Below are 72,089 nucleotides of genomic sequence, written 5' to 3' on the forward strand. Positions count from 1 at the left end.
GCTGGTTCCTGGTGCTGCTAAGCAGTAGGCTTTGCACCCACGGGGTGCCTCATGATTTAGAAATCAATTCAACCATTCAACAGCAATTGCTGTCAGAGTGTGAGGGAGCTATCGCTGCCCACTGTCCGTTTGGGAATGCGCAGCCCTTTCTATCCACTGCACATTCCTGTCAGAAACTTTCCTCTGGTTCACAATAGAGCCAGAAACTTCATTTGGAAGCAACACCTCTTGAGACTTTGAAGCCCTCTTGCACTGTACCATGGGCTCTGTGAAGCTGAACCAGCTTTGTATTTGCTACTGGGCTAAATGCCCAAGCAAAGATAGCCCCTTACCATAGCAGAGATAATCTGTCAAATATAATATCATATGAAGTAATTAACAAGGTTGTGGGTCTGAGCCTGTTGCCTATCTTCTACAGTTTAACTGTTTCTCTGTTTGCAAGGTTCCTAACAAATAAGACAGCCACGTTCCTCACCTTAGCAAGTCAACATTGTCTATTGGAAAGACAGAAACACAACAAGCACTGTCGATCTACTGGAGAAGAGGGTCATACTGGGCTTTACTAACCTGAGGAGGTGAAGCTTTTCAGCTGACTGCTACTGTTCTGATTGCAGAGTCAGCTGTCTGCCAACAGGATGCCTTCCCAGCAAGACCTTGTCCAAACATGTACAGATTTTGCAACAATTTGTATGCATATGTACTTGCCATTAAGCATTACTGAAAAGATTCTCTTTTTGCCTAGGCCTTACTGCATTTAAGCCAGGTAAAGAATATTGATAATTATAATTTAAAAAAAGCATACCATTTTTATCTCAACCCTTAGAAGCCCTCTCCTGCAGAGGCATGGGAGGGCAACTCCTCTGAACTCTCATAATCTTCAGGGCTGTTTGTAACAGCAACGCCTACACAGCTCCATCAGCTATTGCAGTAGGAGGGTGCCTCAGCCCTAGCTCTGGATTCTGCAGCTCCAGGGAGCAGTTGCCTGCCCTTGCATCTCTTCTGTGCAGCCACTGCTCCCACTGCTAGCACTGGTATCTGCTCTTTGACATGAGCTCAACAACCTTTTGCAGAGGTGTCCTTTCCTATGCTGGAGGGAACATGAATCCCCTGATGTTTCATTTTAGATTGACACAGTCCACAGTTAACATTAACCCAGCACACTGTAAACTACTTCAGCGCAGTTCATTACAACACTATGGGTAATGGTCGGATTACATTAAAAGATTAAGTGCTGCTATTAAACTCAGAGACTGTATCAGTCCATTTACGTTATGGTATTTGTGAATATCGTGCATGTGGAGTAGCCAGAATAAACTGAATTACACAAAGAAAGCAAACCACACCACTCCCTTTGTAAACCATAACACTCGGTGTACACCCCCCACAAAGGGTAGGTAGGGAGTATCTGGTAGGGAGAGAGGCTGTCGAGGATGAAAGAAAATTGTCCAGTGAGTGGGACACTATCCTAAAAGGAAGGACACTACAGACCTGAGCCCAAACCTGAAGGAGGACCCCAGGCCTCATGTATAAAATGGAGATGATTTTATCTGTTGTCTAATGATATGATTTCTGAGTATTATTGAAATAGAGAGATGTGTGTCTAAGACAGATGAATGGACAGATAATTTACAGTCTTAATCTGCCCACCTGCTGCAGAGTACAACTAAGCCTACAACAGTGTTGAATTATTTGTGAAGTCCAGAAACTGCTGGTCTGATAAACCCTCGGTGAAAAAATGTACTGATATCAGTAATGAAAGCAGCTCACACATCTGCACAAAAGTTCAGATTTCCAAGTAAGTAACACTTAAAAAAGCTGTGGCTATGTTTATTTTTTGGTAAATGGAAACTTGAAACCCTGACGTACCTTATGCCAGTGGTCTCCTCCAAACCCCGGTTGCCACAGTTCTGACATCAGAACTGTGCATTGTGACACGGAGGGCACCTGCTCCATCGTCTGGGCATTGAATTGACTTGCTGCTGTTGCTTTAGAACAGGAAACATTGATTAGAGTTTAGTTTGTCTCAAGAGCAGAATCATCAACTTTTCTTTTGCGCTTTTCACTCCTTATGACACCATAAATTAGCTATTTATACCTGGATTTTGCAATGATCTGTCTGACAGCACTTCATCAGTAGGGAGATTTATAGTGCTATATACAGTACTTACAGTGGTTTCCCAGATAAGCTACAAAATTTGGTCAGATGAAGTTGATCCTAGTAATACTTAAAATTAGCTTTCTAAGGTAAAAGCTTTCCCTAAAATCACTAATCACTATGTTTTACCAAATAATGGCTCCTTTTCAGTATTCTAAAATTAAATTTAAGGTTTTTTTTGGGGAAAAAAAAAACAACAAAAAAAGGCTTGGGAAGATGTGGGAAGACCTTATTTGAATAATGTCTCTTCAGAACAAATAAACCAACATGTTTTCAGTAAAGCCAAAGCTTTGATACTCCCTTACACGAATGGGTAGACAAGCTTGTTAAAAGTAGACAAGCTATTCTGTAACTACAGCTTTATCTTCTTTCAGAGAACTTTTACTATAAAGATGGAAGACTTTCATTGCTTTTGTGATCAGTGAAGTGTTTCCTTATTAACCAGGGATATCAGAGACTTTCAGCCCTGTCCTTTGCAAAGTTAGCACAAAACACTGTTGCTTCATATACTTTCCATAAAGCCTTGCTATCGCTTCCAGTGTAACAGTGATGAGTTAAATGCAGGTGTTAACATTGTTCACTATTTTTAGATTTTATTTTTTTTTTTAGTTGCTGGAACCAGGAATGTAAATTTATGGCTGTTCTTTTGTTGTTGTTCTTTCCCCTCAAAATTTAGGATGAGGAATATTGTTTCAGCTGCAGATTTACCAGTGAAAGCTGATGCATGTTGATGGTATGCAAAGAGGCTGATTTTGTTTGGGCATTCAGAAACTGGTATCTAATTAAATTTTGAAATGAAATGTTAAAACCAGTGGGTGACAGACTGTCTGTAGGCGTGTCCCCTGAGGTGCTCCCTATTTTATTTGTTAATGATCTTTCTTCATTGCCCACACTAAACCAAGCTCTACCCACTACTGCTACACCATCACTATTCAGCATTTAATTTGCTCACAATCTTTTAAACAAAAAAACCCCACTCACTACACTTAATTATTGGCTCATTTAAGCCCTCAATGGTTGTATCTCTGCTTCTGCATATAGCGACTTACATCTTCCCATTTCAACTAGTAAGTATTGTTTTACATTCACAGGAATCTAGTGCTGACAAAAGTCAGGTGATCTGGGACAAATTAACCTAATTCAGACTGTGATGCCAAGAATTTTCAGGTGGTCAAAGACTGACCAAATCTGATGTTAATCACTGTATATAGAAGAACACAGATCCATAATACGAGTTAAGGGCAGACGTGCAGCATCAACACTGAATTTGAAACTTTGACTTCATGTATTTTTTCACTGTTTTCTTTCCTTTTTCCCCATCCATCCCTCTTATCTATTAAAACAATGTCAGGAGGTGGGTTTTTTTGTTTGTTTGTTTGTTTGAGGATTTTTTTTTAATCTCTTATATAAAGAAAGGGACTGTAAGAAATGTAATAACAAGTACACGCAGTAGTTTTTTCAGCCTGTGCCACTGGATGGCTCAATGTGTCACGAAAGAAATCTCTGTTAGCAGTACAAGTTAAATTCAGTTTCTGAGGAAACTATTCCTCAAGGAGGATCTGAACATGTTTTGCTAAAGGTATGAAGATCAGAGTGGTCATGATGGTCATGTTATTGAGAACTGTGAAGTCTTCTCTGAATACAATTCCATAACACTGCTTTCAAAGCCTTTTGTAAAAGGCAGAAATAAATTCTGTGGAGAGCTGAAATGGCTTTGGGCATCCGCGTTTGCTTCTTGATGTTAAAGAATCAAGAACAGTAGGGAAACACTAATCTGGTCATTGACAACTCAAAATTTCCTTCTCATGGACTTGTTAAGAAACAGTCACATTGTGCTATTCCTTACCATTGGCTTAAAGAGATCAGAACCAAGGTAGGTATACACTGGAGCAAATGTTTCTGCATGATATTAAACCAAAAAGTATGCATATGCTTCGGAATAGTGCCCTGTTTAGATAAGATCTAAGTGTTTGCTGCTATTCAGCCTGCAATGATGATTGCAAAACTGACAGGGCTGTGGTCTGTACCCTGTTTTTGTGTAGGAATTATATTGAGACAACCAAACTATTCGCAGTTGCTTATATAAATTGGCAACCACTGGCTTCTAAACAGTCTTGGTATAGGTCAAGAGCTCAAATCCAACCTGATCAGAAAAGAAAACTACCCATGCATCAGGTCCCTGAGCTGTCCAGTCCTATATGTTTTGGATAGTAACGATGACAGTAAAAAGAAACCAAGCTTTCCTTCTCCTGTCCTCCCCCAAGGACCTTGAAAAACATGATGCAGCTTGTTGATAATGCAACCATTTATTTAAGATGTAGTTACATGTACCAGCCTGAAATGTCTACTGCTTGTTGAATGATGATATACCAAATTGCGTGCCTGATAAATGCGCTTTTGGAGTTGCTGTGTTTTGCGTTGATTACTGTGTTGGATTCTGAGTCATAAACCAGATACAATAGACTATATTCTGCCACAGAGGTGGCATAGTTCAGCATGACTGAGTCACTGCTCTAAAGAGATGGGGCAGGGTATTTACGCAGGGTATTTATGCAGGGTATTGCAAATCAAGCCTGGAGTGCGCTGGCAGAACTGCCAGGTAGCAGGCAAAGAGCTGCTCTTCAGTACATACCTAATTTTATCTGTGCAATTCACTTTTTGTCAGATACACATCTTCATCATACAACCTTCTAATCTACGTTTTGGGTGCAAGTGCCCCAGGATCATTTTGCGAGGTGAAAAGGGAACAAGTAAAATTCTGAACCATTACAAATGCTCAACTTGGTATGTGCCAAATGTAGCATGTGGGGACATGCTAAACAAACTTGGTTGGGAACTTGAAGTTGCCAAGCATCTTCTACCTGCTGTCTTGTCTGCTTCAGTTTTTCCTCTCTCTTCAGCTGGAAAATGCTTACTTTCTAGAGTAGAGGAGAGCAGTGCAACATATAGGTCTTTTTTTTCCCTCCTCCTCCTGCCCTTGCTTATCCTTTTACTTTCTAATCAGTGTGCTGATTTGAAAAGGCTTTCCAGCTGGCCAGTCTTCTCTCCAGTAAGTCCATCTCCGTTCTCCTTGCTCTGTCCTGCCTGGACTCTCTGGCCTCTTTCTGCTTTACCTGTTTTCCAACAACTTTTGTGCCCAGAAACACCAGGTGCAATTCTTTTCTCCCTGCCATCAGACCAAACTCCTCAGCTGCCCACTCCTGCCTGTTGCCATCTCTGCCACTCATCTGTTAAATCCCCAGGCTTCCTTGATTACTAGGCAAATGTCCCTTCTGGTTCTTTCTTGGAACATCTTCTATGCATTTTGTGAATGCATCTGTCTATATATTTTTCTGTGAAGGTTTTGATTTTTTTGGTGTTATTTCCTCTGTTGGTATACAGTAGGAAGCAAGGCAATTTTAGTGTTCGCTTATTGTGTTTATTACTATCTTGGAAGTTTTTGCAGCTTATTATTGATAGGAGGTACAAATTCACAATGAGTCAAAGGTGAATAAAACACTATTAGACCATGCCTTCAATGATTGATATTCACTCCTTGCTCACATTGTCTTGGTAAAAATGACCACATAAGAACAGACACGTTGATTTTTATTATGCTATGCTGTTAATTTGAAAAAATATCATCTCAAGTTGGTGTTTTGCAAGGAACTTTTCAGATGCTTTATAATAACCTACATCCCTTATCTTATGCTTGGCTTTCCACTGGGAGAAAAACAAACCAACAACCTTGAGGCTGTGAGTTAAATATGTCATTCTACTAAGAAAATTATCCATGCATCCTTGCTTTCTTTTATGTTTTCAATCTTTTGAGATTTTGGTAACTAAAGATTATTTTACCTAATAAATTAGGATCTTGATAACTAATAAAACTTCAAATATTTCTACCCGAGTATAGCCTACTTGTAAGGTGAATTAATTGTTCACAACTTATGGCTTGTTTGAAAGACCAGATACAAATGTTGTTCAGGATATCCCTGGAAAGGTACACACCTACATGTGCATACTTCTTCCATCCACTTTACTCATTAGAGGATGATACAGCAGATTTAATATTTCCAACAGATGCTCTGGCATTCTGGTGGTGTGACCAACAACATTTGCAGGACAAGGTTATGTATCTTATTTGACCAATTACATAAAGAAATTACCAACTCTCATGCATCTGAATTCCCTTTTCCTTCTTTTTATAATAGAAACAATTTCTTGCACCTCATTCTGAACGTTCCCACATGTAGCCTTCCCTTTTTCATCTGACACATAAAGTGGTCACTAAACAATTGCATTGTGAACTTAATCCAAACTACAGCACAAAGATATCAGTACTAAAGTGGTGAAAAGCATTACCTTTCACTGGTTATATAGAACATATTTTCATATTAGAGGTTTTCTATTATTATTCTTTCCAGGAACAGGTGTGTTTGTTTTCTGGGGCCTGGGTTGCGTGCTGGTCCTCTGTGCTGAGTGCCATGCCATGGAATCTTAAAGGCAATGTAGCATCTATGTTGAATAGGCACACAGTGATAGCTGACTACAGGGAGGGAGCTTTTCATCCTAGAAGAAATACTTGACAACAGTCTGTGTGAGCAGAAGAGAGAAATGACGTGTACACTCTGCGCTAGTTCAGGTCTCTCTGCATGCAGGGTTGAGCAAACAGGACTAATGACTTCATGCCTGAGCCAGGCAGACCCATCCCTCTTAGAAGCCTGTCTCATGCACAAACAATGTAAATCCAAGTAAACAGCAAATGATTAGGAAACATTTTCAACTTTAAAGAAATAACTTAATGAAAAGGGTAAACATCTGATCAGGGAATCTAATCCTTTTAAAAGCAGGTGTACCCTCTTGAGTTTTCTGAACTAGAAACACAGCCAAAGCAGGCTTTATTTTGGGGCTGTGCAGATAAATTATATATTAAAAATACGTTATTACTTTAATGACAGTTTTCAAAAGACTTTGAAAACAAAGGAAAAGCAAACTTTACATTGGTCAAGGAGACAGGACACAATTCTAAGAAATATTCAAGAATAAGTTATAAAAAATTCATGAAACTGGAAGATTTACTCTTTTACCCATTTGGCACAGCACAGTTACTTTCATCAGGAGAGATGGAATTCTTTACGCTTATAACCCTTCTAGTAGTCAATATAGTATTGACTGTATTGCAGCCAATGTAGCCAGTGTGGTGATGAGATACTGTAGTTTTCACAAGCTTTTATTAGGTTTGCTGTGAAATGCCATATTCTCATATTAGTCATCCTCTCTGCTTCATATCTTAGAAGATGCATTTCAAACTGTTTTTAAAGTACATTATTATTCAGCTGTTCACCAAAACAGACCAATATACATTATAATATGTTTACGAGCTGGCAGTCTTACAATTCAACAATTTAAAACTTACATTGCATCTGAGATAGCTACAAAATTGTTTCAAATGGCTGCGCTTACTTTTTGGAGCAAGTAGTTCTAAATGAAAAGGTTGATCGCTGCAATTTCATTATTAGCAAGTAAAAGAACACCGACAGAAATATTGCAGTCAGTATTCTATGATATTCCATGGAGAATGAAAAATGTTTAGTGGACAGTTTAGAATATTGTTAGTATAGGGTGCCATAAAAACTGCTGAACTTGCTTTTTTATTTATACTATTGAGGTAGGTTTAATGCCACTTAAATATCTTCAAAGCCATGTCTTTACTGAAAAAATCAGCTCTTTCAGCAACAGATTGTAAACACTTTCCTTCTAGCATTTTTCAATTGAATACAAGCTATAGGCAGCTGGGGAGGACAGAGCTTGTCATCTCCTATCGAAGAGCAGCCAGTCTGCAGGCAATGCAGAACTTCTCTACTCTGCCATGAGATATGCAAGGTCATCTTTTGTATGTGCGAACGGAGCCAGGTTCAAGTGTGTGAAGGGAAAGAAGGAGGTGGAGGGTTGGATGAAAAGAAGGAAATTTAACCTATTCCCCAAGAACAAATCATAAAACAAGAGCCCATCAGATTCTATACATCTTCTTTCAGTGCCCTCGTAAGTTCACTGTGGCAGGGGACAAAGCTGATTAATCATGTTTTCTTAGTTGCTACTACTACATTAATTAATTCAGTGCTTTCAACAGATGTCTGCATGAGAATACAGCAACTCAATTAGAAAAAACAGATCTTATCATCAGAGGTCTTAAGAGCTGAGATACTACCCAAGTAAAACAGTAGTTCTCTGAATAACAGGGCCAGTGCCAGCGATATGGGAAATAAGCAAATGAGGCCCTGAGGACAGAATGAAGATGGAGAGAAGGAGCACATTACATTAGTGTGTCTTCTTAAGTCGAGGGTGGAAAAAGTGCTAGGATTGTGTGCTTCTGCAAGTTCTTAAAAGCCTTGCACATCTCTCTAGTGAAAAATGTTTTTGCAGTTCTCTTCACCTGCCATCAGGAAGGAAGAAATTAATTACTAATTTGCTATCAAACAAAAAATTGTTTTAAGTTACCCAAAAACATTTAGATCAAGATATTCTAGTGGAATACATGTCTACAAATATCCAAACAAGGCTTTTAAAGCAAAGATCACTGGTCACATAAAGATGCCTGCATTAATGATATTGCACGCTAAAGACGCAGCACTGTCAGAGGCATTGCAAACATCCCCCATCTTCACCTACCTCCTCATAACAAGGAGGACACTCTCCTACCTCCTATCCATTCATCCTGAGCTCATGCTGCTGCCAGCACATGTGATAACTTTTGCCAATTGTGACAGTTGTTTTTGTGAAGGGGGGCATCTGTCTACTTAAAATCAGACTGAGGTTTGCAAACTCATTCACAGAGGCCATGAAATAGTCATCAGGTGGTAAAAATTATCTTCTTGATTAAAAGAAAAATTACTCGTATGTTTTGAAGTGTTAGCATAAAAATTACCATACACCAAAAAGCAGGAACACGGACTTTCTGACAAAGATATCAATATGTACTAAGGATGTTTTGTCTTGAGCTGTTTGCAAACATTAATCAAATAGCTCACTAATTTTGTAGCTTTCCATAGATGGGAGAGGCTCAGAGGAGTTTCAGTAGGAGCCCAACTCTCGGCATCCTATTTCTACACTGATGGTTTCGCTAAATCTTTTGCTGTAAGCCTAAAAGCAAAAGAAGTCCTCCATACAGTTTGTTCCAATTAAGCAAATTAAAGCTATAGATTTTTAAACAACAGAAAAAAAAAAAAAGACATGGACAATGTTTAAACATTTAAAGCATGACAAGAACAAGTATATTATTCAGTGAATGGGCAGGCAGTTAATATATTAACTCCTGACATACTACCTGATGCCACACATTTGCAGGGTAAGTGCATTAGCAGTTCAATGTTTCTTTACTTTTTGCACAGAAGCATCAATTTTTTTTTTTGTCAGATCACATTTTGTAACACAGTATCAATCTTGCCATATCCATGTTCTAGATGGGCTGTACGGATTCTGCTGTAATTATGTCAAAAAATGAAATATTTCAAAATTTGATTGACAGCTTGATTACAATAATGCATGTGATTAAATTCAGGGTGTGCTGGTGTAACAAAGGAGGGAATGTCAGTGGTAATTAGCTGTATTTTTGTTAAATTTTGTTGAGCATTTCTTGCTCTTCAGTTGGAGTATATTGAAAGCAATGAGACACCTAGTGGTAGCATTTTTTTAGAGCTTAATGCCATTTGGGACTTGAAGAAAACCAGTTCTTATGCAAATCATATATTTTGTTACATGTCATGTAAATTTTATGTAAATTAGCACGCTCATGAACACCAAGACTATGCCATACAGCAGCATGATGGGAAGGATTTCGTGCTATGTTGCAGTACAGAAGAGCAGCAGTAAGTATTTCTTCTTCTCCAGACAGCTAGCTCTGGATAATAAAGCTTGCCGTAAGACAGAAAAGTGTAGCTTATAATGAAATGCAGTGGTTTATTTTTAATTTTCATTGCATGATGCTTCCTTCCAAGGAAACAGCCAATGAATTCTGCCCCTTCTACTTCCTCAGAGAAAGTTTGTATGACACAATTAATCCACCAAATACTTATTTGTATGAATATGGATTAGCTTTCGATATGAAAAAGGCTACAATTCGAACTGATTTTCATTAATTGTGGCTTTTTTTTTTTTCTGTGAAAAATAAGCTCCCTGGACAAAACCAGCTATGCTTAATCTTACAAAAGATCTTAGGTATTTTAGGGTGTTGTTGGAAATAAAAATGTTACCGAAATGATAAACTTTCAGTGCTTACTCTCTCTGTGATTCTGCTCTTCCTCCAACTATTAGTCAAACTTCTGGATAAAAGCAGAGATAGGAAACTCTTATTTCCTAGATTCAAATAATTCAAGTTGCTAAGCAGAGATGGGAAACTGCTATTTCCTAGATTCAAACAATTCAAGGTGCTTTGCCACACAGTATAACAGACTCAAAACTGTGTTCCCTCACTGGTCTGCTCATCTTTCCAGAAGTTCTACTATTCTCTCAAATACCCCCTTTACAACTGGCACATCCAGTCCAGGCCAATACTCTTCTCTCGACCCAGATTTTATTCCCTTTTAAAATCTTGTAACCGACGACTTGTCAGAAACCAGGTTACCTATATTCATTCTATTTTTGGGAGTGAGGGGACAAGGTAGAGCAACTAACAGAAAGCTCTGAAATTTATTTGGTATTTGCTGACTGTAATATCTTTCAACAAATGTTTTTTGTTGTACCTGGGTAACATTCAGTAAACTGCTGCCTAGTAAAATGGAGATGGTAAAAATACATAAATAAAATCCAATGTACTATAATAATGTGAAATACAAATACATAAAGCTGGAAGTCATTAATTTTCTGTGAAAGGAAATCCCAAAGAGATTCCTAGCAAAAGTAACAAATAGATGGTAGTTCTTTATTTTTCACACCACACAAATATATTTTCAAAAAAGCAAGGGGAAAAGATGCTATTTTTGCTACTTTCAAGCAACAGAGTTAAGATGGCATTGTTTAAAAGTCCACTGTGAAAAACTGTAACAGCCTGGTGACCTTGGAAGTCATAGTGAAGTCTTTAAGCAGCGAGAAATATAGAACTGTAGATAGGGAGCAACAATACAAGCTTTTCTAGGCCAGTTTACATCAAAAGAGGGTTTACAAATACATAAACTCATTCTTCATTGCATTTTGCTAGACCCTAATCACCATAAGAAATCACTATTTGATCACTAATTCTATTGCTAAGGGTGAGCTCACCTCATTTAAGGTAGTATCCATATCCTCTGAGCAACAAATGACAGTAAATAATAAGTTTATAGAATTCTGGTTTCTTAAACAGTGTGCACTGAGATAGCCACTACTATTTGGCAGAGAAGTGTCTGGAGGTATGCTAATGACCACAAGAAAATTTCAAACCTCCATAATGTGCTTTAATCACCAGCTGGAGATCAAAAGCCACCATGTGATTTTATACAGCATGGGCAGCTTCCAGAACTGCCGTATGTGGAAAGAGATCAATGGTAAAATTGGTAGATACAGCAAAGCTTTGCAATAAAAGCGTTTTATGTATCTTGTTCAAAGTATTTAAGTGCCTTTTAGATCACTGATTGAACCATAGACATTATAAAGTGGAACCTTTTAATACCAAAATAAATTTGCAGAGTAAAATAACATTATAGGAAAAAGCATTGCACTGCAACAGGACAGATAATAATTCTTTCACACGTAATGGGATACATGAAATGTTTGATGATAAGCAGAACTTCTCTGTATCGTTATAGTCAGATTCCATGTACTGTTGTTAGTGTGCATGTGAATGTATCTACAGCAAAAGATATACAGGCCTCCCAGATAAAATGTATGCATACCTATAAATACAGCTTCTAAGTAAGATGGGTGAAGACACTTCATGGTCAAAACAGTCTAGTCATTTATTTTTAAGTAGAAAAAACTGCCCAGGCATATCAGTTTGGACCTTCACCAAAGAAAACATACAAACCCTTTAGAAACTCATGAAAATCCTTTAACTAGAATTAATTTAATGCACTTCAAAGAAACTCTAGTCTTAGAAGCTTCAAGTTATTTAAAACGATCCCCTTTAGCAGCTTCAAATCACATGTCTGTCAGCATCGCAAAACTTCCAGAAAAAGAAGTGAAACTCTCAATAGATCTGACACTAGCTTTTCTTCCACAGCATTTTCATTAGTTTTTCTAATATTCCATCCCCTTTCCATTAAATTATTCAGTACACTGTGGAGTTTGGACCTCTTCTTCCTCATATTCCATTCCTTCATTTAACTACTTAAGTGCTTAACTTGGGGAATGAATACAGAGGATATTCTTAAAGAGCTGCAAGATTTAGAAAGACATGTTTTGGCATCTTAATTTTGAATTTAATGTGTTTTGAATAGTGCAATTAATAATGCTTTAAAAAATTCATAATATAGAATTGGGAGTCAAGAAAACCAGGTCTTATTTTGACATTTAGTACAAATTTCCTTTGTCATTTCAAGCTAAACAAGTTTCACTCAGCATCTCTGTGCCTGATTCTTCATCTGTAATAAAGGGAAAATATTTAATTGCTGAATAGTGCTGATTCTTTATTAAGTTCTTTAAGAACTTGATCTTATCATGAAACAATATTGTACCTTCCTTTGGTGAGGAAAACTTATCTCATGTGTAGTATTTTTAGAGAGATACGTAATAACTGTACCGAGCAAGAAAACTGTCTCATCAAATAGGCAGAACATTCAAAATAATAGTTGATTCTCTCTGGTTTCTTATTCACTGCATGCTAATGGAATTAATAAACAAAAATTTAAATTCCTACCTAGAACACGCAAAAATTAGTCTATCTTGTAAAGATACCCGGAAAGATTTTAAACACATGGCAATAACAACTTTGTTCCTAGCTACTTAACAGCAATCAGCTGGGATTTTATACTGGTGTCGTGGTTTAAACCCAGTCAGGTAATTCGTTCGCTCACTTCCCCCCCTTTCTTGCCCTCCCCCTGCTCTCGGAGGGACGGAGAGGAGAATCAAAAGAATGCAACTCCCACGGGTTGAGATAAGAACAGTTTAGTAACTAAGGTAGAACACAAATCACTACTGCTACCACCAATGATAATAATGATAAAGGAAATAACAAGGGAACAGAATACAACACCTCACCACCCGCTGACCGATAACTCGCCCCCCAAGCCCGACCAAGCTCCGACCGATACCTCCTCCAACCCTGCAGTCTCCCAGCCCTTCCGGCTAACTCCCAGTTACATCCTGGGCATGACGTGCTGTGGTATGGAATATCTCTTTGGTCAGTTTGGGTCAGGTGTCCTGTCTCTGCTTCCTCCCGGCTTCCCCTCCTCCCTGGCAGAGCATGAGGCTCACAAAGTCCTTGGCCAAACCAAAACATCCTTGTTATCAGCTCTGTTCCCGAGCCGAAAGTCAAAACACTGCACTGCACCAGCTACCAAGGAGGAGAAACATGACTGCTACTGCTGAACCCAGGACAACTGGTCTTCTAAAATACACACAAGCTGTGAGGTTACTGGGCAGATCATTTTAAATACTCTTAGACTGTATATTAAAGGATGAACAAAGACAACTCCAGAGTGCCATATTGCTATTCTTAGAGAACAGTGATTATCCTTTTAAAGTTTAATAAAAGTACATTAGAGGGAAATCCCACAACCTTCATTTAATTTATACACATCTTTCCACTGAGGAAAATAGTGTGAAATGTGACCAAGATGGAAAAAAAAAAAGTTTGCAGTAACCACATTTTCTCCCTAGTGTCAGTATACTTACACTGCAGGATAATCCATAGATATGATGCTAAGCATAATTCTTAGTACACGACAGCAAGTACACTGCGGTTAGATGCAAATGCAAGGCTACTGAGTCAAGAACTGCTTCTTGGAACATGATCATACCACTGTTCTTTCTCAAACTATTTGTGAATTGCAACCACCAGGTTCGTAACAAAGCTTTTTTTTTTGTTTAGCACTTCAAGAAGACAGGAATTTGAAGCAAATGCCATGAAGATTTTTAGGAAAAGTAAATTCTAATCTCTACTCCCACATGTGGTCCTCAAACCCCAGTTAGGACAGCTAAGTGTAACACATATGTACACATTTATCAAGCATCTGTGGTGGCCCAGTCTCCCCACTAATTTTGTAATTGTTGATTTTCTTTTTTTTTTTTTAATTTTTGCTTTTTAAAGCATTGTGTGGAGTACGTCAAAGGAAAAACATTGTGAAATGTGCAAGGACTTTCCTTATTTTGCATAGTAGAAAAACTAAATAGACTGCAGGAATGGAATACATGCTGGAGTTCTGAGCTATTCAATTCTATAATTTTTTGGAAAAGTAGAAATGTGAAGAACATTATGTAAAATTACCACTGTGTCATTTAGTAACTTTTGAAATCCAAACTTCTATATTTCTAGACTGAACTTGCTTACTTGCATCTGTAAGTGGAAAAGTATGTGTGCGTTTTTTGGTCAAATACTCCCTTCTGATATCTTACAGAATCATAGAATTGTTAGGGTTGGAAAGGACCTTAAGATCATCTAGTTCCAACCCCCCTGCCATGGGCAGGGACACCTTACGCTAAACGATATCAACCAAGGACTCGTCCAACCTGGCCTTGAACACTGCCAGGGATGGAGCATTCACAACCTCCCTGGGTAGCCCATTCCAGTGCCTCACCACCCTAACAGGAAAGGATTTCCTTCTTCTATCCAATCTAACTTCCCCTGTTTAAGTTTTAACCTGTTACCCCTTGTCCTGTCACTACAGTCCCTAATGAAGAGTCCCTCCCCAGCATCCCTATAGGCCCCCTTCAGATACTAAAAGGCTGCTATGAGGTCTCCACACAGCCTTCTCTTCTCCAGGCTGAACAGCCCCAACTTTCTCAGCCTATCTTCATATGGGAGGTGCTCCAGTCCCCTGATGATCCTCGTGGTCCTTCTCTGGACTTGTTCCAACAGTTCCATGTCCTTTTTATGTTGAGGACGCCAGAACTGCACACAATACTCCAGGTGAGGTCTCACGAGAGCAGAGTAGAGGGGCAGGATCACCTCCTTCGACCTGCTGGTCACGCTCCTTTTGATGCCGTCCAGGACACAGTTGGCTTTCTGGGCTGCAAGCGCACACTGTTGGCTCATGTTCATTTTCTCATCAACCAACACCCCCAAGTCCTTCTCTGCAGGGCTGCTTTGAATCTCTTCTCTGCCCAACCTGTAGCTGTGCCTGGGATTGCTCTGACTCAGGTGTAGGACCTTGCACTTGTCATGGTTAAACCTCATGAGGTTGGCATCAGCCCACCTCACAAGTGTGTCAAGGTCCCTCTGGATGGCATTCCTTCCCTCCAGCGTATCAACCAAACCACACAGCTTGGTGTCATCGGCAAACTTGCTGAGGGCGCACTCAATCCCACTGTCCATGTCAGCGACAAAGATGTTAAACAAGACTGGTCCCAACACCGATCCCTGAGGGACACCACTCGTTACTGGTCTTCAGCCAGACATTGAGCCATTGACCACAACTCTTTGTGTGCGGCCATCCAGCCAGTTCTTTATCCACCGAGTGGTCCATCCATCAAATTGATGTCGCTCCAATTTAGAGACAAGGATGTCATGTGGGACAGTGTTGAAGGCTTTGCACAAGTCCAGGTAGATGACATCAACTGCTCTAACCCTGTCCATCAGTTCTGTAGCCCCATCATAGAAGGCCACCAAATTGGTCAGGCTGTCACCAAGCACCTTGTTGATTTTCATGTGCCTTAGCATGCCTTCCAAGAGAATCTGCTCCCAGATTTTGCCAGGCACAGAGGTGAGACTGACTGGTCTGTAATTCCTCGGGTCATCCATTTTCCCCTTCTTGAAAATGGGGGTTATATTTCCCTTTTTCCAGTCATTGGGAACTTCACCTGACTGCTATGATTTCTCAAATATGATGGCCAGTGGCTTCGCAACTTCATTTGCCAGCTCCTTCAGGACCCGCGGATGGATTTCATCAGGTCCCATGGACTTGTGCACGTTCAGATTTTTAAGATGGTCTCGAACCAGATCCTCTCCTACAGCGGGCGCAAGGTCTTTATTCTCACAGTCCCTGCATCTGCCTTCCAAGACTTGGGTGGTTTGGTCAGAGCCTTTGCCAGTGAAGACCGAGGCAAAGAAGTCATTCAGAACCTCAGCCTTCTCCAAATCCTGTGTAGCCAGTTCTCCTGAGAGCTTCCTGAGAGGGCCTACATTCTCCCTAGTCTGTTTTTTATTTGCTATGTACCTGTAGAAATCCTTCCTGTTATCTTTAATACCTTTAGCTAAGTTTAATTCTAACTGAGCCTTAGCTTTCCTAACCTGGTCCCTAGCTTCTTGGGCAACATCCCTGTACTCTTCCCATGCCACCTGCCCTTGCTTCCACTTATTATAAGCCTCTTTTCATTTGAAGTTTCCTCAGGAGCTCCATCCAAGGAGGTCTCCTGGCCCTCCTGCTGCACTTTCTTCTACTTGGGATGCAACACTCCTGAGCTTGCAGCAGGTGATCCTTGAATATCAACCAAGAGTCTTGGGCCCCCCTGCCCTCTAGGGCTGTATCCCATGGAACCTTACTAAGCAGGTTCCTGAAGAGGCCAAAGTTGCTCTCTTGAAGTCCAGGGCAGTGAGCTTGCTGCATGCTCTTCTCACTGTCCTGAGGATCTCAAATTCAACCATCTCATGATCCAAGGCTGCCCTGGAGCGCCACATTTCTAACCAGCCTTACCTGTTGGTGAGCACGAGGTCAAGCATGGCACCTCTCCTTGTCGGCTCCTCTATTACTTGCAGAAGGAAGTTGTCTTCTACACAATCGAGGATCCTCCTGGATTGCTTGTGCCGGGCCGCACCGTCCTTCCAAGAGATGTCAGGGTGTTTGAAGTCACCCATGAGAACAAGGGCCTGCGAGCGTGAGGCTTTTCCTATCTGTCTATGGAGTGCTTCATCCACAGGTTCTCCTTGATCAGGCGGTCTGTAACAGATCCCCACAGTAATGTCTCCCATAGCTATATTCCCTTTAACCCTGACCCACAAACTCTCTGTGGACTGCTCACCTGTCCCCAGACAGAGTTCCATACTCTCCAGCCTATCCCTAACATAAAGGGCAACTCCCCCTCCCCGCCTGCCAGGCCTGTCTTTCCTAAAGAGCCTATAACCTTCCATTCCAACACTCCAGTCATAGGAGCCATCCCACCATGTTTCTGTGATGCCTATTATATCATACCCTTGTAGATGTGCACACATCTCTAATTCCTCTTGTTTGTTCCCCATGCTACGGGCATTTGTATAGAGGCATCTGAGCCGAGCTCCAACTAAAGCCAGCTCATTGGCTGGAGCGGCTGGGATATCTCTACATTGCTCCCAGCATTTATTATAGGTTCTGGCAACTGACTGGATGTGTTGGAATGGAATGATGCCCCCCTCCCCCAACACATCTAGTTTAAAGCCTCCTTGACCAGTCTGGCAAGCCTCCTACCAAAACTGATCTTTCCCTTAGACCAGCTCCACCAGCCCCCAGTAGACCTGGCGTACAAGCTTGGGTCCCGTGTTCAAGACACCCAAACCCCTGACTATGACACCACCCTTTTAACCAGTTATTAACCTGGCTAATCCTCCTAACTTTTTTTAGGTCTTCCTCTGTACCCTGGAGAACTGATGAAAAGACCACCTGAGCTCCAGAGCCCCTAACCACCTCCCCCAGGGCTCTGTAGTCCTTCTTTATGTTCCCCAGGCTACTACTATCTATATCCCTAGCACCCACATGTATCACCAGGAGTGGGTAATAGTCAGTGGGACTCACTAGAGCAGGCAGCCTCTCTGCAACATCCCTGATCCGGGCCCCTGGTAGGCAACACACCTCCCTTGAGACGAGGTCTGGCCGGCAGAGAAGTGCTTCTGTCCCTTTCAGTGTAGAGTCCCCTACTACTACCACCCGCTCCTTTTTCCTAGCGGCACCAGTAGAGATCTTCTTTAGCAGTGCATCAGCCGGCTGTTTCTGGCTCGAGTGCGCTTCCTCATTAGCCCCCTGCAGGACAGCAAAGCGGTTCTGCGTGGGAACAGGGGATTTAGGGGGAAGCCCATTGCTTTTGGTTGTCCTTTTCCACCTTTTTTTTTTTTTTTTGTCACTAATTCCCAGCTTGCAGGGTTAACGGCCTCCTTCTTTCCTGCATGAGCTAGAAGGGAAGCTCGAGGTCCCTGCACAGTTTGGGCCTGGAGCAAGCATTCCTGCTTCCTCTCAGCTTCCCTGACATCTCGCAGTCTACTGACAGCATACCACAGCTCAGCCCCTGCTGCAGGACCTCCACCAGAGAGCACCGAGTGCAGTCCTGCCCATTGTGCACCCTCCCCTCACCAGACCAGTGCAGGCACTCTCTACACCCCGAGCTCTGCACTGCAGCCTCCCCTCGCATCGGCTCTGTCTGGGTGCCTCCGCTGGCCACCGCCGGGGCAGCCAGAGCAGAGCTCCCGGACCGGGCCCTGGTCATAGGACGAGTGCTCCCCATCCCGCTCGCCTGCCCGCACAAACTGCCTCGCCGCGCTCTGTTTGCCTGCTCTGTTCACCGCGCTCCTGGTAGCTCGCGCTCCCTGGGGCAGGTTTTTAACCGGTCAGGGCTGGTGCCGCTCCTCCTGGCTCCGCCCCCCGTGAGTCAGCTGCTCGCTGTCGTCAGCTGAGCTGCCGGCTCCCGGGCAGGTCCTGTCGAGGACTTGAGGCTCCCTCGGTGGCTCTTGTCGCTCTGAGTTGAGGCTCCTGGACGCTGATCTCCCCCCCCCCGCTCCGGTGTTGAAGGCGTCCTCTCTCGAGATACTCACCTCAGCAATTCAAATCACTCACCTCAGCAAATCTTGCAGACCTTTAGTCCACAAATCACAGACTGAAAAAACTAAGCTAAAGCAGAAATGAGCCTAACAAGTATAACACACTATCTCACTACCTGCTGACATTTGGCATTTTCTCATTTGATATTTTTACTGGAATCCTCACATTCATGCATTCCTGTGTTTCAGTCTGCCCAGCCTTGTGAGAAAGCACTGAACCCACTCAAGTGATTTCAGCTACGTTTCTGACTTTGCTTAATAATTCCTGAAGACCTTGAGTTTTCTTACTGTATAATGAAATTGTGAGGCTAAATCATTCGGAACATTTCACCTTTTTATTTTTCTCTTTTTTCTTTGTAGGTTTTTTTGTTTGTTTGTTTGTTTGTTTGTTTGTTTGTTTTTTTGATGGGGAGGTAGGAGGATTCAAATGTCCTTTGTGCTATTTTGAGCCTTTTGAGGAACATTCTTTATATTCTCCTAGTAATGAGGATGTAGCTTGCATGGGTCGGAGCAATCCCAGGCACAGCTACAGGTTGGGCAGAGAAGAGATTCAGAGCAGCCCTGCGGAAAAGGACTTGGGGGTGTTGGTCAATGAGAAAGCTAATATGAGCCAGCAGTGTGCACTTGTAGCCCAGAAAGCCAACCGTATCCAGGGCTGCATCAAAAAGAGTGTGACCAGCAGGTCAAAGGAGGTGATCCTGCCCCTCTACTCTGCTCTCGTGAGACCTCACCTGGAGTATTGTGTGCAGTTCTGGTGTCCTCAACATAAAAAGGACATGGAACTGTTGGAACAAGTCCAGAGGAGGGCCACGAGGATGATCAGGGGACTGGAGCACCTCCCGTATGAAGACAGGCTGGGAAAGTTGGGGCTGTTCAGCCTGGAGAAGAGAAGGCTGCGTGGAGACCTCATAGCAGCCTTTTAGTATCTGAAGGGGGCCTATAGGGATGCTGGGGAGGGACTCTTCATTAGGGACTGTAGTGATAGGACAAGGGATAATAGGTTCAAACTTAAACTGGGGAAGTTTAGACTGGATAAAAGGAAGAAGTTCTTTACTGTAAGGGTGGTGAGGCACTGGAATGGGTTGCCCGGGGAAGTTGTGAATGCTCCATCCCTGGCAGTGTTCAAGGCCAGGTTGGACAGAGCCTTGAGTGACATGGTCTAGCGTGAGGTGTCCCTGCCCATGGCAGGGGGGTTGAAACTAGATGACCTTAAGGTCCTTTCCAACCCTACTATTCTATGAGTCTATGATTCTGTCTTTTGGAACTGATTATTACACATAGTGCTCCTGAAAAATGGCTGTTCTCCATTTGCTCTGGAGATTCACCAGTCTTCTGAAAACTTTCAAGATTAATCTGGATAATCTGATGAAATGCTGGTTAGTAGAATTTATACTGTAGTTTGATCACTATACCATAAGACATTCTTCTCAAGCCACATTCTAAATATCGTTTTTGACACATTGATAAATTAGAAGTATCTAACTATATATTTACTATAGTACAGTATCTACTGCATATTTATTGCTATTTAAAAGTAGCACTTGAACTCTTCTTAAGAGCTGTATCTGTAGGACATATATGGATTTGATTGCCCATTTCATTTAAGATTAGAGATCTTTTAAGGAAAGATACGAAGTCCTTTCTTTGCAGAAGAATTAAACATTTTTATAAATTCTAAAATAATTCCTAAAGTGTACTTTAAGGTTGCAGTCAGCACATTCCAGGAATAGTTTCACTACAAATTATAGTAAAGGATGACAATGAGTAACCCATTCTATGCTTTTGGTCATCCCCTAGTACTCGGCACTGGTGAGGCCACACCTCAAACACTGCGCTCTGGGCCTTCAAAGGCATGTTTTTTTTTTTCATAAAACTTTGCAATTATTATTTTTGAAAAGCACTCAAAACAATGTAAGTACTAGAGAACCTATTGAAAAATGTCAGGGCTAAATACAGATTTTGTCAAAGTGTAGATAAGCTTCTCTGGAGTAGGGAAAAGCTCCAATGCACAACTGTTCAAGACTGTAGTAGATAAAATCAGAAAGATTCGAGACAGGTAGGTAGGAATGTAGATAACGTCATGAGGTATGTACTGGTATGCAATGATTTAGTGTGCAACCTCAGGCTCCGGTGCTGGGATGGCTGGAGTGCTTGATTTTGGCCTGGGCCATCAGTTACACAGGATGGAGAACCCCTGCATCCCTCTGGAATTTGGCAGCCTATGTCTTGCCCTGTCTCTCAAACAGCGGCTATCAGCACATAGCATCAGCCTGACTAAGGCTTTGCCAAAATTATTTCGGCTTAAAACACCGAGATTTCTTACAGCTCCCCAGTAAATTACTTCAGGTCTTGGGTCACCGCGAGCATTCGGCAAGCCTGTACCACGGCCAGTCACGGACTACACTTCCCAGCAGGTACCGCGCATAAGGCGGGATGAGGGCGGGAGGCTGTGGCGCGGAGGTCCAATGGGAGCGGGCGATGGTGGGAGGTAAGCGCTGGGGCAGGCGGTTAGCCTCAGGGTTTCTCGCAGTGCGGGAATTTCGGACGGGGCGGAAGGAGCGGCGGTCGGGTCTGGCACGGAGGAGGTACTTTGGGCTGGCGTCTGCCTTTAGGGTGTAGGTTTTGTTTCTTAGGAGGCAAAATTTGGGGCGCTGTTTTGCCTCCCCTTCGGCGTACCATGCGGCCCCCGCCCTTCAGGCAGGTTCGGCAGGTTTTTCCCGCTGCCCTCGCTGAGGAAGTCGTTGGTACCGCCGCGGCCCACTCGGCCTTGTTCCTCCCTCTCGTCTACTGCCGGGGTACGGAAGATACCTCCCCTGCTCTTCCCTTCTCTTAGCCCATGGCACGGCAGGCAGCTCCCTGGGTGACAGGGAGAGAGAGAATGGGGTCAGGTGGGTCAGAGCTCCCTCAGTTTCATCATGGGGATTGCTACACCTGCTCTCCCCCGCTACGGGCTGATGGCTCTAAAACTGCCTTTGCTGACAGTGGCCTAAGGTTTTGTTTTGTTTTTTTTCTTTTTTTTTTTTTTTTTTAAGCGCTATGACGAGGTGGGGTAGAGGCTCAACTCGGAGCCACTTGAAGGAGGTTTGTCTCCTTCAGGAACATCCCAGTGTTGGCTGACAAACATATCATCTCACCTGGGAGGTATTCCGGAGTTTTGCCTTAAACTTCTTTTTTTTCCCCCTTAAATAAAACCCTACAAATCACAAAAATTTGAAATTTTAGGATCAGAACAGGCCTGTTGTGGAAGATCTGGGCTAGTTTCTGTCTGTCAGTGGTTGTGGGTTTTCTTCACTTCCTGTTTCTCGCCATTTGCCTTCGTTGTTTAAGACTTAAGCAGCTGCAGGCAGGATGAGTCCTGGTGTTTTTTTTTGGTTTTCAAATTGTGCTAAAGGCTTTTATTAATTCATATGGAATCCATTGGCATTAACAAAAATGTAAAAGCTGTTGTGAAGCTTCCTATAGCTATTACTGTGTAAAAAGACCTGTGCCTTCCTCAGTAGGAATAAGGTGCCCACTTAATTCATGGGGATAATCCCCAAATGAGATAGGATTCCTAATGAATTTAAGAAGTGTTGATTTTTACAGTATGCCAAGTTATCAAAAAAGCCAGATGTCTCACTTGCATCGGTACTTGCTGTTGGCTTGGTGGTGAGGTGATTTGAGATGACAGCTGATTTGGTACTTTATGAAACTTATTGTGTTCTTTATAACATAATTATCTGAGTGATGCTCAGGATTTTCAGGAGAACCTGAAATACTGCTCGGAAGAAAAAAACGCTTTCTTGAGAAAGCATTTTAAAGTTAGTAACACCGTAATTCCTCTGTTCCCTATCTCTGAACAAGCTACATTCTGAATTTTTAAAAAGTCATCTCAGTGTATTTATAAGAGCATTCACTTTGTCCAGTATGGCACTATTGTGATGAAATGCTTCTCATTAATTTTGGTCCACCAGTGTACGTTTATTCATTTTATCTGAAATGGTGTTTTCTTATTTCTTGGGAAAGAACTTTAGCGCCTCTTCATTATTTGTCAGATGTCTTAATCACCAGGAAGTGACATTACAGTGCTACTCAAAAATGTAATACAGTGATGGACCAGTCACAAAAATCACAGAATATCCAATGTATGCAAAAGAAGTCTTTGTTCACAACCTCCCTCACTTGGCATTGTAAGATCTGATACTTCAGGTACTTTTATTTTGGTAGAACTGTTTCAAAGGAGGGACCACAATATTTAGAAGTTTTATTGTTGTGTTATTTTCCTCCAACTCCTTGAGCAAAAAGTTTTTTTTTTCCTGCTTGTCTTTATGTCTTTTTTTGCAGGCAGACTTAGACGTCTTGCTACAACTGATGAACAGTAATAATCACATGTAGATTTCATGTCTTGCTGAGACTAACTATTCATGTAGAGGAGCACAGGTCACCAGCATGCCTTCTCTGTGTTGAGTATGGAAGCAGGCCCTAGTGAGATAAACAACCATAAAAATGACAGTTTCCAGAGAATAAAACTTGAGGATAGAGAATAAACCAGCCTGACTAGCCACACAGTAGAAATACTTCCTTATTAATTTCAGAGTTTATTGAGAATGAACGCCAACAAAAATTGAGAAGTGGCTATTCATATTTATTCAAGTATCTCTAGAGTAGCAACCGTTGCATTGGTAAGGATAACACCAGTAATAGTATTGCTGTTGTGGATTTGTCTGCATATCTCAAGTACATTGTATTCACTTTTTTCCAAGTTTTTTTATTAGGGAGAAGCAGAAGAAATAGCTTTTGTGGTATTTAAGAGGCTTTTGGAGAGTTTAGACAAATAGTCTTGGAATATTCATACCTGTTAGTAGGAAAATCTTTGTTTTGAGCATATTGTAGCCACATAAAATGCTGCTGTTTACAAGCATGCACCTTGAAAATTGTTTTTGTCAGATACCTTAGCTAAGTAGGGTCAGGTCTGTTTGATAGTTGAATGATAGTACAATACTTGACATCTATGGCACTCTGTTTCCAGGGACTTTAGCATGCTTGGAGACACTAATGAATTAAGCTTCACAATACCTGTGGGATAGAAAATATTCCCCTTTACTCATAGGGAGAGGTAATTGAGATGCAGGAAAGTTAAAGGTGATTTATTTTTATGTATATGTGTTTTTGTGAATTTTTAAAGGTGATTTTAGGGAGAAGTAGATGACTTTATTGCAGTTGTTCACTGTACAGTAGGCAGCTCTACATCATGTTTGCTGGTTCATTAGTTTTCTGACAAACCATGGATGTTTGCAGCACTGTGAGTTGAAAAGCACATAGAATGATAGAATTTGCACTAAAATGTCATTTTCTTTTTTCTTTTTTTTTCCCCTAGTTCTAGAATTTTCATGTAGGAATTTTTGCAGTCTCAAGTAATTTTGGTTTTAATCAATAGAAGAACCTTGAATAGATTTATCCAAATAAATGTGAAAGCATGTGCAGCCATTGCTTAAATATTTCCACGGATGACAGCTTTTTTGTAAGAGAGTGAGTGCTTAGTATTGTGCTTGCTGCCCATTGAAAGCGATCAGTGTTTGGCACCTATGGCCTACTGATAGTTTGACCAACTTGTAAGTAGGCATGGTGCCATCTTAACAGATGGTTATGAATATAGACAGCCAAGAAACCATGTATGTGTATCTCATGTATTTGTTAAGGGCAGGGTTCCCAGCTGGGGACGTTCAAACTTATGTCCATTTAAAATTTTTGCTTTTATGGATAAAGGGAAGTTGTCATTAATTTATTTTTTTTTTTATTTCTAAATGCTTTCAGGCATAGAGCACATTAAACAAGGAAGGGGGAAAAAAAGGGAACCCTATCTTCTCCTTCGGTACTCTTAAGGAGCTATGTTAAGTAAACTTAATTCCCTTTTAAGTGAGACTGCTATCAAGAGACTTGCTGTGAATGTCAAAGATGTGAAGCATATCAATAGTTTTCTTTTACTGGATTGCTGGCTTTATTGAAAAAGAGGCTACAAATTTTGCTTTTACTGGGCAGCAGTCTGTCCAGCATTCAAGGACCTAGGTGCATCTGACCAAGTCTCCCTGGAATTGTTTGTAATAACTCAGAGGTCAAGGGATGCAGTCCTTCAAGCCCTTTTCAATGTCTCTTATATTGTTCATAGCTTGAAGACAGTATACTTATTTTGTGTACTTATGTATAGATGACAGTGAGTGTGATCTTGTCTTATGTTTGAGTCATTAGGCAACACTGCTGAATTTTGTGCTTTCTTCTGAGTCAGTTTTGGGGATCCAGTCTTCTGGTCAGTTTTCCCATTACTACTTCAGCTGTTTTCAGTCTGTCCTTTGTTTTATTCCTTTTCCTAATCAGGGCATCCTGAGAAGCTGCTTAAAGGTCTGTTGTGATCATTTTGGTCTGCTCTTGTAAAGTGATACCAACACAGGTATTCCTACCACTTGTTCTTACTGGTGCTTTGAAACCATTATGTTCTCAGTGGTATGGTCTTGGTTGAGCTATCTGGAATTAAATTTAGTGCTTTAAAGTCTTACGTTTCTCCTGTAGAAAATCTGGAGGAAGAATCGTCCTCTAAGGGATTACAGTATGTATCACCTTGAAGATCAAAAAAACCCACAAATGAACAAACAAACTAGCAAAAAAAAAAACCCCAACCAACCAAAAAAACCCCAAAACCAAAAAGCTGCAGAGGTGTAGAGAGAGAAATTTCTTGAAGTTTTTGGGTAAAGTTAGTCTTAAATTTTAAGTTTAAAATGTAAAAATTGTATCTTGGTTATAGGGAAGAATGTTACTGTGTAGAAGTGGAAATACGGGAAAGTAATGCAGAATTAAAACATCCTGTTTTGTGATAATGAGAAAGCTTGTGCTGTGTATGTTGATGCATAGCAGTCTCTTCTTGTGATGTTGAAGTTATTTATTTAACTACAGTAGGTATTCAGATGTGGTTCTGTGACACAGAGATACTTCTTAGATGAATCAGGACTCTGAAAAAGTAGAACTTTTATTTGGCGTGGAATCATGTAACTTCTCTTCTGCTTTTATTCCTATATTGAAAGACTGGTGTCTGCAGACTGCTTGCTGCTGGAGCCTAGTACTCTCTGATCAGGTTCTTTTAGTTCCTTCATATATGGAGAGCTGTCACGGTTTAAACCCAGCTGATAACTCAGAACCAGACAGCTGCTTGCTTGCTCTCCACGCTTCTCCCTTGCTCTGGGTCCGATGGGGAGGAGAATCAAAAGAATGTTAATCCCATGGTGCAATAACTGAAGTATAATATAAAACTATTCTATTAGGACTACTACTAATGATAGGGAAAGTAACAAGGTGAGAGAATATAAAACTATAAAGGGAAGGTAGAAAACCCAGCCAATAACCAGAAGTGATGTGCAGTACAATTGCTCACCACCAACCAACCAATACCCAGCCTGACCCAAGCAGTGATCTGCCCCTTGTGGGTGACTCCTGACAGTTTATATACTGGACATGATGTACCGTAGTGTGGAATACCCCTTTGGCTAGTTTGGGTCAGGTGTCCTGTCTTTGCTTCCTCCCAGCTTCCTGTGTCCCTTCTCACTGGAAGAGCATGAGAGACCGAAAAGTCCTTGATCAGGGTAAGCACTGCTTAGCAGCAACTAAAACGTTGGTGTGTTATCAGCATTGTTCTTAGACTAAAACACAGAACTGCATCAGCTACTAGGAAGGAGAAAAATAACTGTCACGGCTGAGCCCAGGACCAGAGCATAATATTTAATATAAAAATTACTTGCTTGGAGATAGTTAATACTATATGGGATTTCTGATTTTGGAGGGTGATACAAAATATACTGAAACAAATGTTAAGTTAGACTTGGCAAAGCACAACAATCGCAGTACCCAGATGGGTCACAATACCAGTGTAATTCCTATTACTTGTCTCTATACTATGCTCACTGTCATGATGCTGGCATCACCAGTCACTGGGAAGGAATAACCAGGTTGAAACGAGCTCAAGCACATTGCTGTTTTTGAAATTCTGCTAGTTGTTTAGGTTTTATACTCTTAAGTTGAGCTGAACCTTGTATTCACCCTCCTGCGCTGGCCTGGCTAGCTCAGGGAGACCTTTACAGCACTGTTTGATCCACAGAACTGTGCTCCACCCCATGGTCCCCTTTGTTGAGCTTAAGTGAGCTTCTCGGGCACATCACTGCTGCCAGTCTTCACCAAGTCAGATTTTATTCAGTCATGTTCTACTCCTAGGGGTTTAGTCAGTCATAGCTGCAGATATGAATATTAGTGGACAGAATATAATTTTCAGGAAACTTGACAGTTCTTGCATTTAGTAAGTAGAGAAATGGGTATGGACTGATCTCTTCAGATGTTGGGTGACAGATATTATTTGGGGAAGAAAATTTTCCAAAAATGCTACCCAGTCAGAAAAGAGGCTTGTAGAGGGGGGAGCAGTTTTGAAACAGCTGTCATACTTACTTGTTTTTCTATCTGGGAAATAAAAGGTCTTAGAGGAACATTCTAACTGAAAGAGGAAAACTGATGTTAAGTAACTGCATTTATCTTAGGGTTATTGTATTGCGTAGCTAGACTAATGTGGAAGATATTTTGCTATCCAGAAACTTCCTGAATTGTGTATTAATGTTCTTTCCTCCTTTCTCAAGCAAAATAATAATAGTAAAATACCACCATTAAGAATGGTATCTTTTAGAAAATAACTGTGGCACTGTTTTTATGACTTTTATAAGTTAGAGGGAAAGATCATTTATTTGTAAAACAGATCATGAAGGCTTTTCAGGTAAAGAGGTCTAGTGCACTTTTTGCCATACCATGGCTGTATATTCTGTAAATTCTTTTACTGAATCAAAATATGACTCTGCTAAAATATCAAAGCATTCCTTTGCTCACAATGAGTCCTATTCTGCAGAAAGGTGCACATTTGGGTCCAGTGGGCCATTATGTTAGTCTGGAAATAATGTTTATCTGAGACCTGAGGTTTGGAGGTGACAGTCTCAAAATAGGTAGTTATGTACTAGTTTGATTATCTACTAAATGTTGCCTTGTGAACAATAAGCAGACTTTTGTTTTTGTTGCATGTAGATATGTAGGAGAAAAAATAACTGTTTGAATAGCTTAATGTTTTGGGTACTTTTTAGAGCAAATAGGAATTCCTCATGCTCTTACTGAAGGCTTGGACTATATGACACTTTTTGAATATGCCAGTTTCCCTCCAGGAAAACTAATGAGCTTTATTTCATTAGTTTTCCAAATTCAGATCTATGATTGGTTGTGATTGATTAATACATTCTGAGATTTTTCTAGCATGTATTACAGAGGGTCTTCTAATAGGTTTCTCTTGTGAAGAGTTTTGACGGCAAAATTTTTTTTTAATACCTCCTGGAAAAATGAGTTGGTTTTCACTTAGAATTTGTGCCAATGAAACTACTTACTGTATTTCTTTTAAAGTATCTTCGTAGAAACAAATTCAAACTTAAACTGCTTATGCTTTTTCTTTGCTTGCAATGGATTTCTACAAAAACTAAGCCTGGTCAGCATGTAACCTATGCTTTCTTTTGTTTTGTTTTTCGTTCCCTTCCCTTATCTTGCTCCAGTGAAAATGCCATATAAGAAGGCAACTGCTGGAAAAAGAGCCCCTGCAAAAAGGAAACTTGCTGAATTATTTGGTCTGGGAGAGGTTCTAACAGATACGTCAAGAAAAGAATGGAAATTAGGTGTCCCTATAGGGCAAGGAGGCTTTGGACGCATATACCTTGGTAAGTGTAGTTATCTTTGATAATGTTTTGAAATGGAGAGTGAGATGTTTATCCTTTTGCAAAGCACTGAAAAGTTGACCCTAAGTGAGAAACACAGTGTCTGCGAGTGATCTTTTTCACTAGAACCTTAACTTGGTTCACAATGTTTTTTTTTAAACCAACCTCTAATGTATTACTTTTTAGCAGTGAAAGGATAGTTTAGTATTTATTTAAATTTGATTTTTTGGTCTGGTTAAAAGAGGGTATTTTTGCATAAGTGTCCTTCTATCACAAATTCTGAACTGAAACTGTCTAAGTGTATTCTATGAAGGCTACTGATCAGCCAGTATTTTGGCTGGTTTTGACTTTGGTGCTGCTCTTGATTTTTATTGCCTTGTGAATTTCTGACATGTCATACACTTTTTTTTTTTTAAATGTAATCAGTATTCAAAACAAATTGAAATCTTGGACTGTACAGTTTAAAGTGTAAGCACAGATCCTGCTTTGTAATGCTGTTTTTTTTTTTTTGCGAATTCAAGGAAAATTTCTTTTAGTAGATAGTGTTCCATACTTAGTATCCCTGTTATTTTGTTATTTGAATAGATAAGAGATCTCTTGCGGATACCTCATGGAATTAAAAAAACTTGATTGCCCTAGTCACTTTCCAAATAATTTTGAAGGGATGAAAGTTAATGTGATCATGATAATAAAGCTTTCTTTTGCTGTGCATTTATGGTCTTCCTCCTCTTGGTGAAAAAATTGCACTGAATTCATACCGAGTTAAAAAAAAATAAATTAATAGTCCGTCCTGCTTTCATAATGAACAGACTCCAGCGTAAGTGGATTAAGAAAAAAAACGGGCAGTAAGTCGCTTCTTGTCAAAGCTCTCTACTACTTGCTCAGCCTTGCTCAATGAGCTACTAAATTTACTGAGCCTGGAGTTCTAGCTCACTCAAATTGTGTAGTTCTTCATGTTAAGAATTCCTGCTTTGTTAAAGACAAAGCTTGCTCTCTGTTTGCTTCCCCATCATTTGCACAGAGCTGTGCCCCTGCCTGTTCCTGTACTTTGTGCTTTCCCAACTTGATGTCCCTCATACCTGTGTCTCCTGTCACAAATATCAACAGCTTAGTAGCAACAGAAAGTCACTTTTGGATATGCGATATAGTAAAATAGGAGAGAGAATGTGTTCTCTGTCTTTATGCCCATAATGATGTATGTTCATCACAGTCCTAGAAAATGATAGAAATGCTGTTAACTAGGGGAGTTAACTGAATAACAAAAAATGAACTTTATTTGATAAACTGCGTATTTTACTCAAACAGAATGGAGAATACAAGACCATATCCCTATAGAGCAGACTTGCCATATAGAATTATTTCTCATACCAAAGTCTAAGGTACTGATATATGCTCATGTCAATACTTAATTGCTTTGTTGGGTTTTTGGCCATGCTTCATAGCAAATAAGTGTATGTTTTGTGACAGTTTCCTCTCGTACTAATAATAAATGCTTCCTTTTTAACAGCTGATGCTAATTCTTCAAAGCCAGTTGGCAGTGATGCACCTTACATTGCAAAAGTGGTAAGAGAGCATTTGAATTTTTACTTCACAACTTGAAAATGTTTGTTCTAGGATAGCATGTATAATTTATTTTCTGACTGAAAATAATACAATTGCTTAGTGCTGTTTAAAATCAATGTGGTGATACAGAGGAATGCTGCTGACAATTGAGACTCCTATGGATGAGGGGGGATAATGGAACATCAGCAGAGTTGTAAAAGGTTCATGAAATTTATCAGATTCTGTTTCATTTGGTGCTTACTGTAAACAGCCCAAGCATCACAAAATTAATGGAATCTGGCTAGTTTTTAGAGAGTTTCTGTGATTCAGTAGTGAGACTGTGTGTGCTGTTGCTTGCCGCTGGAAATTGGTAAGCTGACAGATGGCTTGGAAGTAGAAACCGCGAAACTTTGATTCCCAAGGTCCCCACAGATGTGAAGTCCTTTAAATGTTTTATCATAAACCACATACATACTCTAATTTTGATTGAATTAAAAGGGCATTGACACAAAATTTTAACCTAATGATTAAAGAGAAGAAAAAGTTGATGGCCCATTGTAGAAAATTGGCAAATTCTTTTATTAGTTGAAATTTTCCTATGCTTTGAATCTTACAATAAAAAAACTTATTTAACTTGATTTAGCTATAATATTCTCTTCCTAAGGTATAAAGTATTCTTTGTTAAATTTTGCAGATTATTTTGTATAGCTCTTACTGTTACATATGATTCCCTGGTAAAGTCTTAGTAAAAAAACTTGGGAATATGTGAATACCCGTAGTAGATCCAAGCCATTCATTATCTTGGTAGTACTTCTATTCCTGAGACAAAAGCAAATACTGTACAAGAATTTCACAATGTTAAAAAAAAAAAAAAAAAAAGATAATTCTTCAGCACAGTTCAGAACTGCAGTGTTTTAGTCTTTTAGTGTCCTGGGTTCAGCAGTAGCAGTCATGTTTGGTTTTTTTTTCCTTTGTGCTAACTGGTGCAGTGCTGTGTTTTGACTTCCAACCTGAGAACAGTGTTGGTGAAGTCAATGTTTTCAGTTGTTGCTAAGTGATGTTTACCCTGACCAAGGACTTTGTGAGGCTCATGCTCTGCCAGGGAAGAGGGGAAGCCGGGAGGAAGCAGAGATGGGGCGCCTGACCCGGGCTAGCCAGGGAGGTATTCCATACCACAGCACGTCATGGCCGGGGTGGGGGGTGACTGGGAGTTACCCGGAAGGACACGGGCTTCTGGGTGGAACTCGTCTTCTTGGCCGGTGGTATCGTATTCTCTTCCCTTGTTATTTTCCCTTATCATTGTTGTAGTTGATAGTTGCGGTGGTGATTTGTGTACATTGGTTGCTGGACTGTTCTTGTCTCAACCCGTGGGAGTTGCACTCTTTCGATCCTCCTCCCCGTTCCTCCGGGAGTGGGGGAGAACCCCGGTGGGGGGGGGGACACGGACCTCGATTGTTGTCAGCTCGGCACCACTCACTGGGAGTGAGTGAACAAGTTACCTGACTGGGTTTAAACCACGACATTTAGTTATTAACCTATATGGTGATACTGAAACACTTTACCACAGTAGTTGGCCCTTATGTAAATATGTTAGTACTTTTAACATGTGTTCCTGAAACAAAATGATGAGGTTAATTTAGACTAAAATACCTTTCAGTTAGTATGTGCCTTTAATCTTGATATTTACATCTGCTAACTACAGGGAAATTCTAGAGTGTTGGTTTTGATACTGTTCAGACTCCCCAGGGTAGTATTGGTGATGACCCTCTTTGTGAAATTTTGTCACTGAAAAAAATACCTGCTTTTTTGTGTCCAACTTGTGGAGGGGTGGCTATTAGGCAGGAGCTATAGTCTGTTTTGGAGGCAGATAAGAGATGTTCCAGTATCAGTAGTGGCCTGCTTGTGAGAGACACTGGCTCTTGATTACAGGCTCCTGCTGAGTTTGGACTGATCAGGACGCAGAGCACCATTTAGCTTTCATGGAAGAATCCAGTTTGACTTGCTTGGAAAATCATCAGTTCTGCATTATTTTATGCTGTGCATAATCGCTATCCTCCTCCTTCCTGGAGTTTGAAACCTGTCCATCTGCTTCTCTTCTTCTCCGCTTTGGGCTCTGAATATAAGAAGAGTCAGTCACAATAACTTTTGGGTTGCTTTCATGCTATATTTACTTCATTGCAGCAATTTGTAAATACCTCCTGATCTCATAGATGACTACTCACTTTAAATTTGTCTTAAACAATTTTGCCTTTATGGCACTAAAAGGTAGCCCTGGTCTTTGTGCTGCCCTCACAAATGACCCATAACATATTATGCTTCTACAGTCTAGTGTTACACAGCTACGCGTAAGAGGCTATTTTCTGATGCCTAGGTGATTCTTAGTTGATCTATCAGCTGCAGCGAAGTGGCTAATAGCTTTGAACAATTATTAGTGTTTAACAAAATATGTGCTTCTATAGTAATGTTCTTCAAATTAAGCTATTAAAGCAGGCTGAAAATTGGCTTAGTCTTTGACATATCCTCATAGTATTGGTGTCTGAGCAGTACAAAATGAATCACAGTTTTTATTAAATAAATGCTATTTAACGTGGACCTTTCAGATGTCATTGTTCAAGAGTGGATGCAGAGTTTAATAACACTTCATTAAATTGCTGACAGAAAAAGATCAGAATTCTTTAAATACTGCTAGAAGAAATTCATCGGGTTTCCATTGTGTACTCCACCATTTCTTTCGGTATATCTTTTCTAATTAGACTTTAATTTCAGTTTTGCAAATCGTGTATTTAGACTGACTCTGGGCATAAAGTTGTAGAAGTTTGTGTTTGAAAACTTTCTGGCTATAAGATGACTAGTATGGCAAATTTTGGACATCATTATATGAGCCTTTTTAAGACAGTGTATGCATTTATCTGTATGTAGAATTAATGAATGATATTATGAGAAAACAGCTTCATAGTCAACATGGAGATCTGTTTTGTGGCTAAATCATTTATCCATACCCTCAAGTATGAAGAGACCAGATTTTCAGCATTTGCAGACTAGAGAAGGAGGCACTGAGACATGATTTTTTGTGGAATAATTTATTTAAAGATAAATATTTTAAGAATTCTTAGCACCTACAGTTTTTTGCTCCATTTTAGTTAGAAAATAACATTGTTCAAAACTATGTAAATTGAATAAAAATATTTTCAACTTAAGTTAGAGTATTAATGGATTAGGTTACACAGAAACAAATGAATAGGCCAAAGGAGAATTTGTTCAAGGTAACTGCAGTATAAGAATTGAGCTATTTAACCCTTCTCCTTTGTATATATAATGCCTGTATGGCTAACTTGTTGTCAGTAGTGGGTAAATGAACTAATTGAAAATAAATATGCATGAACCTAGTTGTTTTGTTTTGTTGCATTTTTTTTCTGTTGAATGTTGGTCCCACAAGGAGTGGCCAAAAACTGTTGTCTTTGCTCCACTGTTTATCAGGATACTGATGGTGGTGAAAGTGAGGTGGAGATAGGCAGTAGCTTTGTGATCAAGTGTTCAGGCCAAGGAGTGGTGTCTAAGCTTATATCTGTTCTCATTCTAACCAGCCTTCTTACTCTGCCTCTGAGGCAGTGCATCAGGAGCACACTAAAGTCCATCTGCCTCAGTGCATTTGATCTCTTTACAGAGCTTCATTAATGTCAGACAGTAGTAAACCTCTATTAGCTGAGTGATACTCTCTGGCCTTTAGCAGTTTCCTGGATCAGTACATCTGCATTTAAAAGTTACCATTAAAACCATTTAAGATTAATATTATATATCTTGGAACTTTTGCTATTATCATGTGATTGTATTCTTTCTGGATTCCCTTGCCAGGAATCACATACCTTTTTTTTTTTTTTTTGGTTAGTTTTTTAAAGTGTAGGGTATTCCAGAACAGGTATTTTCACCGAGATAGTATTAATCTGGACATATATGAGTAATTAGACTAAAATAAATTGCTTACCTCAAAATCAATCACTTAGAAATTGCAAGAGTTTGAATTAATTAGTTGTGTGGGTTTGTGTTTTGTTTTCAAAGAAATTTCTCTTTCACTTTAGCTGCAATAGGTGGTTACCATAGATTTGTCTCTAGAAAATGGAACTGAAATACCTTATGTTAGCTTCAAGACAAAGTAGATTCTGAAGTCAAAGGTATAGTTGAAATTTAGTTTAAGAAAAATTGGGAGATCCTCTCTAAATTTTATCTTGATAACTAGTGTATAAAGGGAACAAAATACCTTATTTTAGGCATGAATTTAACTTTTGTCAAGATTTTTTGCATCAGATCATTTCAGGTGTTATTTTAGGCTTGCTAATGGCTATTGCAACTGATGCAGTCCAGCTTTAATGTGGAAAATCTGAGATAATGTTTAATGTTCTCTGCTGACTTTTGCTGCCAATTATTAGTAATATTTTTATATATTTCAGTTCATTTGTATTCTTTAATCTTTTGTTATGGGAGAGTATTCTTTGATACCCTTAATTTTAAGCAATTTATAATAAAGATAGTTTTTTAGAGCCAACCTTCTTTTATCAAAAGATCATATTTATTGAATTTATCAGTACTGGGTAGAGTGCTTGAGGGAGAATATTTCTTTATAGGGTGAATGTTACGTTTTGTGAGCTTTTAATAATTGTTAGGCACTAATACAGGAGGTTTTAACTAATTTTAAATTGTCTTAAAGGAACCCAGCCAGAATGGACCTCTTTTTACTGAGTTAAAGTTCTACATGCGAGCTGCTAAGCCAGATGAAAGTAAGCAGTCTATTAAAATGTTTTTAATGAACTACAAGCATTTAGGAAAATAGTGCCTACAGGAATATGGTCAAACTTTTAAGAGAATAATTTTAGGTAATTTTAAAAATTATTTTTAAATTATTAAAATCTATTTCAGACTTATAGTAAAATTAAGGTTTTTTTTTTTGGTAAGATGTTCTTTGAAGTTGTCTTGATAGTGTTGCCTAAATTGAAATTGTAGTTGTGGCCCTGTCCCTACAATGGATATGTGATTATCTTTCCAGTACACTTTGCATACAAGTTCCTATGAAATAAGCAGCTCACGCTTATGCAGGAACTGTAATCTCTGCAAGTACTCTCTTTTTATGCAGGTCTCTACTGATACAGTTTCATAAACTTACCTTTATTTGTATTTTCAGTTCAGAAGTGGCCTCAGTCCCATAAACTGCAGTATTTAGGTGTACCAAGATACTGGGGTTCTGGCTTGCATGAAAAAAATGGAAACAGGTGAATACATCTTTTGGCATATACTTGGATTTATTTCATCCACAAGTACTATCCCTTTCACCCTAATTTACTTTATATGATGTATTTTCCATCTGTCTTCATGTTGTTCGTTTGTGCTATGAAGTTTTGTGTTTATAATGGGATGTTTACGGAATAGATGAATAGCTACGTTTTATCTCTGTTCTGTTTGTTACTTGTGTTTGTGTCTATTAACATTCTTTGTGATTTAGTTTTCATTTGTCTCAACCACTGCTGTCATATGCTGATACTATATATATGTAGTTTAGAAGCTTTTCATTTTTGAATTAAAATAATGTCAACTTCTGGTGTATAAGTCCTTTAATAATATGACTATCTTTAAAGTTTTTCTTCTAATATGGTGTACTTTTTAAATGAGTATTTTCACTCACACATGTAAAGGACATAGTGTTCTCCCTAAATCTGTTGAGTTTTGGGTTCTTCTTCCTTAATAATAGTCTTTCTGACTTAATATGTGAGCTAGAATAATTGCTAGTCTCATGTTAAATGTATTTTAAGTCTAGGTGTAGATTTTACTACTGCTCCTTCTCATGAAGGGTTTTTGTGGCTTAGTGTTGTATGTTATGTCTTTTTATATAACAGTCATTGTTTCTTAGTGGGCTTTCTCTAAATGGCTGTACTGCAAAGGAGTTTGGGCAGTTCTCTGGCAGGTTATAGTAGCTCAGGCTTCCTTGTGCAGACACTGCATAGGGCAGTTGTTATGTATTCCCTTGTATGTCAGAAGTATCATTGTTTCAGTTGGTTCTCAACTTTCACTTAATGTACAAACATTACTTGAGAGGTGAAAGTAAATATGACAATGATTTCCCCCCACCCTCAAATAAACTTTTCTTTGCAATGTTTAATGCAAAAAGTTTCTTTAATATAGCCACTTTGAGCTCTTACAGTAATAGAACCAATTTGGCTAAAATATCAGAACACCTTTGGCAAGTGAGAGATTTTTGGTTTTAATAATAGTTTTAAAAAAGGTTGCAACAGGTTTCAAGTCACCGTGTTAAGTCAGTCTTTTATAAAGCAAAAAAATATATATTTGTGTAAGTAATTAATGTTTGGGTTTACCTATAGTGAATTACAATACAGATATGTTCATCTGCAGGTACTTGTTACTGTATTGCATAACTAGCCAGAAAGAAAGAACAATTCTTTTGATAGATGAACTTTTGACGAGCTTATGTTAAAAAGTTAAGGATTGATGTGCAACATATGTTTCCTGTTTACCTGCAGTTTATCTTTTGAGAGGTATGTTTTCAATCAATGATTTGTGCAGTCGACATATAAATAAAATACTTTGCTAAGTACAGTTCAGTAACTTTGGTTTTCTTTTCCTCCTCCTTGAATTTAGTTACCGATTTATGATAATAGACCGATTTGGCCGAGATCTTCAGAAGATGTATGAAGAGAATGGAAAGCAATTTTCCCATAAAACTGTACTGCAGCTAGGCTTGAGAATAGTAAGTGTAAAAAATGTATTTTTATTTTTACAATCTGTCTTCCCTGTACAAGTCTTTCAGTTAAATCAGACTTTTGTGCTGAGTACAGGTCCTCTGCTGGGTGGAGCTGGGTACTGCATTTATACGACTCTTGTTTTGTTAGCTTGATATCCTGGAATACATCCATGAGCATGAATACGTGCATGGAGACATCAAGGCCTCAAACCTTCTCCTGAGTTACAAGAACCCTAATCAGGTATTTCTAATGCATTTTATTCCTTATGTTTTAAACCTTCTATTTGACAGCACATGGCAGTGCTTTGAACACGTGAAATCTAGCAGAAGCTCATTTTTAAGAATGTATATGGTAATATTATTTCTGCTTGACATTTATATCTAGTTAATATTCTGTGTGGGTTTTTTTTTTAATTTTTCTTTTTATTCCTTTTGCTGGACAGTTATCAAATTGACTGTTTGGCCTAAATAACATTCTAGAGAAATTCTCAAGATTAAAAGAAAATTTGCTCACAAATAAGCATTTGCAGGTGGAAGCTTAAAATTGTATAGTACGCTGGTAAATTATGTTTGCCTGTCTGCTTTGTTACCTCATTCCTTTGTTCAAGAAATCCACCAGATAAGTGTTCTGTTACTTGGAAAAATTGGTGTTTAAAGTGTTGGCTGTTCCACTTGATTTATAGGAGTCTCATTTTGCTGCATATTTAACTCTCTTTACTATTCAAACAATGCATATTAGAGTTTCAGAATTACGTATGTTGTCTTGCTCATATGTTTAAGTTTATGAAATAAGTAAAATAATCTCAGTTCTCTTGGAGTAACTGGTGTTAGTGAGAAGTAATAGTATGAAGTAGTATTCAAATGGGACAGTTGACTTTAAAGAGAGTAGTATTTATAACGGAACTTTTTCTTTTAATTTTTTTTTTTTTTTTTTTTTTTTACATTTAGTCTTACTGGCTGTAACTGGCTATTTTACTGTACTTGTCCTTTGCATCAGCACGAAATGACCTCTAGATCAGACTATGTGGAAGACAACAAAACCTGACATGTTTTAAAATCACACGTAGTAATCCCAATGAAGCACCGAGAAAGGGTTGTTTAAAGTTGAAAACATCACCATTTTTAATGTAACTCCCAACCATTCTCTTAATTTCTAAAAATACATTTGTTATATGCCGTCTTTTTTGTATTTATAGTTTTTTAATCTTGGAGTTTTGTGGAAATTACTAGGTATACTTGGTGGATTATGGACTTGCCTACCGATACTGTCCTGAAGGAGTTCATAAAGTATATAAAGAAGATCCCAAAAGGTGTCATGATGGAACTATTGAATATACCAGTATTGATGCACACAAGGGTGTAGGTAAGGGCCTAAAATTGTTCTCAAGATAGGCACTTGTGCATACTTTTTATAAATACAGAAGACTCTATGTGCTTCATTGGGTTTTGTAAACAACCAGGTTTCTGAATCTATAAAAATATTCTTTTCTTTTCCATGGATGATGCTGGCATTTGCTCTTTTTCCATTTACTGGCTTTTACTTTGGTATTAATTTACTTAATTTTTAATGTAACTTTATAAATAGAGTTCCCTAATTTCTTAAGACTGTTACGAAGTTTAGTATATTGCTTTTTATAAACTAAGTAGGAAAGGAATAGTGCCTACAAGATCCAGATAGAAAAACAAGCCCTGTTTTCAGGAGATAATACTTTGTTGTCAAAGTGAACACTGTTTTTTCATATTTGGCAAAGATGCACAATAGTCTTTATTTTGTTTATAGCCTAATATTTAGATTTTTTAAAAAACACTTTGTTTAATTATGGAATATTATTTCAGAATTATGCCTGTAATCATTGAACATCAAAAGGCAAGATGTGAGAAAAGGTTGACTATGGAAAGGACAGGCCTATGTCTGATTTAAACATTGAGGATTTGTAGTGAACACCAATTTTATTTTCTTCATTCTTAAATTTTGTTTTATTAACATAAGAGTGTGGCCTGCAAAAATAATAGTCTTTTGAAAATTATTATTTACATCAGGATGAAATCCTGCACCTATGCTTAAAACTGAACATGAATAATCATGACTTGATTTGCTGATTTGGACTTCTGGTGTAGTCTGTAGTCAATATACATATGGGCTGTTTTGGTTTTGTTTGGTTGTTTGTTTTTTTTTTTTTTTTTGTAAGGCTTAGGGATCTGATTGGTTATTGTCCTCTATTCAGTTTTCAAGCCACATAAAATAGTTCTGCATTGTGGAATGCTTTTTTCAGGAGGTGGCATTTCAGTGCTATTACTTTTTTGCAGAAGAAGGAAAGTAAAAACAGTTTTGAACAGAAAGTCAATTGCTTCACTAACTTGCTCAATTTTTTCCACAATCTGAGTACTTAAAGAGCTTGCCAAATCGGGGTAACTGCAGCATGTCATATCTTGAATGGAAGATAGAGGTTGATAAAAGACTTGAAAATGAAGGTATCCTTCCAGATGCAGGAACAATATTTTTTTCCTTCCTTGTTTTCATGTTAAAATGAATAACTAAGTAATGGATGCAGTCGTGTTGCATTGTTAGCATTGGCTTTCTGTTGTCTTAACGTATTTATAAATTTTAACTGCTGTTAAACTGTGTATGCTTTATTAGCTGCTCTTATGGTTCCTTAGCACCGTCAAGACGTGGTGATCTGGAGATCTTGGGTTACTGTATGATTCATTGGATTAGTGGCCATTTACCATGGGAGGATAATTTGAAAGATCCAGATTTTGTCAGAGACTCAAAAATTGGGTGAGAGCTACTTGTTTTCTTTCTCATTTGAAATTAAAAATAGGAATAAAAATGTCTTATTGTAGAAATGCTTTGTGTTTGCAGTATATTCCTTTTTGGTGAGTAGGCTGTTGTTTTGTATAGCCCCAGTTTCCCTTCATTGTGTCTCATGTATCCTTGGCTTATAATTATACTTTACTTGCACTGTTCCACTGTCTTCTTTTGCATGCAGGATTCTTATTTGTCCACTACAGTATTGTCGCTTTAGAATACTGCTATGGTTAAGGCAAAAAGCACTCTTAGAAATATGCTGGTAACCATTAGTCCCAGTTTACAGAAAGAGAAGCTTGGGATATGAGTAGCCTTTCTAACACCACACTCAAGTCATTGGCAGGCATGAGAGCTAAAGGTGCATCTTCAGTGTCTTTAAGCATCTTTTCACCTAAATGGCTTTAATGTGGGAATTTTAATTTTTTTTTTTTGTCCCTCTCCCTTGCTGTTACGTTTCTTCATCTTTCTCCCTAACCCCACTCAAGTCTTTCTTGTCAGATATTTAATATGAAGAAAGCTGTCCCAGCAAAGCTGTATTTGTCTCTAACAAGTATTTGTATCTGGCTTCCTTATCTCTACTTGTAACACTTTGGCCATCAATGTTAGTGCAGCTTTGCTCCCTCACTTTCCCCCTAGTTATTATTTTGGCAGGTGTTCTGCTCTGAATAATATCAGTTAGAGAAAGAGTCTTCTAGCAGGAAGAGGTGAGAGCATAGGTATGTGAGGTTTTAAACTGGACCAGTTCTTTTCCTTCAGTCTTTTACTTGCATCCTTTTATAAGAATCAAAAGTTGTTAAGCAAAACTTGACCATATTTCACATAGCCTGCCTGGCATTCATCAGCATCTCAAACATACTGCAGTCCTAAAAATGGCTGTACTAAGTCATACCAGAGGTTTATCTATTAGTGTTTCGCGTCTTTGGCAGTGTCCCAGGCTATGAACCTGTGAAGTTGGTCAGAACATGGCAAGATCCAAACTTTGACAGAAACTGTAATTTTGAATAACTTTGTTTTTCAGCTGTAGAGATATCTCAGTTTTGATGGACAAATGCTTTCCTGGCAAAAACAAACCAAGTAAGAAGACCTATTTTTAATTAAAATACTTTGTTTTGTACCATGTGCTAAGCATTCTCTAATAATTTGTTTAGTGTCCTTTTTCTTTAAAATAATAAAATCCATCAATTGGTTTAGGTCCCATCACCAAATTGTAGACAACTTTAGACAGTGGCTGGAAGCTCTGAAATTTGTATTAGGGTGGGGCATGTTCGATGCATACAAGGGAAGGCCATGCTGCTCTGCATTCAAATAAAACCAGATCAATTCAGTTGCTACAGAAGGTGAGGAGTTGTCATGCTGTCATCAGTATGTCACCTCCTGAGAGGGTTGTCTTGGGCATTGTACTCTAATCTGTTGCTTCATTAAGTCCTCCTTGTTTACTTAAGTTTGTACCTATTTTTCTTCCTGCTTTTATCAAAGCAACAATGTGTCAGGAATTAGATTGTTGATTAAGTTTAGACTCTTCCTCTTGGCTGTAGTTACATAAACTGCAGACACTGTGTTGCTTCTGACTAAAGACAATAGTAAGTATTTGCAAACATGAGATGTGTAAATTTATTTTTCACAATGGAATTTGAGATTCAAAATATGAAGTAAAGCAAACTTGAAATATAATACAGATTGTTTCTATTTTGCATTGGCAATTTGCTGAGTAGATTTTTTTTTTTTATAAAGCTTGACTATTAGAAATACACTTTCTTGGGATCTTAAATATTTAGTTACTTGCAGCTACCCCTGGTGATCAGAAGGTCAGAAGAGTTTTCACTGGTCTTTTTTCTTGCAGTGGTCAAATGTTTCATGTTTTTGTTTTTTTTTGTTTAATGTGTGTTTCAGTCTTGAACTGATGAAGTTCTGAGATAACACTGAGCTTCCTTTTCAATGTTTATAAATACAGACATAAGAAATACCATGCAAAAAATTATTCCTTGGTGAAGATTGGCCTGTTACATTTTTTTCAACTGACTTTTCTTCACTGCAATGAACATGTGAAAAACAGTGATGCTGTCATCACTGGGTAATGAACCTTGGTATGATTTTTTTTCTGAAATATGTTGTAGTAAGTCACAATTATGAGTTGTAAATAGCCATTTCAAAAAATAGCATAAGTAGTGCATGCATAATTTCTGACTCTTTTGTGGTAAAATTGAATAATTAAAATGTTTACAAATAGAGATTAATTGGAGGTACCATTTCTTTAGATGAAATAGCCAAATACATGGAAAAGGTGAAACTACTGAGCTATGAAGAGAAACCTGTTTATCAGCATTTCCGAGAAATACTTCTGCAAGGGCTAAAGGCCATTGGGCAAAAAGATGATGGAGTACTTGACTTTGGCTTGTCAGAGAGTGGAGACTTGCAAACAAAACCCACGCAAAAGGTTATTTCTGTAAAAAATTATGTCTGCTTTTAATTAATTTTTGAGCCAAATAGTTATAGTAGTATTGGAAGTAAGTGTAATAACTGCATCAAGTAGAGAATAGGCATATATTGAAATGTTTAAGTTCAAATCTAAACACATAATTTCTCTAATTTAACTTCACTAATTGTTATTAAAACTAATATAGAATGATATTTGTAGGTGTACTTTCATAATATATAATACCTTGGATAACAGGATTCATAGTTGTAATGACATTTGATCAGATTATCATTCTGTTAATTTACTTATTTTCTTTAAACTGCTAAAACTCCAGGTGGATCAAAATTCATGTAAGGTAAAGAAGTTTAGGTTTCATTTCATATCTTCATGACTAGTTAAAAGTTTAAAGTATACATCTTTATGCCAAGTGGAATTCACATATCGAATTCACTGTAATCTAATACATTATTTATGATCTTAACTATACTGGTAATCTGGGGGTATTTTGTTCCTTGTATTTAAGAAGCCTTAAACTCTAGATTTGGACTCCCATTTGAGTACAGTGTAAGAACTTTTTTAAGCCTTAAGGAAAGTGTGTTTTAAAATGTTTTAATAATAGCACAAATGGTCAAATAATGGAACTGTAAATATTGTCCCGTACACAAAAGTGTATTTATTACTTGTTTATTTACATTTGTTAATAACAGGTGGGCAGTTTGTTGGTTCCTTTAGCATGAACCAGAGAACTGAGAATTATAGTATAGGACAATAGTCTGACAATTCTGCCCATTTACTGACTTGATCAGCAGTGTGTTAAAGATGAGGAAAAATCACAAGAGAAAAAAAGCTGTAGGATTTTAAAGTCTTCTGAGGATACATGTCCAGCTTTTTTTTCTTTTTTCCCTATTAAATAGTACTTTGACTAAAATCATACAGCCATTGTCTCTATACCAATATTTTTTGCTGAACTGGATCTAAAGATCTGTCCAAAAGGAGAGTTCATTAGCGTAATGAACTAGATGATCTTAAGGTCCTTTCCAACCCTAATGATTCTATGATTCCATAAATTCTTCTCTTCCTCCTGTGGTTCGACATGGCTTGAGACCTGTATATTAGGAGGAAAAAAAAAATAATCTGTTTTTAATGGTTGACTGGATTCTTTGCTGAATAAGTTGGCCTGCTGCAGAGCCAACATCTGTGGCCTTTAATGTCCTTGTCCAGCAGATATTGCTGGTGCACATTTCCAGTGGAATAAAACTTCAAAAACCTAAATTCGATAGCCGGTATTAGTCAAGACCATTCCCAAAAGGTGAGATAATACTTTTTGCATAGGTTCTTGCTTACCAGCATCAATTAGGACTTAAGTTTTTTTTTAACATGGGATGCTTTCTTTTCTTTAAAATAAAAACCCAAAACCATCATCAACAAAAAAACACCAGAAAAACCCTTCACCCTCTGAGGAGCCATGCTAACGACTTCATGCCAGCTACTGCTAGAGCGTCTGAACAGAATAAGTTTTTTTTCATTGAAATCAGGTTGACATAACCTGCTTGATTTTGACCAGATACCAGGACAGATGACTCTTCAATCCACAATGGATTTTCTAAGCCTTGTAACATTTGTGGTATAGTCTAGGGTAGAAGAATATATGGTGTCAGTCCTTCTTCCAAAGGTGTATTTTGTACTTCAAGAATGACTGGAATGAGGGTCTTTCTTAAACAGGATGTCTCCCTCCCCAGACTACATGTTTGGGAACACATGATACTAGTTTTTTTTTCCCAGAGAGACGATGATTTGGGCTAGTTAAGAATGGCTGGACAGTTAGATATACAGAGGAAGAAAGGAAGAACATAGAATGCTAGTTAAAATTTTGTGTATTTTCTGCCGTGATGGGAAGCTCAGTATGATGGCTGAGTGTTTTAAAAATAAGTTCCAAATTCCAAACTCTGCTAGAAAATGCTTTCCGTAAAGATAATTTACCATTGACCAGTAGCATCTTGCCTCTGAAAGCCAGTATCTTCTAGCACATGATGAATTTCTTTTTGGCATGCTTAATGTCCAATTTGGAAAGGAAAAATGCAGTCTGGCAGCCGCCCTTGAGAAGACAGTGACCTCTTATATAGAGTATTTATGGCATTTTGGCTGTACTGATCTTTTAATCTCAACATGTCTTAAAACACCTACTCTTCGTTTGGAGTGAGCCACCATAATACTTTCTTAAAACAGTGTTGTTTGGTGTTCTGAAGTTATGCTGTTTCATAGCTAGGAGACAATATTTCTAGCTTCTCCCTAAATGAAGTCTTAAAATGTAGGAGTCTCCTGCGCTTTCAGGTTGTATATAGCTAATTAAGCCATGATGTGTATTATATATTGAACATAGGCATGGTTGTTCTGGAGTCTCAGTCATTTTCTACTATTGGTATCTGGCTAATAGCATAGATGTCTGCTGTATTGAAAGTTAACATTTGGTTTCCTGTATCATGACTCAAGTTTCCCCAGACATATAAGTAAATGAAACGCAGTCCAGAGTTCTGCTGGAGGTTGTGGGGTTTTTTCTTCCCTCTCCCTTCGCCCCTGCCACGTATGGTACATGCATGGTTTATGTGTGTGGTTTTTTATAATAGTTCTAGCAAAACAAGAAGCTAGCCTTACCATGTGTTGAAGGAAATATTTGCAGCTCTTGATGAAATTATTTAGGACAAGGACCACATCTTTCCTTTAGTCCTGAAGAGTTGCTGGGAAATATTAGGAGCAAACTAAATTTGAAAAATATGGATCTTAGTGATTTGTGGACCCTTCCAATGTTCAGCTTCAGATGTGCAGGTGTTGCTTTTGTCAGGTGAATGCTGCCTGATTTCTGATTCTGCGTAGTTCATATGCATCAAGATTAAGAAACCGCTTTTTATTAAATAATCTTGGAAACAAGGTAAATATATTTTGCTTTTGTGCAGCATGTATTGGATATCTGTTTTTGATGAGCATTTAAAATGTTTTTAGTACAATTGGGACAGTGCATTATCTCTGGTTATAAAAGCAGTACAGTGCTGAAATAGTCCTCCTTAATTTTGGTCAGAATGAACAAAAGTGTCTGTGTTTATTCCTGCCTAATGCATCACAAATCTGCTGACATGCTAACCTTGGAGTCTTGGCTGGCGGTAATCAGGCCTGTGCAACGGCAGGAAAGATGTACCTAATGCACGCCATCAGTGCAGTCTGCATATGGAAGTTCTCACAGGGGAGCTGCCCTGTGCCAGCTGAGGGTTACCTGCCCACTGCAGTTATTGTATGTAATTATCGAACCAATCTGTTCAGCCCAGCAGGGTTTAGATGGTAATCATGAAGCAACACTTTGGAAAGGAAGGATGTAATGCACTCTCCCCTTCTCTTATGAGCTATGTGAAGTTGTAGCCACTTTTAAAGCTGTATTAGTAAAGCTCTAGTCTCACACAATTTAAAAAAAAAAAAAAAAAAGAAAAGAAAGAAAATAGTAAGGGCAAACTCTTCCAGCATTCAACTATGTTGGATACAGATACAGGTCAACTCATCCTTTGCAAAAAAATCATGTGGCTTTAAAAAAATAATCTTTCCATAACTACCTTAAGAATATTTTGCAATAGTGAGATTAATTGTAATACACAGATAATAACAGTTCTATCCATTTAGAGGTTTGAAGATAATGTACCTTGAATAGAGTTCAGATTTCCCAAATACCTCTCTTTGGAACAGAACCCATAGCTGCTATCAGGAAAAAAAAAAAAAGTACTGTCAATGGGTGTTAGCTACTTTTAAGCTGTGCAAAGCCTTAAGAAGCAAGAATACAGATAAACTTGAATTTAACGAGATGTAATTGCTTTTTAAATAAAGCAATTAACATCAACTTTGGGTAAAATGTTTTTTGTGTTGATTTTTCAGACTGCTCCTTCTGTGACAGTTGTTCTGTGTAAATAAAAAAATAGGTTTTGATCATAAAAACTTGTGTTTTCATACATTCGGATTTCAAATCCTAATGTGATCTGCAGATGGGGGAACTGAACTTTTGAATATTCTGTTGCCTGCCTAGTACTGGTATTGCATTAATATATGAATACATTTTCTTACAACTGGAGACATTTTATCGTGTGAAGAAATAATGCTTAAAATTAGGGAATACATTGCAAGGGTGAGATATTTTCTACTTTGTGTGGTCTTTTCTGCTCTTGAGTTCAGTTGTTTTTTTTTTGCCTTTTTTTTTTTTTTTCTCTAGAAAAAGAGAAAAGCAGCAGAAAAAAAGGCAGCAGCTACAGCCAGTGAGGACACTGAAGCAGATATGGAAGTTGCAGGAAGCCCAGAAAAAAAGAAACCTACTGCTTCTAGTAAGTCAAAAGGTTGTTTCCACAGTCACATTACTGGTGTGGCAGGTTAACCCTGGGTAAGGACCAAACTCCCACGCAGCCACACACTCCCCTTCTCAGTGGGACAGAAGGAGGAAATAGGATGAGCAAACTAATGGTATGTTTTGGGGAAATAGAGGATCTTATGGGGAGATTGTTTACCATTTACTGTTGTGTGCAAAACAGATTCAAGTAATTACAAAGATATTTTTCCTAAGGAACTTTGAATTAAGACTTTTCAGTAAAAGACCAGATGTTGTCTGTGTTCAAGTAGTCTAAAAATAATAAAGCGGTATCACTGGAATCTACCCCAAAATAAACCTGCTTGTTTAAAAAAGGTTTGATGGAGTATGGCAGGATGGGAAAATATAACATTTCAAAGACAGTGATATTACTGGTAAGTTATAGATTTATGCTACTATATTTACTCAAACAGGGTGGTATGAAGTCCAAGTAATTAAGCTAATGTTATTCCAGGAGGTAACACTGCTATGTTCATTTCCAGCTGTTTAAGTTATAGAATTCTGGTCATGAAAATTGGTGATTATTTGTCTTACTGGAATGTTGTTTGAGTTGTTGACTTAAACTCATGAATTTTCTGGTCTGTTTTTGTCTGTAAAAGGGTTAATTAGAGTATACTTTCAAGGAAATAAAATTCCTTAATATGATGCTGATGTTTATTCATAGTTTTAGCATTTCAGATTTCATTTAAGACCTTATAACAAAAGAATTTGATATAGCTGAGTATTTTCTGGTTGTGATTTGATGCACTTGAGCAGAATGTACTTTAATTTTATATTACATATTATAGTTCTTTTTTCCTGGGATTCTAAACTAAAATTCTCATAGGTGGAGATGGAAAATGAACTCAAGGAATTGCAATCCAAGTGGTAGCATCAGTTTTTTTCTAAATGCTAAGGTTTTTCAGACTAAGTAAAGGTATCTGGGAGGCTATATATATGTATTCAACAGCCAGTGCTTAAAGTAAGTGAGACACATGAATTTAAGCCTTCTCTTGTAAATTCTATAGTTTCAGGCAAAATGGTTGTAATTTCACCTTTTTATACTATCAGTTTTAATGAAGACTAAGTGAGGGGAGTGTATCAAGTGATTTCAGGTGAAAAGTGATACATGTTCTTACCAGTTTGGTTCTCTCCAAATTTGGAATTAAAAACTTTACCACTTATTACATGATTCATGCATCTGTGTTGAAGGAAAGGGTAACTGTTTCATAATGTTGTGATTTTTGATGTTTTTGATAAATTGAGAAAACCTCAATATTTAGAAATACTTAAAACTGCATTTCCAATTATGACTAATTTTATTTACCGTAGACTTGTTTCTTCATATATGATTAGTCCTGTGACTAAAACAATATCCTGAAGTATACTGTCCAGTAAAATGGGTATTTTTCTTGATAACTGTTAATTGTAGAAATCGAAATTTAAGCATACAGGAACATTTTAAAAGTTCCTGAAGTGCTATTTTATTGGTTTCTAAAGGGGAGAAATATGGCCAGATGGGTTACTTTTCAGGTGTTTAAACGACATCTCATGAGTATTTGGACTTAAAGCAGTGACATGAAAAATCTTGTTTACCTCTTCCTGTTCACTTAAACAGCATTAACCACATCTGACTACGCAGTTTTAGTCTTGCCTATAAAATAAGTTGTCCCAAAAAGTTTCTGATCTTCTGTGCAGCACTTTGAGTACAGCAGGATGCACAGTGGCTACAGGGACTCCACCAGTAGTTAAATCTACTGCTGCAGAGGCTTTGGAGCCCCTGGGCTTAGTGGAGGAGGAATAAAGAATGGTGATGAGAAAGGATGGGCATCTTGAAATTCTTGCTGCTTCCCCTGGTTGTTCTTAGCATAGAGCAGCCACTTCAGATGAGTTCATTAAAGGCCATCTCTTTCAATCATGTCAGACATCAGTGCTTCTGGAGCTGTCAAGTAAGAGTGTTAGACTCTTCTTTTTAGAAACAGGATTTCAGAAAGCCCTCGAGAAACAAGCTGTGTTGTACTTCCAAAATAAGATGCACAAAATTGTGTGCAATTCTTAAAATGTTTTTTATTTAAATTAGCTTGTTACCAGTTTCCTCTTTTTTTTTTTTTTTTTTTCACCCGTGATAGCTGGAACCCATATGCTTTCCTGAAAGGTGGAAATTTAAGAGGTATCCTTTTTAAGGTAAAATGGATGGTCGTGAAGTATTATATTAGTCAATGTCTCTCCAAGGAAAATAGTATCAGAAGTGACGATTTCTATTTTAAATGAAAAGTTTTTTTCACACTCTGTTACAGCTCCATTTTCAGTATTTTGTGCCTTCATGTATGATAGTAAAATATACAGGCGTATAAGTGATGATGCTGTTAAAGCAGAATACCAAATTTTGGCATACACTGTACGTACCCACCAACGCTTCTACAGGGGTGTACTGCATAATATTAATAGGAGTGATATTCTTGTTTTTAATCAGTTTGCATGGAATAGGCAGCCAGTATAGGGAACTTTGGTGGAAATGGCATAAATGCTGGAAAAGTAAGAGTTCTATAGAATCTGTAAATAACCCTAAGTTCAAAGCTACCAGTAAAGATAAAAAGTTGCCAGTGGTATGGGTTTTAAAATCTTGGGGTTGATTAAGATTGGGTTCTAGAAATTCAGAATTTTTTTACAACAGATTTTGTTTGTTTTTTTTTTTTTTTTTACCAGCCCTTTTAATTTTCTGTTGTGAATTTTTTCTGAACAGTTTTATTAATTGGGACAGTATAAAGAGAGAAGACATGGCAATGAAAGTGCTGTATTTTTTTAATGTCTTTTTTTAATAGACTGTTCTGCTAGGGGTAGGAATTGTGCATGTTTATTGCTGGATAGCATCTAGCATGGTAAGGCCTTAACTGGGGTCTTCAGGTACTCTTGCAGTATAAAAACCTGTGTGAACATCTCTGATATTAAAACAGTCATACTGATTGATTGGTTAGAAGGCTTTCCAAAATGGAGGTTTAATAGTATTTCTCAATTAACAGGTACTTAGCTTTATGTTTTTTTTACATTGCATGGCTTTGCATAAATCAGTATCTGGGTTATTGTCTTAGAAATCTTTTTTTCTTTATTCAAGCAAGATTTATTACTTAATGTTGGATTAAATCTACACTTAGGCTCATTTTCATATTTAGAGAATTATTGGCCTTGTCATCAAGCTTTAGGAGAAAGCAAATAATGTGTTTTTTTTTTTTGAGCTTGTTTATGCTGCCACTTGTTTCTTGTCTTGCTACTCCACACTAATGCCCGCATTATAGGTAGATTTTTACCTCTTAATTTTACATCCCAATACAAACATATATTTTCAGCAAAACCTGTACCTTACAATAGTTCCAGCTGACTTATTCATGTGTTCCTTCTTGTGAATGATTTGGTAATGACTAGTATCTGTAACAGGCTCCAGGAGTAAGTGGATATTTGTCTTGAAATGGTGTATCTGTGACTCATTGTGAAAAGATCTGTCCCTTTCTCTGCCATTCCTAGTCTTCCCTTACTTTTCTTGGGAATGTTGCAAATTAAATGTTCTAGTATGAGAGTACATTATCTGGGTTTAAAAGTTAAAATCATATACTTGTATGTTTTATGTAGAAACTAACATGAAGATTCGGGTTTTAGTGAAGAGAAATGTCCAGTTGTCAGAAATGTTGACAAACTCGCTTCTGTGGTTTGCATTGTGTTTATTCAAACACAATATAAAGTGATCTTTTTATGTCTGGCCCCAAAATTGTTTGAGGACCTTCAAAGCTATTTAAATTAGAAGAGGTGTGGTAGGAAGTGATTTTTAAGTATAAAGATCTTTAAATTATGAGTAAAAATGTTAAAAATAAATTGGATATAAAACAAATCTATCTTTGTGATTCTTCCTGAATAATGGTTTTCCTTGACAATTTGCAAGTATCATTCCCTAAGAAGCACCTTGAACATGTACAACTTGTAATAATAAAAACACAAAATTAATGTCCAAAATGTAAAGTATGGGAGTGTTCCTGTTTACTCCTGTGTCTGCTTGGACACTGTTTTCTATGTATTTTCCCTTTATATTTTAAGCTTATTTCTGTACAATCTCTTCAGACCCCTTCTAGCACTTAGACACGTAAATGTAAATACATTTAAGTTCCTCGTTACACTTCTTTTTGTTATTACTGCTACTTTTTATTAGCTTATAAAAAGTATTAAAACAAAAAAACCTTCTGAAGACAGTTTTCCATGTGGTAAGCTTTTGTATAGTGACTTCATATGTAGAACTAAATCACTTAAGCGTAAAAGTGATGTCTGCTTTTTTCTTGGTTTTGTTGTTTTTTATTGTTAATTTTAATTTGTTTCCCTGTGACCCTAAGATATATTGCAGTTTTCTGAACAAGTCAAACTCATAAAATTTGCAGGTGAAATTTTTCTACAGGAAATAAAGAAAAATTGTTACTGCAGTGACTCAAATTTTTACAGGGAACTAACCTTTTTCAAGATTGCAAGTAATATGAGTTAAACTTTGTTGCTCCTGCAAATCACTGTGTGGTTGAAAGGACGGCTGTTTTTAAGCACATGCTGCATGCGACTACTGATTTATATGTGTATGTGCAACTGTGTTTTGGAATGTCTTCAGTAAAGCAATTTTTACAAATAGAAATAAATCTGTTAGTTTTATCTGGAACAATTTTATATTAAAATTTTTAAAAGTACATTCACAGATTTGATGTTATCTTGGGGAAATACACAGGTGTAAAATCATCAAATAGTACATTTTTGTATCCTGATCTTTTTCCATATGATAATATGGAAATGTATCAGCTTTATTTGTTGCAGGAAGCAGACAACTTGAAAGAACAGAGTACTTAAAGGCAAACCCCATCCCATAACTCTACAAACTAACTCTCTTCTCTTCCATCCCCACCTCACAAACATATATTTCCTGGAATTCAAGTCCATATTTAATCATAGGATAGTTTGGGTTGGAAGGGACCTTCAAAGATCACTATCATTGGTTCAGCTGTACCAGTTACTTTCCTCATTCCTAGTAGCTGGTACAGTGCTGTGTTTCAGCTTTAGTCTGAGAGCAATGCTGGTAACACACCAATGTTTTAATTGTTGCTAAGTAGTGCTTACTTTGATCAAGGACTTCCCAGTCTCATGCTTTGCCAGTGAGGAGGGGCACAAGAGCCCTTGAGGAAGCAGAGACGGGGCACCTGACCCAAACTATCCAAAGGAGCTTAAACCACAACAGTCATCTGTTCCAAGCCCCCTGCAATGAGTAGGGGCATCTTGAACTAGATCAGGTTGCCCAGAACCACATCCAGCCTGGCCTTGAATGTCTCCAAGGATGGCACACCCACTACCTCTCTGGGCAACTTGTTCCAGTATTTTACCACTCTCATTGTAAAGAATTTTTAACTTATGTCCAGCCTGAATCTCCCCTCTTTTAGTATAAAACCATTATCCCTCATCATATTGCAACGGGCCCTGCTAAAAAGTCTGTCCCCAGTTTGCATTCTTCGGGTCTCTCTGTTCTGCTTTTCTGAATCGTACTTCTCTTTGTACAGAAAAGAGAACATGCCAACTAACAAAAAGTACTGTTTGTTGCCCTTGTAGTTGCTTTAGCGGCCTTTAAAGTACTGGAAAATTGTTGTTTGAGAGGTGTTGCACTACAAGATTTTACCAGCCATACAGTGTTCCCTGGCTGAGTTGAGAAAGGGCTTGTCAGGAGCACTGCATACTCTTCCTTATTCCATCATCTTAAAAGAAAAGTAGCTCTTCAGTTCCCATTTTATGTTTGCTGCCGGACACAGAGTGTAGTCTTTTGGCTTCCAATGCTTTTTTTTTTTTCCATTGTTCACCATATGTAAATAGCAATTATATCGGTTCTGTTCTCTTGCTTCCCTTTACCAGTTTGATTATTGTGGAACCCTTTAAAGGTGCAGTTGAAGCAATGATGTTTCCTGGGGAGCCATCCAGCAAATGATGTGGTTATGTGATACAAAGACAGATAAAATATGACTGAAGCACATTTTGCAAGACAAAAATCATACTATGGTCAGTGAAAGAATTTTGAAGAACTGACAGACCTAAACTTGTCTCCTTTGGAAATGACAAGCCCACAGTTACTTACTTAAGTTAGTAACAAAACTTATTCTTGGATTAATTTAATGCACTGAGGTCTGCTATAGTGGCATGTGCAAGATTGTATCTGGTTTACTAGGGAGAATTGTGCTAGGTCAGTAGCCCTCTCATTCCTACTTCATCAATTCTTGACTTAACTTTGGCAATTCAGTATATGTGGAATGAAGTTCCCAGTGTCAAAAGAAATGTCAGTTCTGTCACAACCTGCTGTGGCACAGGTGTCTACACAGGAATGATGATTAAGTTCCATCTATGTGGAGACTAATCCGAGAACATCTTTTTCAGAAACCCCTTAAGAACTCTCCACCATGTGGTCTAACACTCCAGTTTTAAGGACCTTTGCTTCTTAAAGAGATAAACATACAGCAGTGTGTGTGTACACACATTAGATTTTTTTTTTGTTGTTGTTGTTAAAAAAGGAAACCTTTCAAGGTCTGATCAGCTTACTCAACTACATGTGCTGCTTTTGAGGGTGAAATGCTAGCTGTGTTTTTTAATGATGATTACTAGAGGTCTGTTTTAAGAGCTTGCATAGACTAGAATTCATAGACTAGAATTGCTAATACTCTTCAGCCATTATACAGAGACTGGCATATACTCACGTCTTTGCCAGGTGGAAATATAATATATGCAAGTGATGCAGTTGCTAACATCCAGCATGCGTGCTGCTAGATGTTTTTCACTGACCTGATGCTTGTCTACAGTCTAAAATCTGTATGTGGTTCTGTTTTCAAATATTCTAGCGTATGATATTCTCTTACAAGACTTACGCATGTTTCTCAAATGGTGTATGTAGAATTGGAAAACAAAGTGAGAAGGGAAACTATACACCAGTCTATGGACAGGCTTATTTACATCAGTGTCTTGATACATACCGTATTTTCTCTTAAAATCTTGATGATTAAGCTTCTAAAACATCCCTGGTCAACACCACTTATAATATTTAACTATCATTGCTACTAAAAAGGACTTGATAAAGGAGTATTTTTAGTAGCTAATACGAATTTCCCTTAAGCTTATTAGTTGTCCTATCCACTGCAGACATGAATATTGCTTTCATTTTGTGCAGCAACTTTTTGCAGATAGATGTATTTTTGCACATCACATCTCTCATCATTTTTACCTTTCTTCAGTTAAGCTAAAATTAAATGGTCATGATTACCACCCCATTTTTCTCAAAACTTTCTTGAAGGATAGAGCCCAAAACTATACACAGTGCTGCTGGGTTTGTAAAATTGCTTCATAATACTGTTTACATGAAGGGGATCAGATATCACAATCAACTTGTTTTATAATTTCTCTAGGGCCTGTAGGACTCTTTATGCCTTTGCTGAACTTTGTTCCAGTCTCGAAACAAGCTGTGCAGTGACACCATCTGGTTTATTTTTGTCTGTATAATTCTTCCTCATTTAAATTGCTGTTGCAACCTAATTCAGTTTAGTCTGCTTTATAAAAATCCTCTCCTTTGCTTGTAATAGCTTTGTTTGTGTCCTCATTTGGTGTTGCCCACACAGGACTTCTCCTGTTTTCAGAAACGGAATTGACATTTCTCCCACAAGAAAAGTTCATGGGGTATATGTTACCAGGCTAACTAATTTTGAAAATGCAGAAAGACCTTCAGTTCTGAAATAGCTGCAAACTTTGAAGCTAAACTTGAGTTGAGAGCAGTTATTCTGAGTTTCACATAATTAACTTAGTTTAAGGGGATATTGCCGCTGCTTAAGTTTGAAATGATGAATAAAAGAATCGTGACAAGGATTTTTTTCCTTGTTATGAATCACTTACAGATTCTTCATGATGATGGTTTGTTTAGAAAAACCTTAAAAAGGAACTCATTGATGCAATAAAGATAAAGGAAAAATCAGAGACAGTGTAGATTTCTTCTCCTTTTTGGCTTTCCAGCGTAGGCTATGAGAAATGGGTAAACTCTCACTGAACTAGGAATTAATAAACTTTAATTTCTTGTATTGGCCATGATGACCATGAAATACTAGATTCCTGAAATACAAACATGCAAATCTGGTGACTGTTTTTTTATTGTTGTTTTTTTTTTTTCCTAACCAAATACCTGTAGTAGTTTCGTGCTGAAGGTGATCATTTTCCTATAGGTAGTCTTTCTGATAATAACGCATGAATTTTACCTGTCATTGCAGCGTTTGATTATACAGTATATGACTGGAGAAGAAAAAAATTAGTTATTTCAGTCAAAACCTGTGAAGATTAATGAAAGGGAGAAAGATCAGTTTTGTTTTTTTTTTAAGAGAAAACTGCTAATTTTCTGCTTTCAGTTGCAATCCAAAAATTCCAGGGGAAAATCTCAGAAGGGATGGAGAGGGGTAAACTGGTACAGTTCATGGGGTTGATAGAATAACTTGGCCTGCGTACGTACCACTGTGGCTGTCCAATTTGAAAATTCAGATGACTTGTCTTTTGCTAGATTTCACAATTACAGTAGCTGAAATACTTCATGACTTTGAAAATTAGACACTAATTCTTGAACATAAACCAGAATTTACCTGAAAGAAGGAATGATTTACATAATTTACTACTTTATGGTAACTGCTTGTATAGTTTTTAGCTTCCAGTACTTGTAAGGGTACCAGAGTGGATTTGATTTTTAAAAAGCAGTTGGGGGGGGTGGTGGTGGTGATGGAAAGTGTTGCTGTGTGTGTGTTTTGCAAGAACAGATCTTCCATTGATAAAGCTACTGTGCTCAATGAGAGACTAACACCAAAGCTGTCCATTTTTTTTAAAGTGATTTATTCAAGATATAGTGTCCAACAAAATCCATTTTTATGGTTTTATGTTGAAAGCAGCAAGTGCTTTGGGAGAAAAAAAGGAATGAGTATTTTTTCCCTCTCCATTTCATTTTCAAGAATAGAAAAATTCTTCAAGGTTAATTTTTATATTTTTTAATTTCAAAACAACTTTTTTTGAGCAAATTAACTTATGTAAAATTAAACAAACATGGAAGCAAAACTGTTTGCAATACTTTGTTGTTTTTCTTGATGTGGTTTTGCTGTTGAGTAGACTTCAGACTATTTGGTTATTTTGCACTGTTCTCTGCCTCCTGTTTTCTCCAAAATTCACTCATTGAGCTTGAATAATCAGTGACTCAAACTGCTCAAAGACTGTTGTCTTGTTTCTTATAGATTTCCATGAAACTCAGTTTTACCTCTTTTTCTTTCTCAGTAATATACATTATGAAGTTGACAGGAACTGTACAGTTACATATAGTTTTACAATCAATAACTTAAGTAGTTAGGCATACCGACTGAGGAGGAAGTTAGGATTAAATAACAATAATTAAAAAAAAAATACCACGACTAGGAAATGAAAAAAATTTGTTACTGCATTTATGAAAATGGTAGAAATTTTTGTTGTATGTGATATGTTTTTCTTAAAGTTACTACAGTTGAATGTGAGTTACAGAAATGAGCTATGGTGGATTGCTTTGTTTTGTTTTTTTTTCTCTTCCCTGCTAATGGGCAGGGAAGCATCAAAGTGCAGGGAGGTTTTTATTAATACATTTAAGTATAGTCTCTTTGAATAACCTGTCTTCCAGGTTTGTTAGGAATCTTATTTAGATGCACTGTTCACTATCTTTGTTAACAAACTAGTCAAATAATAGCTTCAAATCTGTAGATAAAGTTGCACTGATAGCTGAGCTGATTTAACAGTCTGACATCTTCTGCCTGTGTTCCTTGCACTTCCTCATGTATCAGCTCCATTCAGAATGCTCTAAGATGCTGCAACCCACTAACACTATGAGAATACTAGACCAGAAAAGGTTCTTCGCCATGTTATGGATCTGGATCAGTTTAGGAAAAGGTCCAACAAATACCAAAAATGGTTTCATACTGGGAGGGATCATAGGATCATAGTTGGTGCATGGGAAGGAAGGAGGAGCTTAGGTTTTGAAGAATATCAGATTTTTCATCTCTTAGTGGAGGTGGGCTGTTAAATTGGATCAACTGTACATAATGTAGTGTTTGACAAGTGGAATTGTACAATATGTTTTCAGGGGAAATTAGTGTCATGGCAAATGATTTTATGGCAGATTTTTCTGGGTCCATGTGATGTGTCCCCTATGCCCCCAGTCAAAACTAAATGAGTTGGTATATCCTCTTAAAGACTACAAGCATTTTCTTATGATATATTTCTGATACTTTTATAGAAAGGCTTGTCTTTTTTTGTTTGAATTGCAGATGCGGTAGGTACCAGAACTCGGAATATGACCTCACCAAAATCCAAGAAAGGTACAGCAACCAGAAAGAGAGTCCAGAAGTAAATAGATGGAATAATAAGTTAATCACCTCTGGGCATTTATCAGCTACTATAGCACTGGAGGCTTTTTCTTTCCTTTTTAAATGATGAGTCCTGGAAAAACATGACTACTGTTTGTACCTGGTTTTGAAAAATAAATGTTTTATTAAAATATTTGCATAATTTATGTTAGTTAAATACTAATGCAAGATTTTCCAACTTTGAGGTGAGGATGCATTTTTATTTTTTATATACAGGAATATCTTAAAGGCAAACTAAAAGTGCTTTTTTTTTCTGCTTTATAATGTAGAAGTAAAGCCTTACTTAGTTGCCTTACAGGTATTTTAGAAGGAACAGCAGTACTGCATCTGATTTCTTCTGATTTTGAGTAAAGTCTTATTGGAGGTTACTTAGATGTAAACTGAGACGAAGTCTGAAATTGTAGAGACATTTCTTAAGTCTGTCTTGAATTTGACTAAAAAATGAAAACATAAGACAAAAATCTCATCATTCCATTTTAGCTTGTTATAAAAAGCATTTAAACAGTTCTTTGGAGAACAGGTAATGAATTCTTTTGCATAGTATTTCTGTTTCGATAACTTTCCAATTATTCAGAGTTTCTCTGGAAAGAGAGAGACCAGGGCCCAGGGCAAAGAGAAGAACCAACAGAAACTCACTACCCATTCTCAGTGCCCCTCTTAAGTTTTCTTTTTATATTAGTGAAAAAGCTAGAAAAGTTATAACCATTAATAACTTTGTAAAGTATCTAGTTCCAATAAAAGCTTGACTTGCTTGTGCTTCTCATAACAAAATAATAATTTACCTTTTTTTAATAGTTGAGAAGCATGTCATCTTCTGAAACCATTCTTAAAAGTACTCTCTTACTCAGTTTTGAGTCTTCAGACTTGTGAGTCAAAAAATGCAGTGTTTAATATCAGTGAGATACCATTTCTTTTCATTTAAATACTGCAAAAATATGCATAATTAGGGCATGAACATTATTCTTGTCAGGAAGAGTGCTTTATGAAGTTTAGCAAACCAAAAGGAATCCATATGAGCCAATGGGTGGTGTATTTGTGTGGATGTCAAGTGCTCTGCTTGCTTGATTGTATAAGGTCTGAGTAGCTACTGACTGAAATAAGTATGTTGTAGCATAAAATGTTGAATGAATGATGAGGCAGTGTTTTGAAAACAAGGGAGTCTGTTGTGAAATAAAACTGGAATAACATACTTAAAAGGTGTCATGCCTCCTCCTATCTGTTCTGACTGCTGTGCAGACTCATTTTCCTGGGTATTTGCAAAGTGTGGCTGATGACTGTAAGCTTGGCATTCTCTTTGTTTCAGATGTAAAAATAGGACTGCTAAAGCCTCTGTTGTATTTGACTCCTCAAATCAAACCATCATTTTAATGATTTCATTTAATCATTCTGTTCAAACAGTATGTTGCACTATTCGGAAGAGCTGTTGTCAGGAAAGCATACTATAGTCTCTTGCTCGTCTTGCATACTCAAAGTTAGTGTCGTTCTTTTGTACTTCAGTTGTTGGACATTTTAATTTTTTTAGTAACTTGCTTACTTTCTTTACTTTCCAAGTTTTTAAGAACTCTTTTTTCTTTTGACAATACCAAATCCAAATGCAACAAACATTTATGTATTTAAAAAGAATGTTTTAATGTGTAGATTTCTTAAGCCACTCCTACCTCTTCCCAGCCCAAAACTATCCTTTGTACTGACTGGGTTTCTGTGAAGAAAAAAGGTGCTTTCCATTCTAGCTGAATGTTGTTTTGGGTCTTGTTACTGCACACAGGAGACTGCAAAGCTACAGTTTTCATGGGCAAAAATGCCTTTGGCTTGCTGCGGACTGCACTGATGTTTGAAGTTTGGGACAATCAGGATGTGATGACAGTGGATGGCTGTGATAATACCTGCAGTACTGCTGTATGTGTTACACAGTCTGTGCTTGCACACATATATGTGTTTGCTATTTTGCAAAACAGTGATGGGGAAATTCACCACTTTCTAAGAGGCAGAGGGTGTAGTAGAATTTTGCTGACATCCCTGCTTGAAAGTAAAGCCCCTAACACAAAAGAAGCAAGCTGCCTTTAGACTGCATTTACTGCTCTTGATGACTCCAGTTGTGTGTAAATATTAGAAAACAGCAGGATCCTGCATTCCAAGAATCACTTGAGCAGTGCCATGAAGACAAGTGTCCTTACTGGTATTGTAGTCATACTCCCAAGCTCTCCTGCTGTTTCTAATCTGTGCGCACAGCCGTGAAAAAACTGGACTGACATTTACAGGCACAGCAGGGAAACACTTGAGTAGGGAATGTTAAAGATTCTGCTACCTATGTTTCAAAGTGGCCACCATACATGATAAATCTTCACAGGAGAACTAGTCGGCACTTCAGCTGATGGTGTAATGAGGATATTGATAATGAAGCACAGAATGCTTCTTTAGTACTTGAACATTTTGCAGACAGATTGTTTATAATTTTTTCCCCTAATCTAAAATATCTAGAGAGAGAACCAAATTCAGGATGGGTATAAGATGTTTTTTAAATGGTGCCGATTTGATATTTTTAGCAATAATATTTCCCAGTCACTTAATGTAAAATAATATAATTCCTGCTATCTGTTGCAGCTAGCATTAGGAAGGGGGTCAGCTGCTTTCTTGAATAGTTTGACAGACTTTTCTCACTGTTTTGTCCCAGTGAGCTGCCAGATTTGGGATGCCATAATACCAGTAATGCAATTAGGTTTTCTGTACGTTGTCTGGTTGACTTCTCAGTTAAGAGTTTCTTTCCCTTTGGGAATAAGACTAGACAGACTGTCATTTGCTATTACTAATTCTGCTTAGCATTATCACTGGAGCTTTTTTGTAATTAGCTATCTTAGTTGGCTCTTAAATTTTAATAGCCAATTGAAGCTACATTTTAGCCAAGTTCCATATCTAAACTGCATTCAGTCCATTAACAAAGTTGGTTAAAAGGCTATTAAAACAAAAGCCAATATATGCTGGTTAGCACTTAGATGTTTGCAGCAGTAGCAGTACCAGCCTCCAATGAATATTCTCGAGAAATGGCACTTCCTTCTGGCAAAGGAAATACACAAAGAATGACCAAAGTTTGTTTGGGGAACAAAGGCAGATTATACAGAATACTTCAGGGGAAAAAAAAACAACACTACAAAAGCAAAAAGTGAAGTGTATTTGCTGAAAGAAGGTGGGAGAGATGGGGGGTGCAGAAGGGGGCAGTTAATAGTTCACAGATTTGACAGGTTCTGGAAAAGCCAAATAAATGATGTTTTTCTCCATTTCAGCTGATCAAAATTATTAGCAAAACCATCTGAAGCACCTTCTGGTAGAATTGTCATCTTGCTGAGTTTAGTTTGTAAAACATCCTGCCAGACATTAAAAAAACTGTAAGCATGCCAGCACATAGGTTCAGAACACCACTTCTCTAATTGATAGACCCTATAATTTTCTTTTTTACTGAAGACCATGGCTGGATACTTCAGCCTCCCGAGTACTTTAACATATCATCAGTCTGAAGTTTTTATCCCTGGTAGCATTTGTTAAAATTAGATTTTTTTTTTCTCTTTTCTTTCTTAAGGTAGACAGGAGATTAACAGCCTTTGGACCATCCTGTGACAAATAAAGGCTTTCTCAGACTTTTCTGTTTTAAAGGAAAAGAAAAATAAAAATCTTTACTGTTGTAAAGACATCAAATACTGCTGCAGTTTTAATAGAAAGCCTACCAGTTGCTGATGGTTTGCAGTGCCCTTTATGGCTGAAGATAGGTTAGTATCAGTGGCTTTATTATAGGACATGTGAAGGAAACCCCAGATTATGTCTGAATAACCAGTGTATGTACGCTTTTAGCATCATATATACTGGGACATCTAAGAGTTTTCACAGTGGACCAGTTCCATTGTTAAACAAGACATAGAGCTGGTGCTCACTGAACATGAGTCAGATCCCACTGCTTGTAGCTGCACTGCAATTTCAAACTGATTGTAAAAACTTTGTGGTGGTTAGTGTAGGTCCCTTCACCTCCTGTCCTGTTGTGGGGTGCTGGGCTCTTTGCAATGATGCAGTACTCAAAGGGAGAAGGAAACTTTTTGTTCTCTGAGGACGTATTTTCATGATGTCCTTTTCTTATGGGCAGGGAGAAAGGAGGTGTGGTAAGATCAACGTCTTTGGAAATTCTCACAGTTCTAGTTGGGATCTCAGTGATAGCCTTATGCAGCTGTGTGCTAACTCGCATGCATTTCAGTTCTCTTCCCTTGTATTTTCAAGATTAAGAAGCTGAAGATTTAGAAGCGTGATTCCATGAATTCTTTGCCGCTTCATTTTAGGCCTTCTTTTTCTCTGTGGATGTTACCTCTATAGAAACAGTTGTGGGTTGTATGTTTCTTTTTTTTTTTTTTGCAGGGGGAGATACTCAGTTTTTGTGGTGTGGTTTTTTTTGTGTTTTGTTGTTTTTTTTTTTTTTGTGGTGTTTTTTTTTTTTGTGTGTGTTACTATTTCTTTTTTATTTTTCCTTTTCTCCCAAAGGGATATATAAAAGGGAATATACTGTTTCTGTGATCTGAGTTTTGCCTGGATGCAGAATGAGCCAGACAACTTAGAAAAATGCAACAGGTCTAATTGGATGCTGCTAGTTTTCTCTACAGTGACATGCCATATTTTTAAATATGGAATCACCAGCAGTATTGCACTTCTTTCTTGTTGTCTGTTTCATCTTATCCCAGCCAAAACCTGCCTTTTCAGGCTGGACCATATCCTGCCCATGTAGGCTTCTATGCCAGATTTTAATGCCTTTGCATTTAGGTATATCACTTAAAAATACCTGATGTATTTTTAAATGGACCTCAAGTTCTATAACTGCCTAAGCTGCTGACAAGTGAATCCTGACAGCTTTTTCTTCACCACTGTGAGTACTGCAACAAGCCAAAATTGAGGTTTTGCATTTTCTCAGGGATACCCCAAAGGGTAAAAGTGTTGTGGAGAAACTGTCATTTAATGAGAGAAAGGTTACCTCCCATATTTCTACCCCTTGTCTTGGAAGGTCAGCTTTCCAACCCTTCAGACCTTAGCTGCTGTGATGGGTGTTCATAAGTATACTTGAAAGAAAAGTGATGAGAACACAGTGAGACAGCTGTGAAGTACAGTAGAAGTGAAAACAAAACATACATTTTCATGAACTTTCCTGAACTAATTCCTTTTGCCAGACGGCTCCAAACAGGAGGAAGCTGGCACAGTTGTAACCTGCATCTGCAGCTTCTGGAGAAGAAAAACGCTTCCTTGGCAAATGGAGCAAGAAACCTAGAAAATTAAGGATTAATATGTTCATTTATACAGAAGCAGTGAGAACACAATAACATGAAATACACCCAAGGAGGATGCATTTAGAAGACAAAAGAGCCCTGGAAGGGAAGGTACCTAGCTTTGTTCAGAATGCAAACTATAACATGCAGTTCTGGGAATTGGTGAATTGCACAGCTGAATGTTAAAAGAAATTACTTCATACCACAAGAAATACACGATCTGTGCCTTGAAAACCTGAAGGTACTTTCCTTTCCTGCCAGGAGAAGAGTAGAAAACTGGATCAACTTGAAAGTAAGTAACCCTCAACTAATTTTATCTATCTGCTGCTAAACCAGAACAAAACAGTTTTACTAATAAACTGAATTCCTTTCTGAAAACAGATACATCTATATATATATAAAAAAAAACCCTTTATTCTTGCATCCTCACTAATCTCTCATTATGGAGCTGTTTCCTTTGGAATGGTGAGGGGTGGATCTGTGCTAGCAAGCGTGTAATCCCTGACTCACTTCTGATAATGCTTGGCGATGGCCATAGTGGAAGGTGTACAGTAAACAGCATCATACTTAGAAGACAGTAGAGTGCTGAAAATATCTGGAAGTGGGCTAACAATTATTTCCTTCTGTCATTGACAGCTGATCATCAGTAATTTATAGACTGACTTTTCTAAGATGGTAGTGATCAAAATATTATTTGAAGCCAGTAAGAGCTGCAGGTATCCAGTATCTGAAAATCAAGTTTATGTTCCTCTAAAAATGTAGCCCTTGCCCACAAGGAAGACAGTTTTTCTGGCTATTTAGCACACTGCTGAATTATTCTTTAAGAGTACTGATGGAAGCAAAATTGCAGAAGAGAAATGAGTAATTCTTAACTGAAATTACACACTGCAACACAGTAACTGTTAAGCTAGCCCATAGAACTTATGCCTGAACTTGACATTCCTTGATTAACCAAGAGTACAGTGATGGGGGTAATGAGGAACTGCAGAAGTGAGAAACAAATGTTTTGAAATGTATTCTGGTTTTGCTGTGTTCTTCACAGTTTTTGCATGTTGGCTTTGTTTTAAACTCTTTCAAGAGGTGGTTGTTTTCTTGTCCATCTGCATAGTACCCAGTGCCCTAGAATGTGAGATGTTGAGTACCTATGGTAAAATGAATTCTTTTATTAGCTACTTTGCTTACTTCATGTCAATATGCTTCTTCCTTCTGCCTTCCAAGTGAATTCTTGGGTTATTCCAGCAAGTACATTAGGTTTATTAGACTAATTGTTTAGCCTTATTAGGCTAATTATTAGCCTTATTGAAATTTACATTGCCCTGAAAAGTACTGAAAATGAGGGGAGTAATAGCAGACCTGAAACACTAGCAGGCATTGGAGCAGGCCAGGGCACAACAGACCATTGTGCTTACAGCTAAGGAAACACATTGTTGCTCTGGACAGGCTCTCTGCTTCTTGCTTAGGGTGGAAGATTCAAGGTGTGGTCCTTTCCTACACCAGCAGTTGGCTTGCTGCTTCCCCTTCATCGTATCTGAGTGGCAAAAGTAAAACAGAGCCATCCACCTCAGGTATTTCCTTCATCTATCTCTTTCAGTCCTATTGAATCTGATTTCGTCCCCCTTTAAGTGTAGGCAATCTTAATTGCTATTTGATGCACTGTTCTGATCAGAGCTGTGCTTGCAATGTTAAAATCCCTGGGACCAGAAATGTGAGTCCTACATGGTTACTGGGGGATCCACTAATTCACAGCGGGTCAGTTAGGTTTCACAGCTTGGCAGGGACTGTGATATTACAAGGAGCTTTAAAGGGGACACGAATAGTGGAGGAGGCTTTGCTCTCTGCTCTCCTCTAAATTCTCTCATTTTATTCCTCTTTTCCACCATAGCATCTCCTCAGATTACAAGATGTATAGACATTGTTCTCCCCCTTCCATCCATTTTCCCTCTACTTCTCCCCTACAGACACATCTGCATGTGACTCGTTGGAAAAGCCTATGGTTCACTGTGTTTCCACAGTATCATGTTGCCTTCAAAAATCCTATTAGCTTTTCTGAAAGATGGGAATGAAAAAAAATTGTACCAAAGAAGTGACTTTTCTGGAAAATGGTTTCATCCAGATGTATGATGTTCAACCACCAGAGTATTCCTTTACTTTGTAATGCATAATAGTTTTCATGTATACATATTGTCTTGGTATGGTTTCTCAGGAGTTTCTGAGTTTCTTAATGTATTAATGATCCCCAAGGGAGAAACAGCATAGATTATAAACCCCTTATTATCTCATGAGTTCTCAAGTACCTAGATTAGAAGACAGACAAAGATTTTTGTAGATCATGTTGCATTCCACTGAGAGCTTTTTTACTGTGGAAACCTGCCTGAATGCATGGATAGCCCATGTAGGTCAGCAGCAAGCAATGGAAAATGTCCAACTTCTTAAAACTGAAAGTTTTATTTCTAACTGCAAAGAATTCTTTAGAAAAGTACCAGGGGATATTACCTGCCTAACAGTTGATCAGTCTAGTAGAACACCAGCCAAACAGGCATCTGAATCTCTGGTGACAAAGGGACTTGCATAATTTTCTGTTGTAAGAATGACTCCTGTTCATAAAGTGGGGCTTTAACTGTGAAACTACATTCATCAAATAGATTGTTCATAAAGAAAACAGTGAATGTCTACTACGATATTTCCATACGTTTGTTGCCTTTGTCACAACCTGAAGAAGATATCTTTGTCTGAGCTTGTAAATTTCAAACTCTGTCTTACTAAGTGCATTCCAGTTACAGGCAAGAACACACCTGCCGTTGTATCACAAGCAGTGACATGTTTCTAGTATATGATCTGCTGGCAAGTTACTTAAGCCATCAGACCACAAAAAAAACTATCAGATTTGCACGTCTACATGCCTGATAGCAGAATTTATAGGCACTGCCATCTAGTTATGCTTGTACCAGCTATGGTGCAGATATGACCTGTTCTCCTTCAGTTCCAGGTGGCATCCCAGTGTCTGAAGAAGACATTCATCAAGATAAAGAGTAGGGAACATCTGATGGATGGATGGGGAAGAGGGATTTCAGGATATCTGCTGCACAGACACTTGTCTCCTGGAAGTCACAACTCCCAGCAATTCCATATATGCTTGCTAATCATCAACTTTGATACTACTTTACTACCCAGTTTACTGTCACCAGCACTATTGTAGGATGCAAGAGAAACTTTTTCAGTCCTGTCAGAAGTTCTTCCAGGTCTTATTACAGAATTTGGATTTCATGCTTTGTGTTTCTCTGGAGAAATCAATGAAACATACGTGACCATTGCCAAGTTTTTTACATTAGATTTTAGTGGTAGATTAATCCTGACAATGAAGCACCATCAAAGGAGAATTTTCTAGCCTTTCCAACAGGAAGGTTGGAAAGAATTAGTGAATTTCTGAATGGAGCACTTCCTTCCTCTCCAGAAGCCTGGGTTGGGTTTTTGGCTTTGGTGTTTTGGGTATTTTTTTGGTGTGTGTGTGTGTTTTTTTTTTGTTTGTTTGTTTGTTTGCTTTTTGGTTTTTTTTTTGTTTGTTTTTTTTTTTTTGTTGTTGAATGGTTTGGGTTTTTTTGTTGTTTTCTGGTTGGTTGGTTGGATTTTTTTGTTTTTTCTTTGTGGAGTATCAGCCCAGTCAAAATACTGAAAGAAAAAAAAGATGGAGGAATAAAACTTTGATGTATCTTTGATCATTCAGACTCAGCAGAAACTCAGGGTAAATCATTGCTGCTTCTTTCTGTTTTCAGAACAAGGTTTTTGAGAGCAGTCAAGTTCAGCAATTACTATTTTGAAAATTTAAACAGATCACTAAAATGCATTCATCTTTTCACTTCATCCTCATCAAAGTATTTGATTACCATTTGATGGCTGGAAGACATCACAGTAAGAACACTTTGCCTCTCACTATGTATCCTTTGCAAAGAAGAAGCTGAGTTCAAGACCTGCCCCAGAATTCATGCCTACTTTCTACCTCCTTTTGAGTGGCTGAGGGGTGTTAAGAGTTGTACATAGCTTACAGAGGGCATACACATAAGTGATACCAAATGGAATTGAACTATTTCTGAAATGTTTGAGAGTACCCCTGATGCGGAGCACAGTTCTTTTCAGAATTAGGGCATACTATTCTTATACAGTTCTTTGCTGTGGCAAAAACGGACAAATCAGTGGATTAATTATGTAAAACTTGTATTTAGTTTTGCTTCATGTTAATGATGAGGATAGCATGTGTAGAAACTTATTTTTACATTCAGGATTTGTTACAGTTGGTGTATTTGACCAATGTTAAGATTCAGTCTACTCTCTAGCTGACTTTTGTGTCCTTATCAACAATCCTGACGTTTTATTGATGAGATATAAATACGAAAAGGAAGACTCTACAATCTCAAACTCGGAAAAAGAGCTTTTTATTAAGGCTTTTCCTCCCCTTAAGCTGTTCTGTCGTCCCTAACACCACAAAACATAAGCAAGCACTAGAAGAGAAGAATTAATCAACAGCAAACCAAATGATATAAAGAGAGACATTATTTTTCATCTGTCCTTTTTAGAAGGGTAATTGAAAGCGACAGGAGTCAACTAAATTTAGTACACTAAAACAATGTACAGTACTGTGAGTTCCTCAACCTAATGGATCAAATATAGTTCTTTAAATCCTTCCCATTGCAAATCAAGGAGAGAGAATAAAAAGAGGCTTTATTTTCAGAGTTGTTATTCAGTTAACTGTAAAATAATTTCCAAAGATAAAAAGATGTCCTTAATGCCTTACACTGTGTGGATTCAGGTTGGAATTTTTTTGTTCTGCAGAAAGTTTTAATCAGTAGAATCTCTTTCCTTCCTTGTTCAGGCATTTAAATCCCACGTTCAGACCTGTCAAGTCTTATACTTGGAGAATGAGACTCATTCAGTTGATTCCTGTCTCACATGTTTCTATAGATAGGCTAGATATCACTCAAGAGAGTAGATTCACATTACAACTAAGCCAATCTAACAGGTACAAGGGGTCAGTAGCACAGTCCTGTTTCCTTTTGCTGCTCCTTAGTTATGTGTTCCTACCGGCTTTGCTGTGCCAGTATTTTTGCTCATTCGAGCCTGCTGTGAGCTAACTAAACGCAGAGTGTACAACCCTTTTGTTAAAACAAGGGTGGGTTTTTTCTTTGTTTTCAGAAGGAAATTTTAAATTTCATTTTTGTCTAAGAAATAGTTTTTTTTTTCATGGCCTGTAATACTTTAATGTCATCTGTCACTGAGCTGGGTGTAATTAATTCAGGTACTATGCAAAAGTAGTTTTTGAGCAGCTCTGAACACCTGTCCTGACATAAGATCAGTGTCCTATGCTCCTTACTCAGAAATTCCCTTCTGTATTCAAACAGTAGAGAATTAGCCAAGTGTCCTATCAAGCTGCATCATTGTACCTCATCATTGATATTTTCCTGTTGAAAGATAGATACACATAACAAGTTGCATGTGAAAGTCAATTATGGAAAACAGTCTTTTGCAGGCCAAAAGAAATTAAAAACCTATATATAATTTTCCAGCATTCTTCTAGGAGTGGAGCCTCAAGCAATGCCAGGCATTGTCACACTCAGCCTGGCACTTGCATTTTGCTCTTCCTGTGACCAGTTAAGCAGTTCGCAGTGTTAACTCTAGAATGCCCATTTCAGGCTATTGAGTTTGCAATCAAAAGAAGTGTTGGGTTGGAATACAATGAACTGATTTAGAATAATTTCCAGGGCTGTCAAGATGCACAGGCTAGCCCTATGACTCCAAGAGACATGCAGTGAAAGATGAATGATTGGAAGGGACAAGTGGGAACAAATTTGCTCCTAGGCTACCAGTATGCGTTCTTGTATTATAATAAAACTATGCTTATACAACAAGTGGATTTGATTTTTCATGAAATGGATTACCAGTAAGTCTATGAGGTGGTCATGGCATTATCTTTCACTATAACACTGAAAGGAAACAAAATACACTTCCCTTCAAGCAAAAGCAGGAAAATCCCCATGGAAGTGTTTTTGTATTGAAAGGATAATGAAAGCCTCCAAAATTTTAGGCCTTCACCTGGTACGTGACGACTTGCATGTCTGAAGCTTTGTTTGTAATAATTATGAAGGGAAGACATTCTTCCCACAAGAATACTACCTATTTGAGAGAAAGAGAAATTACAAAGAATGCGGAGTGTAAAATCAGTCTTGATGTTTTAAATGGTATTGACTAGGGATTCTAAAGATTTCCATGGGCTGCTTGCTAAAGTGGAAAGAGACAATAGAGAATTTTCTACATGTTGGCTTTGCAGAAACATCTTCTATACTTGATTGTTTTATTGAGTGTAGCAACAGAGTATACAAAACATTTGGGATCAATAATGGTTTTGTACATCTTTCTTCCAATGATCCCAAGCTATTCTTACAAGCATTGAGTCTTACAGCCTCAGTAGGAGGAGCTCACCTAGGAACTAAGTACCCTCCTCATTTTAAAGACGGGAAAACAGGACCGGAAACATTGTTCATCTTGCTCAGTATCACATGCTAAGTCAGGTGCTAAAATGCATATAAAATCCCCAGCCAGCACATGGTATTTCACCTCCTGGTCCTTCATACAAGTCCTGAGAAGTGTTTATTCTTGATTCATTGTCCAACTAAATTGTTTAAGTACAATGTTAATGTCCTGTGGACAGGACATTAACAAGAGTAAAACAGCCTCAGTCCATTCAGTCTGGTCTGAGGAGCTGTCTGTAGTGGAAGTTACACAGGTTCTTCTCTAAACTCTTTATCTGCACAAATGAGGAGTAGTATGGGTATGCCCTGGATTATTTCTCTTGGTCAGTTGCTTTTAAATACAAGGGATTGCACTGAACTCATCATCTGGCCTTTCCTGGGCTGGGAATGACATTAATCGCCTTAAGATGGGAAGTATATGTGCTGCACCAACCAAGCATTCACGTGGCTGCCAACTGATTATCCAAGCTGATGTAACAGTTAAAATATAATTAGCTGGGCAGACATGAAATGGTTGACTGACTAGGTTGTGTCGTCATCTTAATTATAATGGTAGGATTCCACTGGTGTTACAGGGGGCAGAAGCTGGCACATTTCTGCCTCTTTATCTGAAGGAAACTTTGTAATGCTTATAGCAGGGTGGTGGGACTGAGCATGCTGCTGGGTTCAGTGTCTGTTTCTGTGGCTGAGACAGGATTTGTTTTGGAGCCTTTCTTACCTCTCCTTAAGAAAAATAGAAAACTCATGGCCTGCTGCTTAGAAGTTCTTTGCAATTCATAGACAAAGAACCTTATGCAAAAGCAAATTCTGGTTGCTTGATTAATTGCAACAATCTCCTCCATTACATTTCTGAAACCTTCCACTTTGTAAAGTAGGGACATTGAACTGGTATGAATTTTCTTTTTGTTTGAGGATCTGGTATTTTCAAAATGATAGCTATTATTTTATAGGAAGCTGCTGGTACATCAGTAGTAGAATACAAGTACTTACCTTTTGAAATAATTATTTACAATTTGTCAGTTTTCTGGTATTTCTATGACTACAATCAGTTCATCAGCTTATAGGAAGAATTCTAAATATATATTCATAGAGGGTGTTTTCTCAAAAAGGGAAATAACAATGCTCAGCATAATGTACAAAAACTGTAAAAATATTCCGTTTTTTTTATACAGGTTTGGTTTAAATGGAAGATGTCTTGTAACACTAGTAAAAATAGCCATGCTTCACTTTCCGAGGGTAGTGAGGGGAGACAAAACTGGTGCCTACATCTTCTGAAATTTCAAGGAGGAGATTAGATTTTCAGGAAATGGTTTGAAACAGATGCTCAGGTATTATAAGGAATGCAAACTACAGTGTCCAGCATTCCTAGATCCATCACTGTTGAATACAGCCTCTGAGCAGATACCCCATGCGCTTTTGTATTAAGTGTAATTACCTCATTACAGAAATGTGTTCTGTCTTTATCTTCTCATTGCTTGCTATAGCAGTGTGGAACCAAGTTGACCCTTCATGTTACCTTGTGTTTTAATAGCTTTATATGCAAAATCTCCACTGCTTGAAGTGCCTGCTTGAAGCCATCTATGGCCTACCATCAAAAGCTATTTAGCAGACTTCAAGAGCATGTCATAGTGGAGTGGCAAAACCATCAGAACTCAGGGAGAGAGCAGAGGTCGAAGCAGGACACACTGAGGAGGAGCTCAGGGAAAGTTTTGGGGTGGGATGTGGAACCAAAGCCTGAGACTAAAGCTAAATTCTGTATCCAAGAGTAGATGGGCACTTGCTGATCCTCCCTTCTCCCACTCCCCAGTGGGGTCTGTGCAATTCAGACAAAGCAACGCCAGGGTAAAGTCTTGCAAAGCGCGCTCCCACCTGGCAGAGGGAGACCTTGGCCATGGCACACAAGGCGTGCTGGAGGCTGGAGTGCAGGCCAGACCTGTAACTCAGGCTTGTTGTCATGTGCAAAGCAGTGTGGACAGCAGTGGGTCAAGGGGTTTGTGAGACCTGGGGTGGCACTGGGAGATGAGAGCCTGCGTGTCCACGCAGACAGCTGTAGGGCTCTGCAGGTCCCTGGGAGGAATGCACTGCCTGAGATTGTCTGATTTAAGTGATTACAGTGAGCCAGGAATTGTTGTAGGAAAAACTTTGGGTTTTACACACAGAAGATGTCCTCCTCACTTGGGTTACAGCTTCTGTTTAGCTCCACCTGCAAGTCCATAAAGGCACTTGAAACTTTCCAGTATTTTGATACTCAGCTCAGGCCCCATAAACACACATTAGACCTACATCACAGCTCTGGCTGAGAGACTGCCAAAGCTTTAAAAACTTTATAAGGTTATAAACATATATAAACTATATACGTACACTGGAAGCAATCCAGATGTGAGAAGCATCTGAGAAGGCACGTGGTAAGCACAAAGGCAGTTACTTTTTTATTACATAAAAGCTACAGGTTTGCCTCAAAACTGTAGAGCTCTGACCACAGTGAATCTGGAAAGCTGGCTGGCATGGCATAAAGCAGATGTATTTCTTGTTGGAGAAGTGATTTCACAGTGGGGGGATTTGAGGGAGAGGTAGAAGAGTATTCCCTGTAAGCTAAAAGTGGCTCCATGTATCTGAGTGCTTTATGCAACCAACTTCAGTTAGTGCGCAAAATATGCAGTTATCCAGGGCACCAACTGAATCTGAGCAGAGTCCATGGATTGCCATTTTCTTTTCCCATGATAATTCTCTTCAATTTATAGTATGTTTTCCCTTACACATTTATATTCTGCAGCTGCTTGTAAACCTGTGAGGTGTACCCAGTTCAAGTGTCCTTCTCTACAAAGAGAAAAAAAACATTCACAGAAATGTAGCTGGAGGCCTTTGTCCACTTAAAGTCATTTCAGATGTGGGTGCCTCTGTTGTTGCTGAACTACTTGCTGACCTTTCAGTCTCCTGTGCCATGTTTCAGACAAGTGGTGTGTTTAGTGAATAAATCTTCACACGTATTTAGGACTTACAGCCAGGTCCCACCAATAAACAAGAGGCCTCTACTGACTCCACTGGTGGTGGAGTGGAAAGACATTTTAGTAAGCTGTGAAAACCCCAAACGGGTCCAGTGCCGACTTGTACTGACGGGAGCCCACATAAAGCTGTAGAGATCTGCTGTGAGCAGGGTGTGCAGAGACAACTCCACAGCCATTTGCAGCCACTTTGTGGCAATAAGTA

General features: G+C 38.2%; 1 protein-coding gene and 1 long non-coding RNA gene across 5 annotated transcripts; one reads left to right on the forward strand and one right to left on the reverse strand.

Annotated features, from left to right (window-relative positions):
* Window positions 1-7,496: 7,496 nt before the first annotated feature.
* LOC133274791 (uncharacterized) lies at window positions 7,497-10,457 on the reverse strand. The gene is made up of 2 exons (XR_009745267.1): window positions 10,387-10,457; window positions 7,497-8,570 (listed from the first exon to the last, which is right to left on the reverse strand). It is a non-coding gene; the product is annotated as an uncharacterized LOC133274791 (long non-coding RNA).
* A 10,957-nt stretch (window positions 10,458-21,414) lies between these two features.
* On the forward strand, window positions 21,415-58,273 carry VRK1 (VRK serine/threonine kinase 1). 4 transcript variants are annotated; one of them, XM_061463953.1, is made up of 13 exons: window positions 21,415-21,571; window positions 28,580-28,741; window positions 30,246-30,301; window positions 34,983-35,052; window positions 35,454-35,541; window positions 36,923-37,031; window positions 37,174-37,266; window positions 38,256-38,388; window positions 39,684-39,804; window positions 40,853-40,908; window positions 42,090-42,289; window positions 46,494-46,602; window positions 56,978-58,273. In XM_061463953.1, the coding sequence occupies exons 2-13, from the start codon at window positions 28,585-28,587 to the stop codon at window positions 57,058-57,060; spliced, it is 1,275 nt and encodes a 424-aa protein (XP_061319937.1). In that variant the 5' UTR covers window positions 21,415-21,571; window positions 28,580-28,584; the 3' UTR covers window positions 57,061-58,273. The 4 variants fall into 4 exon arrangements, with proteins under 4 accessions (XP_061319937.1, XP_061319938.1, XP_061319939.1 ...); XM_061463954.1 differs by having other exon boundaries at window positions 42,090-42,268; XM_061463955.1 differs by lacking the exon at window positions 56,978-58,273 and adding an exon at window positions 54,557-54,692.
* The last annotated feature ends 13,816 nt before the right edge of the window (window positions 58,274-72,089 follow it).

Source organism: Pezoporus flaviventris, unplaced genomic scaffold (assembly GCF_033815535.1).
Source record: "Pezoporus flaviventris isolate CSIRO_AGI_PZ_B2104156 unplaced genomic scaffold, CSIRO_AGI_Pfla_v1 ptg000036l, whole genome shotgun sequence".
Classification (NCBI taxonomy): domain Eukaryota; kingdom Metazoa; phylum Chordata; class Aves; order Psittaciformes; family Psittacidae; genus Pezoporus; species Pezoporus flaviventris.

Excerpts from the sequence above, each read along its gene's own strand:
- VRK1 (XM_061463953.1), top strand. The coding sequence starts at position 28,585 with ATGCCATATAAGAAGGCAACTGCTGGAAAAAGAGCCCCTGCAAAAAGG. Across the intron at positions 38,389-39,683 it reads TGATGCACACAAGGGTGTAG|CACCGTCAAGACGTGGTGAT; the intron begins GTAAGGGCCTAA and ends ATGGTTCCTTAG. Across the intron at positions 39,805-40,852 it reads GTCAGAGACTCAAAAATTGG|CTGTAGAGATATCTCAGTTT; the intron begins GTGAGAGCTACT and ends TTTGTTTTTCAG.